A 57,857-nucleotide genomic window follows, 5' to 3' on the forward strand; every position below is an offset into this window, starting at 1 on the left:
CTTTCAAGACCGAGTTCAAAAGGGCGGGAAACCGTTAAGAGTTAAACGGGTGGGGTGCGTGCAGTCCGCCTGGAGGATTGAACCCGGCGGCGGCTTCGGTGGGACCGGGGGTGGTTTCGGCGCATCCCCCACCCCTTTCGCGGGGGGGCGGGGAACGCCTCCCGGACGGCCCCGGCCCCGTCCAGGAATAAAAAAATAAAGTAAATATATAAATCAATAAGTACGTAAGGGAAAGTTGAAAACAACTTTCAAGACCGAGTTCAAAAGGGCGGGAAAACCGTTAAGAGTTAAACGGGTGGGGTGCGTGCAGTCCGCCTGGAGGATTGAACCCGCGGCGGCTTCGGTGGGACCGGGGGTGGTTTAGGCGCATCCCCCACCCCTTTCGCGGGGGGGCGGGGAACGCCTCCCGGACGGCCCCGGCCCCGTCCAGGAATAAAAAAAATAAAGTAAAGCAGTAAAATCAATAAGTACGTAAGGGAAAGTTGAAAACAACTTTCAAGACCGAGTTCAAAAGGGCGGGAAACCGTTAAGAGTTAAACGGGTGAGGTGCGTGCAGTCCACCTGGAGGATTGAACCCGGCGGGTTCGGTGGGACTGGGGGTGGTTTAGGCGCATCCCCCACCCCTTTCGCGGGGGGGGGCGGGGAACGCCTCCCGGACGGCCCCGGCCCCGTCCAGGAATAAAAAAAATAAAGTAAAGCAGTAAAATCAATAAGTACGTAAGGGAAAGTTGAAAACAACTTTCAAGAGCGAGTTCAAAAGGGCGGGAAACCGTTAAGAGTTAAACGGGTGAGGTGCGTGCAGTCCACCTGGAGGATTGAACCCGGCGGGTTCGGTGGGACTGGGGGTGGTTTAGGCGCATCCCCCACCCCTTTCGCGGGGGGGCGGGGAACGCCTCCCGGACGGCCCCGGCCCCGTCCAGGAATAAAAAAATAAAGTAAAGCAGTAAAATCAATAAGTACGTAAGGGAAAGTTGAAAACAACTTTCAAGAGCGAGTTCAAAAGGGCGGGAAACCGTTAAGAGTTAAACGGGTGAGGTGCGTGCAGTCCACCTGGAGGATTGAACCCGGCGGGTTCGGTGGGACTGGGGGTGGTTTAGGCGCATCCCCCACCCCTTTCGCGGGGGGGCGGGGAACGCCTCCCGGACGGCCCCGGCCCCGTCCAGGAATAAAAAAAAATAAAGTAAATATATAAAATCAATAAGTACGTAAGGGAAAGTTGAAAACAACTTCAAGAGCGAGTTCAAAAGGGCGGGAAACCGTTAAGAGTTAAACGGGTGAGGTGCATGCAGTCCGCCTGGAGGATTGAACCCGGCGGGTTCGGTGGGACCGGGGGTGGTTTAGGCGCATCCCCCACCCCTTTCGCGGGGGGGGCGGGGAACGCCTCCCGGACGGCCCCGGCCCCGTCCAGGAATAAAAAAATAAAGTAAATATATAAAATCAATAAGTACGTAAGGGAAAGTTGAAAACAACTTTCAAGAGCGAGTTCAAAAGGGCGGGAAACCGTTAAGAGGTAAACGGGTGGGGTGCGTGCAGTCCGCGGCCCCGGCCCCGTCCAGGAATAAAAAAATAAAGTAAATATATAAAATCAATAAGTACGTAAGGGAAAGTTGAAAACAACTTTCAAGAGCGAGTTCAAAAGGGCGGGAAACCGTTAAGAGTTAAACGGGTGGGGTGCGTGCAGTCCGCCTGGAGGATTGAACCCGGCGGCGGGTTCGGTGGGACCGGGGGGGCTTTCGGCGCATCCCCCACCCCTTTCGCGGGGGGGCGGGGAACGCCTCCCGGACGGCCGCAGGGCGCATTTCCTCCGCGGCGGAGCGCCGCAACCGGCTCCGTGTCGGCTGGGAAGGCCCAGGGGGGGCAGGTGGCCCGCCGCTCCGGCGGCGCATGTTATAGCCCCCCCTGGCAGCAGCTTTGCCGTTACCCCCGCCGTTTCCTCCTTCCCCTTTGCCAACTGTTAAGTAGTCTTAACCTCATTCACTACATCTATGCAGACGATGTTCAGATTCTTATTCCCATAACAGAATCTATTAAGAAAGCCATCGCACTTTGGAACAACAGCTTACAAGCCGAAGCCACCACTAATCTCCTCAACAGTCTAAACCTGGTCCTCAATGCCTCTAAAACTAAACTCCTCTTCATTTCCTACAAGCAAGAAAACCTCCCATCTCAGATCCATCACAAACACCTTCTCACCCACAACCATGTGAGAGACCTGGGAGTAATTATAGACAACCGTCTTGACCTAAAGAATATGATCCAAACCACAACTGTAAGATATAATATTATATCTTAATGGGCCTCGACAAAGGAAACTCTTTCCTATTGATCTTGTTAGACCTTTCCGCAGCGTTCGACACGGTCAACCACGCCATCCTCCTAAACCAGCTTTCGTCCATAGGAATCAGCGGCACCGTCCGATCCTGGTTCAAAACGTTTCTCGATAACAGAGGTTACAAAGTTAAACTCCAAAACAAGGAATCCTCAAGATTTGACTCTGTCATAGGAGTCCCTCAAGGTTCTTGATTATCTCCGACCCTATTTAATATCTATCTTCTTCCTCTCTGCCAACTTCTTACCGACCTCAATCTAAAGTACTTCCTTTACGCAGATGATATTGAAATCATCATCCATATCAAAGACACATACTCTAAAACTCTTGACTACTGGGAAACATGCCTCCAGAAAATCAAACAAGTAGTAAACAACCTACACCTCATCTTAAACTCATCCAAGACAGAAATCCTACTCATCTCTCCTGAAAACAATATCTCCAACACTACTCTTCCCACCAACCTACCTACCACACAAGTTACAGACTTAGGAGTGATAATAGACAACCGGCTAAACTTCAAGGCACATATCAACAAAACAACCAAAGACTGCTTCTATAAACTCCAGGTTCGGAAGAGGATAAGACCTCTTTTCCATGCTCAAGACTTCAGAACGATCATCCAAGCAGTCATTTTTGCGAAATTAGACTACTGCAGTTCCCTATTGCTAGGTCTGCCCTCATCCTATTCCAAACCACTACAGATGGTTCAAAATTCAGCAGCCCGATTACTAACAGGCGCAAGAAAGAGAGACCACATATCTCCCATTCTGAAAGAGTTACATTGGCTACCCGTCCACTTCCGTATCATCTATAAAGCCATATGTGTCATCTTCAAAACTATTCATCAACGCATCTTATGCACTTTAGCTGATGACAAAGGAATCGGAAAATCTCTCAGAAATAAGAATACGCGTGGGAACACAAGGTCTGGATGAACAGGCACATCATTTGAGGACAGATGTCAATCCCAGCTAGGGACACAAGCAGCGTAGGAAAAGAAACTAACCAGGATTCCCTCAGTAACGGCGAGTGAAGAGGGAAGAGCCCAGCGCCGAATCTCCGCCACTCCGGGTTCGGGGATCTGAACCCGACTCCCTTTCGATCGGCCGAGGACGACGGAGGCCATCGCCCGTCCCTTCCGAACGGCGCTCGCCTATCTGTTAGGACCGGCTGACCCATGTTGAACTGCTGTTCACATGGAACCCTTCTCCACTTCGGCCTTGAAGAAGAATGCTCAGTCTGTTTAAAAGAACAAAATTAACGGACCCACTCAAGGAATATGCTCAGTCTGTTTAAAATAAGAAAATTAACGGACCCACTCTGAAGGTCAATGCTCAGTCTGTTTAAAAGAACAAAATTAACGGACCCACTCAAGGACTATGCTCAGTCTGTTTAAAAGAACACAATTAACGGACCCACTCTGAAGGTCAATGCTCAGTCTGTTTAAAATAGCAATATCAACAGACCCACTCTGAAGGACAATGCTCAGTCTGTTTAAAAGAACAAAATGGAACTGCCCAGCTAGGGACACAAGGCCTGGAGGAACAGGCACATCATTGGTGGACAGAGGTCAATCCCGGCTAGGGACACAAGGCCTGGAGGGACAGGCAGGCACAGCAATGGAGTTAAAACACCAGTAGAAACACAATGGCTGGAGGTACAGGCAGGAACAGCAACGGAGTTAAAACACTTGTGGGAACACAAGGCCTGGAGGAACAGGCACATCATTGGAGGACAGAGGTCAATCCCAGCTAGGGACACAAGTCGCATAGGAAAAGAAACTGACCAGGATTCCCTCAGTAACGGCGAGTGAAGAGGGAAGAGCCCAGCGCCGATTCTCCACCACTCCGGGTTCGTGGATCTGAACCCGACTCCCTTTCGATCGGCCGAGGATGACGGAGGCCATCGCCCGTCCCTTCCGAACGGCGCTCGCCTATCTGTTAGGACCGGCTGACCCATGTTGAACTGCTGTTCACATGGAACCCTTCTCCACTTCGGCCTTGAAGAAGAAAGCTCAGTCTGTTTAAAATAAGAAAATTAACGGACCCACTCTGAAGGTCAATGCTCAGTCTGTTTAAAATAGCAATATCAACAGACCCACTCTGAAGGACAATGCTCAGTCTGTTTAAAATAACAAAATGGAACTGCCCAGCTAGGGACACAAGGCCTGGAGGTACAGGCAGGAACAGCAACGGAGTTAAAACACTTGTGGGAACACTAGGGCTGCACAGTAGATGCCGGTCAGACACAGCGATTCATGTCAAGAACATGTGCTGCAGTGCTTACTGCTTACATTATCTTGAGCATAGGAGGCAATTGGAACTGCTGCAAGGCTCCTTTCAATAGCTTTTATTCATCTTGCCATTCACAAGGAAATCGGGGAAAGCCAAGCACTGGCAGGTTTACTTTCAAAAACACTAGCATTTCCATCAAGACCGGTGAAAGCCTTGAGCGGTGAGGGCTCATGATATCCCCTGTCATTGAAAAAACACGTTCACTGGGCACACTTGTTGGTGGACATGACAGATATCCTTCAGCCACTTTGGCTAGGTGTGGCCAGACAGTGGACTTGTGTGCCCAATATGCCAGCGGATCTGTCTGCGTATTCTCTATCGGCTCTGAGAGATACCGTTTCACTGACAGCTCTGCTGCTGTCTCCTCCTGTGCTTGGGAGGGCTGAGAGTCACTCAATCCAGTTACTTTCTCTCTCGCCTGTTGCACTACTGATGTATCTTTATGGCCAACATGCCTTGGGCGTTCTGACGTTGAGGTGGAGGCACTAGTAATAGTATCTGTCACTGACACAGTCCTTCTCCTGCCAGGGATAGCAGCAGCACAACTCTGTGACGTGCCTGCTGTTTCCACCTGTGCTTCAAGCCTAATCTGTCTCCGCCTATGGTGCTCCTGTTCACGGACCTGTGCTAACAACAGCTCCTTCACAAATGACAGACAATTGGTCTGTAGGGCGATTTTACCTTTCACACGGGGATCACAGACAGAGGCGAGCATGTATGTGCTGTCCTCTGTTAAAGGCCTTAATCTGTCTTTCACCTGCTGCTGCAAAACGTCCACACACTGCAGCACCTCAGCAGTCATTCCCTCTTGCCGTTTAATGCCTTCCAAATGGTCATCCAGGAATTTCACTATAGGGATGATGTCAGCCAAGGTGGAACTTCTGGAACTCAGCTCCTCCGTGACGTCCTTGAAGGGCTGCAGGATTTTTACCAGCTGACTCATGACTAACCAATCGTGATGCCCTAGGGGATTCTGTACACCTATGTCTATTGTACCAGAAAGTTCATGAAGGGGTGTCTGCAGCTCCAATAACCTCTCCAGCATCATAAAGGTGGAATTCCACCGGGTGGGAACGTCTTGAATGAGACGCTTCTCGGGCATATCCAAAGCAGTCTGATTTTCTCGGAGAACCTGCCCCGCCCTGACACTTCTGTGGAAGTGTGCTGCTATGTTCCTGCACTTCTGTATTAACCTACGCAGGTATTCAGTCTCCTTGTCCTTGGACTCCAAGCCCAAACCTGACTTCACTACCAGATGCAGAGTGTGTGCAAACATCGGATGTTCTTAAACCGCCCATCGCTTATTGCCTTAACCATGTTTGCACCGTTGTCTGTGACAAAAAAGCCTGCCCGCGTTTTACTGTCTCGCTGGTGTACTTTCCAGCTCGCCAGCATCTTTCTGATGCATGCTAGAATATTGGCAGCGGTATGGGCATGGTCCGTCAGGTGGGTGTTCAGTAAAGCCCACCTCCACCCTGATGCTTGTTCAGTAATAGAGCTGCTGGCTGCCCCTGCCTCTGCCATGTCCCACCAGTGTGCTGTCAGAGAGAGGTAAGAGTGTGCAGCATTCATGGCGGTCCAGATATCGCAGGTGAAATGCACTCTTCCGTCTGCCTTACCTAGCAGTGCTTGCACGCGACTGACACAGTGCTTGTACAGGCTGGGGATGACCTTTCTACTAAATGTGGTTCTGGAGGGGACTTTGTAATTTGGAAGTACGACCTTCAAGAAACGTTTGAAACCCACATTCTCAACTAACTGCAGGGGCTGGTCATCAAGGGCAATCATTTCCCCAATGCTCCTGGTTACTACTTTTGCGGCTGCCTGCCTCCTACCCCGGGATAGCGTTACCGCACTCCACCCCATTTCCTCCATGGTGCATTGTCGCTTCTCCCACATGTCAGTGGGTTTCTGGCCTGCCGCCTGACTGCTAGAAGGGTATGAGGGCGTGGGCTGACTCTGCTGCTTTCCTACCACTGCACCCTGGTTGGAAGGGGAAGGGGTCCCCTGACGGAAAATGCTACCATCCCCAGATGGCAGTAATCTTGTTGGGTGTTGCCTCTTAACATGATACTCCATGCCAAAATTTGACAGATGTCCCAGTTGCTTGCCTCTGCTAATATCCCTGGCACAGTAATTACACCGAGCATAACGCGGGGTCTTCTGTCACTTTAAAATGTGCCCAGATCGCAGATTTCTTTTGTGATCCTCCTCTCTTTCCCGCCCTGGGGGTGGATGGTGGCACTGGAGTTGAGGTACTACTGGGTGTGGGTGGTGCACCCACTGCACCCGGCGAAGCAATGCCAGCGGGGGCAACAGTCACCCTCTGTCTCCCTTCTGACAGCTCTTCCTCCTCCTCGATATCAGTGGAATGTCTCCCCTGCCGCAGATTTCTGGAGGTGGAGGCTAAAACAGGACTAACTGACAATTCTACCGAAGATTGCTCAGGTATAACATCTTCCGTTTCTGATGAGAATCCCATCCAAGAAGATTCTTCTTCTGAATCAGAAGCTAACAGTGCCAGCGCTACCTTGTCACCGCAAAGTTTTGCAGGACACTTCTGTCCCCTGGCTGCTCTTGGGTGTGTAACTTTTGTCTGGCTAGACTCTGCCTCCTCTTCACTCTCCTCCAAAACTACAGTGCCAGAAAACAGGTGCTGGCGATTGCAAAGTTTCATGGTCTGATTTCTTTTTTTTTTGCCATGGAACTGCCATCCCCTACAAAGACGTTTGATTGCGACAGTTGCCTTTTTACCTGTACTGGTGGTGTTGCGCTGGTGTCTTTTGCGGTGCCTCCGCTGCCATTCCCACTAAGTCGCTTGCATCTCCCTTTCCCTGACATTATGGATTTAATGTCAATGAGTACTAGTGGTAACACTGCCCACTGTCCCACAATAATAATGTTCGGTCAGTTTAAAATAACTAAATTAACAGACCCACTCAAGAAGAATGCTCAGTCTGTTTAAAATAACAAAATGAACGGACCAAGTCAAGGACAATGCGGTTAAGTCTGTTTAAAAATAGCAGATTGAACAGACTCGCTGAAGGCCAATCTTCACTCTGTTTATGCCCACTGCCTGCCTGGCAATGCACGGAATGTGTCTGTCTGTGTGTGTGCAGTGAGTGCACAGAGAACAAGCTTCCTTTTCAGTAGATATGAGGCAGGGTACTCCCAGCCCTGGAACTGCTGCCCACCCAGCACTGAACCACTCAAGGACAATGCGGTTAAGTCTGTTTAAAAATAGCAAATGTAACAGACTCGCTGAAGGGCAATGTTCACTCTGTTTACAATGCCCACTGCCTCACTGCCTGCCTGGCAATGCACGGAATGTGTCTGTCTGTGTGCACTGCAGTGCACATAGAACTAAAGTAGATATGAGGCAGGGTACTCCCAGCACTGGAACTGCTGCCCACCCAGCACTGAACCACTGAAGGAGAATGTGTTCACTCTGTTTACAATGCCCACTGCCTCACTGCCTGCCTGGCAATGCACGGAATGTGTCTGTGTGTGTGCAGTGAGTGCACAGAGAACAAGCTTCCTTTTCAGTAGATATGAGGCAGGGTACTCCCAGCCCTGGAACTGCTGCCCAGTGCCCACCCAGCACTGAACCACTCAAGGAGAATGCTTTTAAGTCTGTTTAAAAATAGCAAATGTAACAGACTCGCTGAAGGGCAATGTTCACTCTGTTTACAATGCCCACTGCCTCACTGTCTGCCTGGCAATGCACGGAATGTGTCTGTCTGTGTGCACTGCAGTGCACATAGAACTAAAGTAGATATGAGGCAGGGTACTCCCAGCCCTGGAACTGCTGCCCCCCCAGCACTGAACCACTCAAGGAGAATGCTTTTAAGTCTGTTTAAAAATAGCAAATGTAACAGACTCGCTGAAGGGCAATGTTCACTCTGTTTACAATGCCCACTGCCTCACTGTCTGCCTGGCAATGCACGGAATGTGTCTGTCTGTGTGCACTGCAGTGCACATAGAACTAAAGTATATATGAGGCAGGGTACTCCCAGCCCTGGAACTGCTGCCCAGTGCCCACCCAGCACTGAACCACTCAAGGAGAATGCTTTTAAGTCTGTTTAAAAATAGCAAATGTAACAGACTCGCTGAAGGGCAATGTTCACTCTGTTTACAATGCCCACTGCCTCACTGTCTGCCTGGCAATGCACGGAATGTGTCTGTCTGTGTGCACTGCAGTGCACATAGAACTAAAGTAGATATGAGGCAGAGTACTCCCAGCCCTGGAAATGCTGCCCAGTGCCCACCCAGCACTGAACCACTCAAGGAGAATGCTTTTAAGTCTGTTTAAAAATAGCAAATGTAACAGACTCGCTGAAGGGCAATGTTCACTCTGTTTACAATGCCCACTGCCTCACTGCCTGCCTGGCAATGCACGGAATGTGTCTGTCTGTGTGCACTGCAGTGCACATAGAACTAAAGTAGATATGAGGCAGGGTACTCCCAGCACTGGAACTGCTGCCCACCCAGCACTGAACCACTGAAGGAGAATGTGTTCACTCTGTTTACAATGCCCACTGCCTCACTGCCTGCCTGGCAATGCACGGAATGTGTCTGTGTGTGTGCAGTGAGTGCACAGAGAACAAGCTTCCTTTTCAGTAGATATGAGGCAGGGTACTCCCAGCCCTGGAACTGCTGCCCACCCAGCACTGAACCACTCAAGGACAATGCGGTTAAGTCTGTTTAAAAATAGCAAATGTAACAGACTCGCTGAAGGGCAATGTTCACTCTGTTTACAATGCCCACTGCCTCACTGCCTGCCTGGCAATGCACGGAATGTGTCTGTCTGTGTGCACTGCAGTGCACATAGAACTAAAGTAGATATGAGGCAGGGTACTCCCAGCACTGGAACTGCTGCCCACCCAGCACTGAACCACTGAAGGAGAATGTGTTCACTCTGTTTACAATGCCCACTGCCTCACTGCCTGCCTGGCAATGCACGGAATGTGTCTGTGTGTGTGCAGTGAGTGCACAGAGAACAAGCTTCCTTTTCAGTAGATATGAGGCAGGGTACTCCCAGCCCTGGAACTGCTGCCCAGTGCCCACCCAGCACTGAACCACTCAAGGAGAATGCTTTTAAGTCTGTTTAAAAATAGCAAATGTAACAGACTCGCTGAAGGGCAATGTTCACTCTGTTTACAATGCCCACTGCCTCACTGTCTGCCTGGCAATGCACGGAATGTGTCTGTCTGTGTGCACTGCAGTGCACATAGAACTAAAGTATATATGAGGCAGGGTATTCCCAGCCCTGGAACTGCTGCCCAGTGCCCACCCAGCACTGAACCACTCAAGGAGAATGCTTTTAAGTCTGTTTAAAAATAGCAAATGTAACAGACTCGCTGAAGGGCAATGTTCACTCTGTTTACAATGCCCACTGCCTCACTGCCTGCCTGGCAATGCACGGAATGTGTCTGTCTGTGTGCACTGCAGTGCACATAGAACTAAAGTAGATATGAGGCAGGGTACTCCCAGCACTGGAACTGCTGCCCACCCAGCACTGAACCACTGAAGGAGAATGTGTTCACTCTGTTTACAATGCCCACTGCCTCACTGCCTGCCTGGCAATGCACGGAATGTGTCTGTGTGTGTGCAGTGAGTGCACAGAGAACAAGCTTCCTTTTCAGTAGATATGAGGCAGGGTACTCCCAGCCTGGAACTGCTGCCCAGTGCCCACCCAGCACTGAACCACTCAAGGAGAATGCTTTTAAGTCTGTTTAAAAATAGCAAATGTAACAGACTCGCTGAAGGGCAATGTTCACTCTGTTTACAATGCCCACTGCCTCACTGTCTGCCTGGCAATGCACGGAATGTGTCTGTCTGTGTGCACTGCAGTGCACATAGAACTAAAGTAGATATGAGGCAGGGTACTCCCAGCCCTGGAACTGCTGCCCAGTGCCCACCCAGCACTGAACCACTCAAGGAGAATGCTTTTAAGTCTGTTTAAAAATAGCAAATGTAACAGACTCGCTGAAGGGCAATGTTCACTCTGTTTACAATGCCCACTGCCTCACTGTCTGCCTGGCAATGCACGGAATGTGTCTGTCTGTGTGCACTGCAGTGCACATAGAACTAAAGTATATATGAGGCAGGGTATTCCCAGCCCTGGAACTGCTGCCCAGTGCCCACCCAGCACTGAACCACTCAAGGAGAATGCTTTTAAGTCTGTTTAAAAATAGCAAATGTAACAGACTCGCTGAAGGGCAATGTTCACTCTGTTTACAATGCCCACTGCCTCACTGTCTGCCTGGCAATGCACGGAATGTGTCTGTCTGTGTGCACTGCAGTGCACATAGAACTAAAGTAGATATGAGGCAGAGTACTCCCAGCCCTGGAAATGCTGCCCAGTGCCCACCCAGCACTGAACCACTCAAGGAGAATGCTTTTAAGTCTGTTTAAAAATAGCAAATGTAACAGACTCGCTGAAGGGCAATGTTCACTCTGTTTACAATGCCCACTGCCTCACTGTCTGCCTGGCAATGCACGGAATGTGTCTGTCTGTGTGCACTGCAGTGCACATAGAACTAAAGTAGATATGAGGCAGAGTACTCCCAGCCCTGGAACTGCTGCCCAGCCAGCACTGAACCACTCAAGGAGAATGCTTTTAAGTCTGTTTAAAAATAGCAAATATGAGGCAGAGTACTGCCAGCCCTGCCTGGCACTGCCCAGGATAAAATGTACAGACTCACTCAATAAGAATGTTCTTTTTTTTTTTTCCCTAACAAAGAATCTGTTCTGTGTTGTCTATCAAATCTGGTTCTGTTCTGTGTTGTCTATCAAATCGGGTTCTGCTATCTTCTCTGCCTCAGCCTGCCTAAGCCCACCCAGCACGATCCCAATCCCACCTCCCCACTGAATCGCTGAAAATGTCCGTCAGTCCTCGTGCTGCTGCTGCTTTTATAGTGCTGCTGGCTCGTCAGGAAATCCTCAGAGAAGCACGGAATGACAGCGCGATTCGCTGCATTCAGTGCTTCTCTGAAAAGGTGAACGCAGATTCGCTGCGTTCCGGTATCCATGCCGACCTGTCCCACCCTTTCCTGTGAGTCACTGAGACTCACAGGACAGGGTCAGACAGGTTGGCATGGTTACCGCAGGGGCGCCGCCATTTTCAGGTAATCCGGGGCTCCGAGCTCGAGTCGCAGGTAATGGCGGCGAGAAAGCGCGCGCATGGCGATTCGCCGTATCCGACATATCTATGTTCATTTATGTCGGAAATCTGCTCGTATACGCCCCATCTTTTTTTTAAGTTAAAAAAAAAATTTGAGTTGCGTTTTCCATATGCGGTCAATCCGAATGCACATCCCTAGTGTACACCTTGCTCCACCTAACCAGAGAATTTGGGTTTAAAACTGTTGATGATGCAGGTTTTCTAAGTACCTCTCCAATGCTGCTGGAGGCCATCTGAGTTCCTGTGCTGATAGAGCAATCTCATGCCAGCCCAGGAGGGTTTTCTCAGGGCAGTAAAGCAATACAAGGTCTCTGTTCTTCCACAACACAAACAAGTCAAGGTCCCAGAAGGTTACATATTAGATTTATAATGCCTGACAAGACAAAAGCATCTTCTAAAGGACAATGCTACTCAAAATGCACAGTGCACATGCAGACTTCTGAGGCTGGTAATTTATGTCTTCTTTGTGAGGAAACAGCTGTGCAGAAATGAACTGCTAACCAGGAGGAAGTCTGTAATTAGGTAGGACCTAGAGACTGCTCAGCAAGCTGCAGGGATTCCTCCTGTTTCAGTGTTGGATCCAGGACATTTGCAATGGTTAAATTGAAAAAAAACAAACCCCAAAAAAACATATGGAACAATAGCAGAGCTCTCCAGTGCCAGTTCAAGTTTCTGAAGCAAATAAAAGGAGACATCACAACCACAACAAATTTTCTCTGGATTAGAAACTTTGCTCGGAGGGAAAAATTCTATAATAGTATCAACCTTAAACAATTCCAAGAGTGTCAGTTAGGAGATCTCAAGATTTTCTGTATATCTGGAAAACTCATTTCAGACCAATAGTTGTTGGATATAATTGCAGAAGGATATTGTGAGAAGATTATTTTAGGCAGTTAGCTAGACTTCCGGAAGACATTGTACGCAAAAGATGTGGTTAGCTATGGATCAAAACAGGTTACAATAAGTGATAAATGTGGATCAACATATGTTCATTGCACATAGCTTAGCATAAGAAAGGCCTGAAACTATAGCATGCTGTCATTTGTTTTTCTTACTAGACTGCATGATATTAATGAACTAAAAGATAAAACAGGACACTCTGTTCTTTCTACATTTATTATTCTAAGAGATAAGGCTGGTAAAGGCCTATGTTTGAACCTTTTATGAGTCAGGCACTGACAGGCAATACCAGCATCTTTAATTGCCATAGTTTAACAAGTTTCAGATGGCTAATGTCAGAGCTATAAGTACAAATCAAAATATCTAACTTGCAGGTGCTGGATTAAAGCCAGAGATTATAAGATATAAAAAACTGCAAATGACAGCATTCTCTAGATGAGCCATGACACAAGCAGGTAGCTTGTGCGTGGAATCTCCAGGCTCACAGTCTTCCGTTTCACAGACTACATAGACTCATAGATACAAAAGCTTATGAGGGAAATATTCTTTGTAAAAAAATATTCTCTTAGCCCTATATTTTTTAATCACAATAACTAATTATCTTAATTAATCTATCTAATGCTTACTGCTGCTGTGTGCTTATTACTGATATTTGCTTTTTGATATTGTGTTTGCTGTTTATACAATTTTCTACAATTATTCATAATATTTAGTAAACTAAGTTTTGCTTTTACCAAATTTTTTAAAGTGTGTTCTATGATGTAATATATAACCACTCAGCCTAAACCTTCACAGATATTCAACAAAATTTCACATCAAAATATTTTTTCATGCAGTCATGAGTTCCAGGAGCATACCACAAGCGACAACTGATGAAATTGGTACATGAAAGCTGTATTTTTCTAGTACCATATCAAGAAAGATTTCAGAAAACATATCTAAACATTTTCAATGTGCCAAAGCCAATGGGAGATTAACATCTTGTCATCTCTGATTTCAAAAGGATTATACACATTTGCACTGAAGAAATGTTTGAATGGAATAATTGAGTTCAATAATTTATCAAACCAGAAGATTTTCTATTCACAGATCTCAAAGAAGCACAAGTTACAGATCCTAGTTGCTCCATTGTATCAGAAAGATATAAGATTTGTAAATACTGAAGACATCTAACAATGCACAGCAAGGCCCTTCAGACTCTCATGTTCCCAGGGTATTCTCCAAAGTTTTCATCATTCTAATTGCTATATGAAAACAGCAAAAGATTTATTTTTTTTAACAGGGAAATGTCCTAACAAGAGCTCAGGCTTACCCAGCAATAGTTCTAGCAAGTAATACAGAGCCCAATATTCAAAAGATAGAGACTCCTAAATTTAAGAGTTAGAAGACTATACTTTTGAATTTATAGGTATTCATGAGTTAAGTACCTAAATGTAGGTGCTGCAAATCACAGGAATCCTAAATTAAGGTCCCTACAAGTGGGCGAGGAAAGGGCAGGGCAATGAATTTAGGAAACTACATAAGGGGCATAATTTAGAACATGCAGATAGCTATTATGCTTGGCAGTCCGCAAACCAAAACTGTCAGCCAGCTAGTTGAATACCAAACAATGCATGTAGTTTTTGGAAATGCTGCATCGGTCACGGAGATTATTCCATGAGCCAAGCACCATTTCTGACTCCTAAAGAATTGGCTGATAAAAGCTTGACCTTTCCAGGAACAGACAGATATTTCCATTTCATTAAAGCTGCCATTTAAGTCAAGTAGTCTATCTTAGTGGTGAGATAGCAAAAATCTTCAAAAGGAAAGTCTGATATGCCCCAATTTGGAAGCATCTCAGGGCATATGCCAGCAAAATAGGATGGGGGTACTACAGTAAAACAACGAAGCAGCTCAAGGACCAGTCAAATCAAGAGAAACTGCTTCAAATGAATGCATTAAAAATGAAAGCTATGGTTTGATTCCCTTTAGTTTTTCAAAGCAAGAGTTTAGAGCTCCTGTGTCAAAGTGAGATGAGATCATGTTACTACTATTTATTACTTAAGATTTCTACAGTGCTACATGACATACACAGCACTGTACAAACATACAAAAAGACAATCCCTGCTCAATAGATCTTACAATCTAACAAGACAAACATACAGGACAAGAGTCTTGGGGTTTTTCATAAGGCAAGACAATGATTAAAAAGAAAAGAAAGGTAGTTAACAAGACTAAAAGCAGACAGACAATCAGGCATAAGATTTAAAAGCGGTTTTAAAAAAGTGGGTCTTTAGATGGGATTTAAACACGATGAGAGAGGGAACACGACACAACATTTCAGGAAGACTATTCCAAGCACACGATGCAGCCAGGTGGAAAGCACGGAGTCGGGAATTGGCAGTAGAGAAAAGGGGCACAGATAGGAAACTGAGAAAACATAGAAATGATGGCAGAAAAGGACCAAATGATCTACCCAGTCTGTCCAGCAAGCTTATAGCAGTATCTGCTGCACTGTGCAGGTTACCCTCATGCTTATCAGTTTCCCAGACCATAAAAGTCAGGCCCCTGGGATGCTGTTTGAATCCAATTTCCCTTAACTCTTGCCATGGAAGCAGAGAGCAATGTTGGAGCTACATCAAAAGTATCAAGCTTAGTGATTAAGGGTAGTAAAAGCCGCATCAGCAAGTTACTCCCATGTTTATTTGTTCCCCAAACCGTAAATGTTGAGGCCCTTGTTGGTTGCTGTCTGAATCCAATTCCCCTTTCCCCCACTGTCGTTGAACAGAAAGCAATGATGGAGATGCATTAATACTATCAAGGCTGATTTGTTAAGGGAAGCAACTGCCACACCCGGAGTTTCCCCCAGTTACGCCCATGCACTCTTTTCTTCATTCCCATCCTCTAGCCTTTAGGGATCCACAGTGTTTATCCCACGCCCCTTTGAATTCCTTCACTATTTTTGTCTTTACCTCCTCCTCTGGAAGGGCATTCCAGGCATCCACCACCCTCTCCGAGAAGAAATACTTCCTGACAGTGGTTCTGAGCCTTCCTCCCTGGAGTTTCTTGTCCGATGAGCGGAGTGTACATTACAAGGAGGGGTTACTGAGATTTGGATTTAGGATCTAAATTACCCTCCTTTCCAAATTCATGTTTAAAGCAAATTATAAATACAGCCCAGAAGGTATCACACAAAGAGAGTGTTGGGGGAGCAGTACCAAGAATACTTAAAAGGGGGGGGGGCGGGCGGGAAAGAGACCACAAGAGCTTTTATCTTGGGAAAAATTCATTCATTGAACATTTTAGTCATTTACACAACTGGAAAATAAATACAAAGTCAGAGAGGTCAATATTCAGAAGAAAAGCTGCGAGCGAATAAGTTATCTGTCTGACGTTTGCCAGATAACTCATCATGGATATTCAGCAGGACAAGTCACTCGCTGAATTTACTTGCCTAAAGTTATCCGGGTATACAGACCAGATAACTTTCAAACCTAGCCTTCTAGGTTTTAATATAGCCAATTATTTATCTATTAATCATATTAATAAACAAGTCATTCTCCCAACATTTGCCCTAATCTTAATTATGAAAAGATAACTTCCTAGTTTAAATATTAGAAAAGCATTAAAGTTTTATTTACAAAGAAAAATATGAACAATTGTTTCGTATGAGCCTATTAAAAAAAAATAAAAGGCCATCTATAGAAACATAGAAATGTGATTATAGAAAAAGACCATATGGTCCATCTAGTCTGCCATCTACACTTACTAATTCATCTTTACAATACCTACCACTTTCTCAGAGATCCTGTGTATTTATCCCCATGCTTTCTTGAATTCAGATACTGTTCTAGTCACCACCACCTCCATGGGGAGGCTGTTCAAGGCATCTAGTGCTCTCTCTATAAATAAATCTTTCCTTTGATTATTCCTACCCCCTTTCACCTTCATGCCATGACCCCTGCATTCTAGAGCTTCCTTTCCAATCATAGAGGCCCATCTCCTGTGCATGGAAACCTTAGAGGTAGTTAAATATCTCTATCACAGTTCTCTCACCTTTTCTTTAGGGTGTACATGTTTAGATCTTTAAGTCTATCCCAATATGCTTTAGAATGAAGACCACTGATCATTTTAGTTGCCACCATCTGGCCCAACTCCATCCTTTTATATCCTTTTGAAGATGTGGTCTTCAGAATTGTACACAGTGTTCCAAGTAAGGTCTCACCAGAGATCTATACAGGGGCAATATCACCTCCTCTTTTCTGCTGACCCTTCCTCTCCTTTTGCAAAAAAAAACATTGTGTCTTGCTGGATTCATTCTTGTTTTTTGAAACTCACCAAAAAATCATTTAAGCTCATTCTGTAGGACCAGTGGCTACATCATAGCAGAAAAAGCTCAAGCTTCAATTCAAGAAGTTTGTTAAGCAGCACTTTGGCATTTCATTTGCATATTCATAGAACAGAGAATGGACATGTGACTTTTGGGGAAAGGTCACTTTTCAAACTGTAATCAATCCCATCCTATAATGTGCTGCTTTGAAAGTCCGGTGGCACAGGCTGGTTAAGAGGACTATGGGACAGCAATTTTCATTTACTCTCAGTTCCCATTCCAGTAACTCTCACCCAGTTCAATTCATCCTTTCCATATTGTATTGTTGCATTGCTACACACTTTTTTCAGTAAGGGTACACATGTACTTGCCAGCATTTTTCTGTCTCTTTGAGGTTTGTTGTGTTTATACGATAGTTATTGGCGGAGACCTCAGAACTGGGTGAGAAAGGCAGAACACAATGACATCACCTCCAGACTCAAACCAGCAGTCCTAAGTACAGTATGAGAAATTTAGATGTTAAAAACTATAGTAGAGTTTGCCCCATATACAATACTTAATATATTCATACAAGAAGTTAATATTTACATACAAAGCACCAGCTATCCATGATCCCTCCGGTATATGCACCTATGAATTACCAACATTTTGGAAGTTTTACCACATGCAGTGAGTACATTCTATAACAATTTTTGCTGGTCTAATTTGATGTCCTGAAAAGCATGCAGTATATTTTTGAGTATAAACTGTACAGGTCATATTAATAAGGTTCATTGGTTTGCAAGTTCCATTAGAGAGATTGCATTATAACATGTAATTTTATATATCAGATATAGGGATGGGACTTAGATTATATTTAACCCCCTTTTTTTTTTTCACTGGGAGGGTTCATCTTAGCTTGTAAAATCCAAGCCATAATCTGTCTGAATGTACTTCAGCACAAACCTTAGCCTGTGTGACCTGGTCAACAGGAACCCAAACCAGTCATGCCCTGAAGACCACCCAGTTCCAGGTCGTAAGGAACAAGTGAGTCAGTATTTTCAGCTCCTATTTTTCAGAGCTATTTTTTCAGATAGGGAATTTTCCAGAATGCTTTGGAATAAGAGCCGACATGCCTGGACTAGCTCACTTGTTTCTATATTACCTTGGGCCAGATAATCATCCTACCTGTCTTGTCAAATCAGAATAAGAGAACCGCTAAACTGGGAGGCATGCTGGATATTTATTTTGCCACAGTACTGCTACTATGACAATGCAACAAGGCAGGTTTCACATCCCCCACCCTTGCACTAAACGGGCATTCTCTCTAAGCATTTCACTCTTACTGTCACTGGAAGATCTAGCCCCATACTTAATCTCAGTAACACAATATCCCCTTAATTGCCACTATTTAATTACCCTTTCCATTTAAAGGCATCAAACTGGCCAAGTTAATGATCTGAAACTCAAAACCTATGGATAACAAGATTTACAATCCAAGGAGTAACATGACAAATTGAGTCATAGTTACTTACATAAGCACCTCCATATTTCAGACCTATAAAATCCTTGTCCTTCAGTACCTCTCTTCTGGGATATTAAAACAATGGTATCTAGAAAACAGGCCCAAACGTTTGCATTAGAGATCATATAAAACCTGAAACAGGTCAGAGAAATAATTAACATTTATATAATTCAACCTGCCGAGTGTAGGCACACATTGTTAGCATGGAGATTCAATGAACATTTCACAAATAATTCAGTTACAACATGTCTGACTTTAAACAATTAAGGTCTTAATTCTATGCAAATTTTTGGCAACAAACAAATATATGGACCTTTGACAATGTTTTGATGGTTATAATTTGTTTTTATGGTTTTCTATTTTGCACAATTTGTTTTGTTAGTCTATTTTCTTTTATCACTCTTATTTATATTTCCCAGTCAGTGGTTATTGATGTAATTTTATTGGCTCTACACTGCTTTGGTTGAACTATTTTTGTTTAGAAAGGCAGTTTATAAGTACAAATTAAATTAAATTCAAATTATTCTTGGGATAGGCAATTTTCCCATGTAAATGACTGTTTACTCGGGTAAAAGGATTATCGGAAATTGCCTATCCTGTCTGTGGGTATAGGTATATGCAAGGAAAAACAGCATGCATATTTTTACCTATGGGAAAAGCAGGAGGGATGAGAGGTGGGTTAGGTAGGGGGAGACAACAATGCATGTGGTTTTGCATTTTCAGAACTCTATGCAGTGTTTCATCAGGGGGAAAAGTATCTGCAGAAAAAGCAGGTGCAGATCTCTGCCAGTACTTTTCCTTCCAGGGTGCCTACTTTCTAACTGAGTCTTGGTGCAAACTCTGCAGGAGGAAAGCTACCCGTGAACTTTGCAACAATCCACATAGCCCCTGTATTTCAAAATAAAATTGCAATCCAAATCTGTCAAAATTTAAAGCATTGTAAAATGTTGCCATCACAGCACATTCTTCTCCTGTTCTCTCTGTGAAACATAGCCGGCTCTGAAGCTTGTGAGCAGTAGCATCAATTGTCAACACCTCAACTCGAGTTACCATCCATGTGTACATCTCTCATATGCATCCAAAACTCAATTACCTTTAACAAAAAAAAAAAAAGTACCACTCATAGTGAATAGTTAATTTGGTACTGAGTAGAATAAGAATCGACCATTTATTAATAGCCTTATAAGGTAAAATATCCCTCCTGTATGTCTTTTTTGATATGGGAACAATGCTGGTAGAAAACTGAAGACATTTTTGCATTGGAGAAAAACCAATTCTTGTCCGAGGCGCAGTACTGTGAATTCATTTCTATGGGACTCATTTATTTTTGTGCTTAATGATGAATAGGGTTCACTGCTAATGGTTGAAAACAGCAGGGCAGCAGCTCGCCCAGTCTCACCCTTTTTGTGTACCAGACAAATGAAGCCTGATTCCACTCAGCAGCTCGCTCTAATGATACAGCACACAAACAGGGCATTTTCTCCCATGTTCTGAAACTTCATGCTACGCTGCTCTGACTGCAACTGGCGACACACAGGCGATACAGCTCATACCGGAGCTATACCCAGACTCTGTCCAAAAAAAAAAAAAAAAGAGAGAGGGATCTCCATCCTCCTCACAGGTTTATGAAGGTCCGAAACGCAGCAGTGCAGGCAACAGATTAACATCACAGAAGGCAAGCACCACTTTTCCATACTAAGCATGGACCCTTAGAAGCTCCTTATCATAAATTTCCTGCAGGTTTCTGCCTTTTGTTGCTGCACTTAAAAAAGAAATCCAGGTGCTTTCATTTTACAGCACACGGGTCTAAGAAACAAAAAAAAAAAAAAATTCACAAAAATGCCAATCAATTGAATTGATATACTATTGCTAAAGTTAGCTTAGCTGAAAAAAAAGACTTAATGAGCTCCTTGTGATAAAGGACACCTAGCACTATATAAATATAAATGATCCAATTTAAGAATCCTGTCTTTCAGCTGAAACTGATGCAGTGACTACTCCAGCAATTCCCAGAGGGGCAACCAGGAATATAATGCACTCACTGATATATAATAGCTGTCTCGCATGAGAAGAGTAAAGAGGCATTTATGAAATTTGTAGCGCAGAAGACAAGTAACGTGTCTATTAAAGGGAAAAAAATGTGAACTCTAGGTCTCTCATCAGGGACTCATTAAAAGGCAATTTTGCTAAATTAGCAGCAGAAAGAGCCGGAGAGTAAATTTAGATAAAATTGCATATTTTTATTATAGCAGTTCTTGCTGCTGGACTCGAATACTAAGTCAGAAAAAATTGGTAAAGAGAACATGTATTGCCAATTCTAGATTGCAAGGGAAAATGTTCTCTCTTCTGCTTATTGCATTTACTTTAAGAATAAAAATGCCATATATTCTTTTATACTACATTACAGCAATTCAGTAATATACAGCAGGCTATCAAATCTTCATTATTTAAGAGGAAATGTTCTTTAACCTAGAGCACAGTATAAATATGTAGTTGGAAAGATTTTTTTTTTTTAAATCACAGGCAATTATCAGTAAATCATAATTTCAAACCCATTACAAAGCTTGTTTCATTAATGTTATCTCACGCTGTGTAATACAATAAAATATATTTTTTCCTCCGTTAAAGACATATCCCATTTGGTTATCTGACTCATAAGGCTGCCCATTGAACAGCACTATTAGCGGAGATGCCATTGCCTATCACTCCATCTGATGAAAAGCTGAAAATCAATTACTCCTAACAAAAAAGCAGGGGGCGAATGAGGGGGGAGGGGGTGCATTTTCTACAGATCCTGTGTGCACAGCTCCCCTTACTTTTCCACATTGTGATGAAAATTCAGCTCGGACTGGATGGGCATCACATGGGTGGACAATAATGGGCAGAGGAAAACGCTGAAGCTATAAGTGTAACCTCTCATGACTCGCCCATTTACTACATGGAAGACTTGTCAGTACAGCCTTTGGTGAGCTATGCAGACTCTTAGTACAAAGGCGGCTTACACTAGATGCACACACACACACACACACACAAACAAATCAGGGGTTGACTATACTTGAGCAAAAGTCACTTCCCATTCAGACCTTTCAGCTCATCCATTTTTTCTACTTATGAGTTTGGTGACCCATGGTGAATATTTCTCTCCTCTTTTTCCACAGGCTTCTTCATTAGGGAAACAAAGCGCTCACTGCTTTACTACTCCTGGCTGCTTTTGTGATACCGCTAACAATTGGATTCTGCAGAGAGGAAGGAGAGAGAGAGAGAGAGAGGAAGGAGAGAGAGAGAGGGAGAGAGAGAACCGGCGGGAGAGGACAGGGTTGCTCAGACAGCATAAAGGGAAAACGAGAGTCCTGCAAGTATTCCCAAAGTAATGTAATTAGGGAAAACGTCTTCCATCACCAATTAACGTGTTGTACGTCCTCCCTGAAATGCTGTGCAACTTATTTATTTACTTGTTACTATCATTTCAAGTCAGCCCCGTGCATTACTGTCATATGCCTAAAACCAAGATATCATATTATATAGGGAGAATGAAATGGATTTTGAAAGTAGCAAAAAAATGGGGTCAGTGGCTTTAAAATTGCAACATTTTCTATTGTGATCAGAGCCCAGCAGGAGCGGGAGGGAAAGTATTTTCAGTTCCCCCCTGTCCTTTCTTTGTGGATATCTGACTTACTCATTCAGGAAGGAGACTCAGACACACCCTATTTATTGTGCAAACTAAGAAAATCCTCATTATTGCTATGGTGTTAACCTATGCCCTATCGAAATGCAATTTTGTAGTTAGTGTGCCGGATGCAGTGGTGTAGTACAGGTGGAAGGAGTTGAGTTCTCAGTGGTAATCACACTACTTTCTCAGTGGAGGCCACAGCTGAAAGCAAACGTTCAATACAGGTAGAAAAATATGTCCGTAGCAGGCAGTGTGTGATCACATATGACAGGCAGGTACCACATTAGACAGGGAGAATCATGGGGTTAGTCTCCTGCTCAAAGGCCCTGTGATAGCCCCCCGTCTCCTTTTCCCATTCAGGCTTCCTGTTACCTAGGAAACCCCTGAAAGAGGGGCAGGCTGGAGCCACGGCAGGGCCTACGAGCGTGCAACCAACAGGCCCCGCCATGTTTCTCTTTCAGCCTATCACAGTGCCCACCTGGAGATCGCTACTATCTGGGCCCTGCTCTTTTCGGTTTCTTCTCGGGAGGGCTGCAGATTCCCAGAATCCTCTGTGGCTTGGGGGCTCACGGCAGCTGTTCTGCTTTCCACCTACCAACCAGCGCTGGAAGTCGGGGTGGCAAGACATATTTATGGGCGGCACTTGCCTCCCCTTCTCTTCCCCCTCCCTCTCCCGTAGTGATGATACTGTAACCGGCACTCCCATTCCCCATGGCTGCCAGATAACATCACTTTTACTGGACCGTTTTTAAAACCTTTTTGAAGTTTCTGCTGATTTTTATTTTGTTTTCAGTCAGCAAGAGAGTAGAAAGAAGTTTCCTGGGAACGTATTGTTTGCTGGTCTTGAGTCAATCAGCTGGTGTTACCATTATGGAGGCTTCTAGAAATGCCAATAATGACAAAATTGGAGTTCAGACATGCTCTGTATTAGAAGAAACAGGTTGAAACAAGTAAGCTGGACTGCACACAGAGCGTTCCAACTTGGTTCAGAGAAGGACCAAGGTTATTCAGCCCTATGTAAAGAGGCAGATGAGCCAAAATATGTACAATATACCCTACAGTAGAGGAGAAGAGGATATGATAAAATATTCATATATGTCAAAAGTATAAATAATGCAGACAAAGCAAAGCATTTTCAGTGGAAAGGAAGTTCTAGAATGATGTTGTGATATGAGGTCCCAAAGAGGTGGACTCAGGAGTAACAGAACGTGATAGATTCATGGAAAAGCCTTCCAACAGAACTCAGGAAAGAATGGGAGAAGAACGGAGGATCCTTCACTGCAAAGAAGTGAACATAAGAAGAACATGAGAACACGCCATACTGGGTCAGACCAAGGGTCCATCAAGCCCAGCATTAGAGAAGTGAATCGGAACCAGAATCGGTTCCGATTCCGGTTCCAATTCACATTGTGAAATTTTTTTCGTGCGGTCCGATCTTTTTTTTTTTTTTAATTGGCTGCGCTCGAGCCGATAAACAAAACACCCACTCCGACCCTTTAAAACAGATCCCTTAGCTTTCCCCACCCTCCCGACCCCCCCAAAACTTTTTAAAAGTACCTGGTGGTCCAGTGGGGGTCCTGGGAGCGATCTTACGCTCTCGGGCCATTGGCTGCCACCAATAAAAATGGCGCCGATGGCCCTTTGCCCTTACCATGTGACAGGGTATCCGTGCCATTGGCCGGCCCCTGTCACATGGTAGGAGCACTGGATGGCCCGCGCCATTTTTAAAGAGGGAATTAGAGGGTAAAAATGAAATGAAAGGGGGTGGAAGAGGGAAGGGGATGCCCCCCCCACACACATCTACTTACCTCAGGGGAAGGCAGAAGGGAGGGAGCAGGGTTGACAATGTAAGGAATGTTTAACTCATTTATCAATATTTTGCCCTAGTCCAGCTTCAGTGAGAGGGTTTTATCATTTCTAAGGCCATCCCCAGGGTGTTGGGATTGGTCTAGCCCAGGCTATAAAAACCCTTGTTTGAGCATGAGCAGTGTGGTTGGAGGTTTCCTTTGCTTGGATATAGGTTACATTTGGGAGAAGGAGGAATGTTTTTGTGGTGGATCCCCATAGGCCACACAGCCTGCAGCATTGGGATATTTTGAGCACTGAAGCCCTGCTAGAGCCTTCACAGACCTGGAGGGTTCTTGTCTTGTGGAAGAAGAGAAAAACAGAGAGGATTTTTTGTCTTTAAGAGACCTGGCTATTTTTTGAACCAGTTCCCAGCTGAGAAGAGCAAAGCCCCATGTCTAAGGGGACTAGACAGTGAACTGCTGTGTCCTGCGAACAGTTAACAGTGGGGACTGTGGTTTCACAGAGTAAGAAGTCAATTTTTGGGAGAAGTTTATTTCTTGGAAGGAGGGAGACCTTGTTTCCATCTCTCTGCCTATTTTTGGAGAGGAGAGTTTTTGCTTTCCTGTCACTGGGAAGGGACTTTGGACATTGACTCAGATGATAACATAGTTAGAGAGACTTAGAGTTATGATGATTCTTTTTATGATGATTTTTGCTATTCTTGCCTGGATTCTATTTAAGTTACAGTAAAAAAAAATGTTTTTAACATCCTTCTAAGCCTCTGCTTGTTTTCTTCAGCCTGAGAACCGGCCTACTGAGAAATGCTGAGATCTACAAGTGTGAGTACCATTGGACGAGTGACTGAAGGAATAAGAGATTGTATAGGCTACCATCCCTAAGAGCCTAAGGCCCTGGATGCTTGTCCTTGTCCCTGCCGGCATCCCAGTGCCTAAATACTGCTGAGAACTGTGAGAAGAATGAGAGGTCTGGGACGGTGTGACCCCTCAAACACAAGAAGGGGGTTACACCAACTTCCTAGAAATGTAAAAATATTACTGGTGGTCTATCTTCCCTCCTTTTCCCAGCATTTCAAATCATTCTAAGGGCCAAACACTCCCTCCCCCAAACCCCTAGGGCCCTTTCTGGCCTTCTTGGTGATTTGAAGTATCCTATGTGCCCCTTCCCTTGAAAACTTTGGGGGACTCCTGCTTTACCTCCCTATCGTGAAAGATAATACGACGTGTTATGTTTTCTAGAATTTTGTTACCACAACACAAACCAAATTGTATTCATTATGATCAATGGAGCCTGGAAGATATGATTTATTTTTTTTTACTTCCAGGTTGATAGACAAAGTGTACTAACATCGGCCAATCAATGCACGGTGAACGTGGCTGTTTTTTTTCTTGCACCAACAGCTAATGCTGATGCCATGCAAATGAGGCATACAGGAAGGACATGCCTACACATGGACAGTATCACAAACATATAACCGCACACCCCTAAGGCGTAGCTAAGATTTTTGCATTAAGACATCTGTGAAGGAATTTGCATGCGCACTTTTCCTTGGCGCTAATAGGTAATGAGCTATTTTGCCTATTTTTTGCATCTCATTAACTCATTAGTATAGATTTCACATTAATCTTACTGCAAGCTAGTTTAAGTGCATTAATGCTGGTAGCACACGTAAACTAGCTTGTGCATGCTAACAGCTTGCAGCAGTTAAAGGCACTTTAGTACTTTGGCTCTTCATACTTGCATAATACTTTTTTCCAAAATGCCTATGGCTTCCATTTCATGCCATAAGTTTTCCTGTGCTCCAGTCTTACCATTGTTCTCCTTTATCTGCAGTCCTCAGTGTTGTCTCTCCACTCCGTTTATTACCCTTCTATACACTGTTCTATCAGCTCTCGCTCACTTTGCCTTTGCCCCCTGCCCTATTTCAGTTCCTCTTCTCTACAGCAATGAAATTGCTTTGCACATACTTCTACATCTTGATATGCTGTCAAAAGTAAATTGCATATGCTCCTACAACCTTCAAGTACAAAAACAAGATTATATGTACACCCACTGATCACGGCAGATTTATGTTTTCTGCAGGTAGTCACTCCATTTTTTGCTCACAGCAAATTAAGGAGACTATAATTAGTATTAATTGCATTCTCCACCTTTGGTAATGAACCTCACTAAATTGTATTAAAAGGAGGACAGTTCTCTTATATTACACCTCCCCAGAACACTGTCATTTTAATGATGTACAGTACAACACTTGGAGCCAAGAATCAGTCTGATTAAGTATCTTAAGGTAGTGCTTGCTGCCAAAGTAAAAATACATCACCGGAGAAACAGTACTTATTATATCATCAAAAAGATGGAACATGAACCGTCCTTGATTTGTGTGCACAGCTTTGAGACACAAATGCTATTGCAGCCCTAACCGCTACTAAAGACCTGGACAAAAAGTCACCTATTATGCAACATGACCGTTGAGTTCAGGGACAGCCCTATTGTCAATCGTTTTCCAACTTCAAGTGGCATTACCATTCTTATTTAGGAACAGATGGAGAGACACAAGGGAGACAAAGAGTCTATTGTGCTTAACCTTCTTGGCTATCTCTCTAGCGGCTTTCTGCTGGTGATCTAAGGCAAGGCAAAAACAAGCAATTTGTCCGTATTGTCTTCCAGAGCAAGAATGGCTGTCCTGATGGTAGCAGTACAGAGTTCTCGAAGCATTATTTGTTCAGGAGAAAAATGAATTCTTGGAAGGTTGCAATACCTTTTAGAATTATCCAATGACGGTAGCCCAGTAGTCCAGTGGCAGTTCTACTCTCTGCCATGCAGAGAACCTGAGCTTGCCCCGAGCGTAACATGTATCTTCGTTCTCCGTTGTATTTGGATGGCAACCCCGACTGTCTCTTCCAGTCCCTCTGACAGTTCCTTCTCCAGCGGCACAATCCATGGCTCACACCATGATGCTGCACGGTCAGTGTTTGCAGCCCCTGAGGGAGTCCTTGTCAGTACTCAACAGTGATATCTGGTGATCTAACTCGTGGTCATAAGAATATAAGAACATAAGAAAATGCCATACTAGGTCAGACCAAGGGTCCATCAAGCCCAGCATCCTGTTTCTAACAGTGGCCAATCCAGGCCATAAGAACCTGGCAAGTACCCCAAAAACTAAGTCTATTCCATGTTACAGTTGCTAGTAATAGCGGTGGTTATTATCTAAGTCAACTTAATTAGTAGCAGGTAATGGACTTCTCCTCCAAGAACTTATCCAATACTTTTTTTAAACACAGCTATACTAACTGCACTAACCACATCCTCAGGCAACAAATTCCAGAGTTTAATTGTGCGTTGAGTAAAAAAGAACTTTCTCCAATTAGTTTTAAATGTGCCCCATGCTAACTTCCACAATAACTGGCCCTGGCCAAGAACTGTTGCTAGAATGGCTTAAAGTTAGGAGGGGGATATCCTGGGTAGTTGCGAATGAAGATTTATGACAATTTAGGCTAACAGAATGGTTCCATTTAAGCTGGAATCCCAAATGAGCAGGAGGAAACTACCAGAACCAAAAAAAAAAGAATTATCCAATAGAATTAGTATAATCTACCAAGACCAAATGGGTCCCTACTTCAGTCCACCTGCAAGAGAATCCTATGTGATTTCAAAAGTTCACATGTTACGCTCGGGGGTGGACCCTTGTCCTGAGGCAGTGGAAAACTGCCTCCTGGTTGGGACCAGAAAGCAACTGTTCCCAGGGGGCGGAGCACTGGAGGCTAGGTAGAGCTTCACCACTGGAAGCCTGAGGTCCCCCTGGGAGGAGCCCGTAGGGACCGGGGCCGCTTGGACTTAGGTGGGCCTCGCAGGATCTCCTGGGAAGGTGGAAGTCCGGTGTGCCCACAACCAGAAGGGGAACACGGTCAGGTTCGAGACAGGAGGTCCGATGTAGCAAGGAGGAACAGAAGTTCGTTGGTGATGACAAAGCGAGGAACAGAGCCAGAATCTAGGGACCTGGTCAAGCAGGCAAAGGTCAAAGTTCAGGAATCAGTCCGAGGAGTGGTCAACAAGCAGAGGTCAGGTTCCGGAGGTCAGGCGAGTTCACAGGCAGGCCAAGGTCAGAAGGCAGGCAGCAGGCAGGCGAGTCAAGGGACGGTTCGGACTCAGGAGGCAGGCAGCAGGCAGACAGGAAGGCAGGTCGAGGAACAGGCTGAAGTCAGAAAGCGGGCAGCAGGCAGGCAGGCAGGTCGAGGAACAGACTGGAGTCAGAAGGCAGGCAGCAGGCAGGTCGAGGAGCAAGCCAAGGTCAGTAACAGTGAGACAGTCCGAGGTACTACCTGAGTAGACGAACAGACAAACAGGAATGGAGGGATACTGGAGTACTAGAAAGCAGGAACAAGGCAGGAACAGAACTGAACAGAAGGATCCTGGAACAAAACTAGGAACAAACTGGAACAAACAAGCAAGCAGTGACAATCTAGCACAAATGCCGACCCGTTTGCCAAGGCAAGGAAGTTCATGCAATGACTTTCTTATAACAGGGAATCAATCAGGGCGCGCTGTGGAGCTAGGACCTGCCCTTGGCCCCACAAGGGCTGAGCGGTCCGCGTGCACGTGCGTAGGGGCATGGCTAACAATCCGAGAATGCCGAGCTCTGGCGTGAGGCCTAGTGAGCAATGGAAGGCCCAGCGATGGCCGCCGTGGGACGCCAGGTCCTGGACACGCTAGCAGCAGCCGCTAGGGAGGCCGACCCGGGATCTGCCGTGGAACCATGAAGGTGAGCAGGCTGTGTGCGGGTCGGGCGCAAACGGGACGTGTAACAGTACCCCCCTTTTAGGCCTCCCCCTACGCGGATGTAGTTTCTCAGGTTAAGTCCTATGAAAAGTCTTCAGGAGTTCCTTATCATGGATATTGTGGGAAGGCTCCCACGAATTCTCCTCGGCACCAAAACCCTTCCAGGCTAAGGGGTATTCCCATTTTCCTCGGTGTCGCCAAACATCAAGGACCTCTCTTATCTGGAGGGAAGAATCAGGTTCTGTAGAGACCCGTGAAGGAGAGGAAACTCTACATGAGGGCCAGGAGAGGACCAACGGCTTCAACAAGAACACATGAAATGTGTTATGGATACCCATGGCACGAGGTAGCTGGAGTTAATAGGAAACAGCTCCCACTCTTTGGATTACCGGGAATGGTCCAATATACTTTGGAGCCAAGCAATGAGAGGGAAGTCTCAATCGTATTTATCGAGCACTTAGCCATACCTTTTGGCCAGGATGGAAGAGTGGAGCAGGACGTCTATGGATGTCAGAGTTACGCTTATAGCATTCAGCAGCTTGGGAAAGACGCTCTTTCACTTGGTTCTATACTTGACGAATGGTGTGAGCCATGGATTGTGCCGCTGGAGAAGGAACTGTCAGAGGGACTGGAAGAGACAGTCGGGGTTGCCATCCAAATACAACGGAGAACAAAGATACATCGGTGGCTGCAGCAACATGAGTGTTGTGCGACAGCTCAGCCCAAGGCAGAAGATCAGCCCAATTATCCCGCTGATCATTTACATAGGAATGTAGGAAAGTCTTCAGAGTCCGATTGGTCCTTTCAGCTTGACCATTGGCCTGGGGATGATAGGCCGATGCATAGCTTAAGGAAATGTTACACTTCTTACATAAAGAACGCCAATATTTGGCAGCAAACTGTGGTCCCCGATCAGAAATAATCTCCTTGAGTAGTCCGTGAAGGCGAAAAATGTTCTTCAGTAACAACTTTGCCAATTCCGGGGCTGAGGGAAGACCCAGCAGGGGAATGAAGTGACCCATTTTCGAAAAACGGTCAATGATGATCCAAATCACGGTGTTGTTCTGGGAAGGAGGCAGGTCGTGATAAAGTCTGTCAAGATGCTAGACCATGGCTCGGTAGGTGCTGGGAGTAGTTGGAGTAAGCCCCAGGGCTTTCCAATAGGCGGCTTTGTTGTGCATAGATGGGACACAAGTCCACATAGTTTCGTGAGTCTTGCACCATATTGGGCCACCAATAGTGTCTTCGCAATATCTCTAAGTTCCGGGCATGACCCAGATGGCCTGCCAACTTCGAATCATGAGCCCACTTCAAAACTCGTTCATGTAGTCTACATGGAACGACGGTTTTCCCAGCAGGAACTGTGGTGGTCACAGCGGGAGATATACAGGCAGGATCAATGATGAAGCTAGGAACTTCAGGGACATCTTGAGTTTCAAATGATCTGGATAGCACATCAGCGTGGAGATTCTTGGAACCAGGATGAAAACAGAGGACGAAGTTAAATTGTTCGAAGAAAAGTGCCCACTGGGCTTGACGCGGGTTCAGAAGTTGAGCTTCTTTAAGGTGCTCAAGGTTCTTATGGTCAATGAAGATGGTGAACTTGTGTTGTTCCCCTTCCAACCAGGGGCGCCACTCTTGAAGCGCCAACTTGACTGCGAGGAGTTCATGGTCACCAATGGTATAACGCTGTTCCGTGGGAGAAAACTTGTGTGAATAGAAAGAGCAAGGGATTAATTTCCCCTTGGGGTAGTACTGGCTCAAAATGGCTCCTGGTGAGCAGGACCATGCGCGGGCCAGGCGTGAATGAGACACATAACATCACGTTAATCACCTTTGCATAATTTTTAATTTGGTCCAATAAAAGGATTTCACCCTACAAGGAATCTACTTTTCATAATATGCAAATGTTTCAGTTTTTTTAAAACATGTCTATGACAAAGAATGGGATAGACCTTTGAGTCTTTTAAAAATTCTTCTGCACTTCTATGCTGCTTGGATGGATGACAGATGTTAACTCTTTGGACAGTTGATGCACAGTCTTCAGTTTCTGTTCACAAGTGGAGACTTGTTTATTGCCCTGGTTTGTTCCAGTTATTACTGATGGGATGGAAATGTACAGTCTAAGCAAATAAAAATAAAAAATAAATCTTCAGTTTGCAGTTAGTATGTTAAAAATCATTTTAAAAATATTTAAACAACCTCTGGTTTCTGAATCATCAGCCACATAGGACTGAAACAATGTTTACTAGTGCACTTTAATAATAAAATATATTTGTATCATTTCAACTTCCATAAAAAAAAAGACCATCACATTTCCTGGAAAATAAGCACATAAGACAATTGAATTTTGCTTTACATATCTTGTATTAGAATGACTTAAAAAATTCAGAATTACAAGAAGATTCAAATCCCTGAATAACGTTTTCGGTCATATATTACATACTGCATGTACTGCGCTTTCATTCATATTTCTCTGGTGGACATAAACTGACAGCTTGGTTACTGCGTCAGATTTCCTGACACGACTTTCTTTAAGAACTACTACAGGCACAATTGAAGATCACGTGAAACTTCTACAGATTCTGAATTCAGCTGATCAAAATGCATCAGCTCCCATTTTGTGGATAAGATGGAAGTTAAATAGTCAACGTTGACATGCAATCCACGGAGCTTAACTTTGATCCAGTATATTGTACATATGTTTTTAAAAAAAAATAATAATCACTTCATAAATCCTCTGTAGTTACAAAGCAAGTAAGTCCCGTGGTTTTAAATCCAGCAGTTCTGATTACTTTAAGGACACTGAATCCAAAAAACACCCTTTCCCTCCTGGTTAGAGTCCCCAACTCTCACAGTAGCTCTGTTCCTGGCCACGCCCAGCCTTCGCCACTTCTGCTTTCAAGATTCAGGCTGCAGACTCTCTCTTCTGATAGTGCCTTCATCACCTGGAGCTTCAGAGCCACCCCTGGGACCCATTCTCATAGAAAAAAAGCTGTCTAACTCCTCTCTGGGGCTGTCCTCTCAATGAATTTCCCTAATACCCCTGTGCAGGCTCTATTCACCCTGTCACAACTAGTTCCTGAAGAGTGAACATAACATAACACCCGTTTTTTTGTTTTTTTTTAATGAATAAGAGAGTCATGTGGTGAGCGGTTGCTGAGATGTCTCTCTCCTCAATTCTCGGTACGAGACATAGGGATAGATTTTATAACATGTACGCCCTATTTTATAACATACGCGTGCATGTTATAAAATCCAGGGTCAGCGCGTTCAGAGCCTGCTCTGAGCCCGTTGCCTTCCCCTGTTCCCTCCCAGACCGCTGCCTTCCCCTGTTTCCCCTCCCCCCCACCTTCCCTTCCCCTACCTCCCCCGCCCTTTTCCCCTACCTTTGATGATTTCTTTTTTTATTTCAAAACTCACTTCAGCCCTGGGGCTGAAGTGAGTTGTGCGCGTCAGCCGACTGCCGGTGCGCGATCCCTGGCCCAGCGTCCATGCAGAGGCCTCTGGCCATGCCCCCGCCCAACCCCGCCTCTGGTCATGCCCCCGCCCCCGCCCGCCCCTGCATCGCAGGGCCTTTTGAAAACAGGCTCGGTACGCGTATCGTTTTGAAAATCTGGCCCTTAAGGTCCATCTAACTAGCAATATGTTCTCTAGGGGGCAATTTTCTTTTTTTTTTTCTTTTTTCTTTATGCATTTTAAACAAAATAGACAGCAATTACAGCTTGTCACTGAATGGGTAAAATTATACAATGTACTGAGGCAAAAACTAATGGCTGTTCCACATACAATTTTACACAAAGAAATATGTTCAAGAATAATATTATCCAGTTTATCCAAAGTAATACCCCCGGTATACAGTAATTGGGAGATCCAAGATACAAAACGTTTCAGCAAATACAGGAAAACAGTTATGCAACTGGAAGGTAGTTAACGCTTATTTATATTCCCATCATCAAGATACAGTGACTTTAGGTAATCTTGCATCAAGAAAGTTGCGCAACGCGAGCTACTCAAAAACCGCAAACCTTTCACTTTTAAATGTCACTACACATTTACCAGGATAATAAGTTCTAATCTGAGCATCAAGATTTTTAGCCTCTTGGCTCATCTGAAGGAAATTTCTACTGCGTACTTGTTTGGCTCTTGTTATATCAGGGAAAGTCCAAGTTTTCTGTCCTAGATATAATTTGACATTTTTAATATTTTGTCTCTCTCTGTTGCATGGCCAAATCTTATACATAACGTTCCTCGGTGTTCCACTTGTTCAGCCATTTTTTATTCCAGAAAAGCTGTGATGTTATTCAAATTGGGCCAGATTTTAAAATCTACGCCCGATTTTATAACATGCGCATGCAGCCGCACACATGTTATAAAATCCAGGGTCGGCGCGCACAGCGGGTGCACAATTGTGCAACTTGCGCGTGCCAAGCCGCGCAGCCTTCCTCCGTTCCCTCCGTTCCCTCTGAGGCCTGTACATTAAATTTCATCTGCCATTTGGATGCCCAATTTTCCAGTCTCACAAGGTCTTCCTGCAATTTATCACAATCTGCTTGTGATTTAACTACTCTGAATAATTTTGTATCATCTGCAAATTTGATTATCTCACTCATCGTATTCCTTTCCAGATCATTTATAAATATATTGAAAAGCACGGGTCCCAGTACAGATCCCTGAGGCACTCCACTGTTTACCCTTTTCCACTGAGAATATTATCCATTTAATCCTACTCTCTGTTTCCTGTCTTTTAACCAATTTGTAATTCACGAAAGGACATCACCACCTATCCCATGACTTTTTACTTTTCCTAGAAGCCTCTCATGAGGAACTTTGTCAAATGCCTTCTGAAAATCCAAATACACTACATCTACTGGTTCACCTTTATCCACATGATTATTAATCCCTTCAAAATAGTGAAGCAGATTTGTGAGGCAAGACTTGCCCTGGGTAAAGCCATGCTGACTTTGTTCCATTAAACCATGTCTTTCTATATGTTCTGTGATTTTGATATTTAGAACACTTTCCACTATTTTTCCTGGCACTGAAGTCAGGCTAACTGCTCTGTAGTTTCCCGGATCACCCCTGGAGCCCTTTTTAAATATTGGGGTTACATTAGCTACTCTTCAGTCTTCAGGTACAATGGATGATTTTAATGAGAGGTTACAAATTTTTACTAACAGATCTGAAATTTCATTTTTGAGTTCCTTCAGAACTCTGGGGTGTATACCATCCGGTCCAGGTGATTTACTACTCTTCAGTTTGTCAATCACGCCTACCACATCTTCTAGGTTCACCATGATTTGGTTCAGTCCATCTGAATCATTACCCATGAAAACCTTCTCCGGAATGGGTATCTCCCCAACATCCTCTTCAGTAAACACCGAAGCAAAGAAATTGTTTAATCTTTCCACGATGGCCTTATCTTCTCTAATTGCCCCTTTAACCCCTCGATCATCTAAAGGTCCAGTTGACTCCCTCACAGGCTTTCTGCTTCGGATATATTTTTTTAAAGTTTTTACTGTGAGTTTTTGCCTCTACGGCCAACTTCTTTTCAAATTCTCTCTTAGCCTGTCTTATCACTGTCTTACATTTCACTTGCCAATGCTTGTGCTTTATCCTATTTTCTTCTGTTGGATCCTTCTTCCAATTTTTGAATGAAGATCTTTTGGCTAAAATAGCCTCTTTCACCTCACCTTTTAATAAGGCTGGTAATCATTTTGCCTTCCTTCCACCTTTCTTAATGTGTGGAATACATCTGGATTGTGCTTCTAGGTTGGTATTTTTTTTAACAATGTCCATGTGTTTTGCATACTTTTCACCTTTGTAGCTGCTCCTTTCAGTTTTTTCTAACTATTTTTCTCATTTTATCAAAGTTTCCCTTTTGAAAGTTTAGCAGTAGAGCTGTGAATTTGCACACTGTCCCCCTTCCAGTCATTAATTCAAATTTGATCATATTATGATCACTATGGCCAAGCGGCCCCACCACCGTTACCTCTCTCATCAAATCCTGTGCTCCACTGAGAATTAGATCTAAATTTTCTCCCTCTCTCATCGATTCCTAAACCAATTGCTCCATAAAGCTGTCATTTATTCTATCCAGAAGCTTTATCTCTCTAGCATGTCCCGATGATACATTTACCCAGTCAGTATTGGGGTAATTGAAATCTCACATTACTACTGCACTACCAATTAGATTAGCTTCCCTAATTTCTCTTAGCATTTCACTGTCCATCTCACCATCTTGGCCAGGTGGACGGTAGTATACCCCTATCACTATACACTTACCCAACACACAAGGGATTTCTATCCATAAAGATTAGTCTCATGCAGGACGTTTATCCTGTTGGACTTTATGCCATCCCAAACATAAAGTGCCACACCACCTCCCAGATGCTCCTCTCTGTTATTGCAATATAATTTGTACCCAGGTATAGCACTGTCCCATTGGTTACCCTCCTTCCACCATGTCTCTGAGATGCCAATTAAGTCATCATTTACTGCTATTCATTCTAATTCTCCCATCTTACTTCTTAGACTTCTGTCATTAGCATACAAACATTTCGAAGTGTATTTTTTTGTTTGTATTTTCATTCTGCTTTTAAATCAATAGGGATAAATTGGAATTTTTTAGCTCAGGCGAGTTTTTAGTTAGAGGCACCTGGACTACTTTTCTTGTTATTGGAACCTCACTGTCGGGATGCCCTAATTCTAATGCATCATTAGTATCCTTTGAAGATACCTCCCTCTGAACCATGCGCTGCTGAGCGACTGTCGGCTTTCCCCTTTGTTCTAGTTTAAAAGCTGCTCTATCTCCTTTTTAAAGGTTAGTGCCAGCAGTCTGGTTCCATCCTGGTTAAGGTGGAGCCCATCCCTTCGGAAGAGACTCCCCCTTCCCCAAAAGGTTCCCCAGTTCCTAACAAAACTGAATCCCTCTTCCTTGCACCATCGTCTCATCCACGCATTGAGACTCCGGAGCTCTGCCTGCCTCTGGGGACCTGCGCGTGGAACAGGGAGCATTTCAGAGAATGCTACCCTGGAGGTTCTGGATTTAAGCTTTCTACCTAAGAGCCTAAATGTGGCTTCCAGAACCTCCCTCCCACATTTTCCTATGTCGTTGGTGCCCACATGTTCCACGACAGCCGGCTCCTTCCCAGCACTGTCTAAAATCCTATCTAGATGATGCGTGAGGTCCGCCACCTTCACACCAGGTAGGCATGTTACCAGGCGATCCTCATGCCCACCAGCCACCCAGCTATCTACATTCCTAATAATCGAATCACCAACTATGATGGCCGACCTAACCCTTCCTTCTCGGGCAGTAGCCCTGGGAAACACATCCTTGGTGCGAAAGGACAATGTACCACCTGGAGAGCCAGGGTCAGATTTCCCATAAGGCCAACCTAGGCCATGGCCTAGGGCGCAGCAGTCAGGGGGGGTGGGGGGGCGTATATACAGCAGAAATAACAATCACACATTTACACATTTTTCAGTAATATTATGAAAAGGCCATATAAAATGCTGTTTTTTAAATTTACATCCATATACGAAATCGGAGCGGCCTCGGAGGGATCTTCCTTTTACTCCCCCCCCCCCCACCTTCCCCTCCCTTCCCCTATCTAACCCACCCCCTGCCCTATCTATTGCAGGGGGTGGGTTAGATAGGGGCAGGAGTTACGCCTGCCTCTGCCCCAATACTTTAAAAAAACATTTTCCCAAGCAAAATTTACTGATTCCTTTCAGATGATTCTCTCTGGCTGAAGTTATCCAAATAACTTGGCACAGATATTCATCACGTTTAACCGGATACTGTAAAATCTAATCAGCTATATTCTGAACATAGCCGGATAGGTTTAAAGACGTCAGGGTTAAAACTTATTTGAGTAAACTTACACGAAATAACTATATTTAGCCCGATAACTAAAACAAAACACAACATTCCTGGGCCTTCAGGTCCCTTCCCCTCCGTCCATTAAAAAAAAAAAAAATAAATACTGTAAGCTACTGTGGGCTAGCGTGCAATCCTCCTCCCACTCCCCTACTCCCACAGATGCAGGTCATAGCAACCCAAGGACTCAAAGGCGCCCCCTCCCCCTCCCCAATTTTAAATACAAATTCACCAAACCCCTGAGTCCTGCCCCCACTCACCCACCACCTCAACCATGCCCTCCCTACCTCTCAGGTCCCCACCAGGAGCACGGTATAATCTTACCCCCTCCTGGCCACTTCCAGAGGCGAACAACATTGTTGTCTGACCCTCACTCTTATGCTGCCCTCTTCACAAATTTGGAAATCATACATTCACGCAAGATGAAATCTGGTTTAACTTAGGATCACGCCGCTTTCTAAGAATTATAGCTTTGCTTTTTTTTTTTTTTTTAGCATTTATAGATTTTCAAAAATACAAAAACAAAGATATTCGTTTGTGACAGAAATAAATGGATTCCAGTATGGGGAAAAAAAACTCATACACATCTTTCTAATACCCTGTCAAGGTAGTACAAATAATACTAACTTCCAAACCCAATCAGTAGAATGTGAGGAAGGAGAAGATAAAGTAAGAGAGAATTATAAAGAAACTAAGTAAGAAATGCCATTAAAATAAAGATAGCAGAAAGTTAAATATAAATACCCCTATGAATTAGTAGACATTGGGGAGGACGTTATAGGTCTTCAGGACTCTGAAAAAAGCTTTCAGTTGTTCAGGTTGAAAAATAATTAAACATTCATTATTGCATTTGATAAAAAATTTACAAAGTTCACAAAGTATGAAAGAAAAACCTAAAAATATGGTTTCCTGTCTAAAGACAAGAAAACCCTTCCTTCTAAACTGAGTTACTTGAGCAAGGTCAGGGAAAGTCTTTACAGATTGACCATAAAATTGAGAGGAAAACTTCTAATTTAACATAATTTTGCTCAGATCTAAAGGAGAAATAAATAAAACCAAAAGCGTACAACAAACAAAAACTTCAGCCGAAGACTTTTCAAGAAAATTACTCATATTAAGGGACTGAGCATTAGTATTTTACAAAGAAATAGAAGGACTCTTAGGAAGAAAAAAACAAGTATTCCCAGATGGTATTTGATCAGGTGGAAAACCTAGAACTTTCTGAAAGAACCTCTTTACAGTCACATAAGGAATTTCCCTTAAAACCTTGGGGAAAAAACAAAGATTTAAATGTCTCATGTTGCTTTCAAGGTCTGGAAGGAGCAATTTGGTCCTTTATAGTAGCAACATTGAAGGCTCGTACATCCTTAATATTCTTGATATTGGAAACCTTAGTTACTTATTCTTGAAACTCAGAAGAGTTTTGCTGTAAACTTGAGGAAAGATGATCAATATCAGATAATTTTAAAGATTTTCCAAATCCAACAACCAAATCCCAGACGGATTCTATTGTCACTACCTCTGGACAAGATGGAATCATAAAAAGACTCACCACCGGCAACAATCTGTTCTCCCAGGGACGAATCCGGCAAAGCTGTCTCTTCCGTTACCTCCACTTTCCCTAAACCAGCCATAGAAGGGAAGGAAGAGGCAGCCAAGGCCCCCTTGCCACTGATTTTCGAAAAAGAGGTGAGCCTTGCACTAAAGATAACTGTACGTGCAGCCATGCCCTCCGCCGCAGTCAAGCCAGCCTCATCATTGCTGTACGTCGCAGGATCGCTGCAAGTGCGAGTCAGAGGGAATCAACGATGGGTGCTCAGGAATGCCTCCTCCGCAGGTGAACGCGGCTGTCCCTCACCACAAGGCACATCGGAATCTCCAGTTCCCGGCAGATCTGCCAGAAATGTCGTGTAAGTTGTAATAACTTGCTGGGCCGAAGAAGGGGAGGATTCTGGAAAAAGATCACCACCTTTCCTTTTTGCTTTAAAGGCATGATAAAGCAGAAGAAAAAGGTAAGAGAAACATGAACACTGGAGCAGCAGGTTAGCGTGACCTCAACTATGTCGCCATCCTTCTTCCTATGGCTTTGATTTTCTAATTGTCCCACATAGTTATTGCAGAATATAATATATATAAAGATATATAGATATATATAGATATATATTTATAAGATGACTTGGCCAGTAGGAGAGATTAAAAAGAACCAGAAATGCTCATTCAATTGATTGTACAAGGAAAGTGAAGATTCAGTTGGATAAAAACAGAGAAACCCAGAATGCTGAAATTTGCCAGAGAAAGATCTTCTTGGAAATCAAATCTTTCCATCAATAATTCCCTGAAGGAGTCACAGAAAGAAAAAATGAAATCCCTCTCAACCAAAGTTAGCAATTCTTAAGAATAAAGAGAAATTTGACTCAAAAGTTTCCTCCATGATTACAGATTGATTATCACTGAGCACTGGTACAAACGAGCACAGGTTAACTGTGCTCCCAGTAGTTCCTTCTAGCAATATATGATTTACAAAGTTTTTGGGTTTGTTTTTTTTTACGCACACTCTCGCCTACCACATTCCTGAGCACAATCAGATTCCTCAGAAGGCCCTAGGCCTACAGGTAGTCCTTTTGCTTCTCTATTTAGAGAGTGAGAGTGTGTATGTGTCAAATCTTCTTATAGAATTCATGATCATATTTTCACAGTTAACAGGAGTGACTCAACTGGCTGCAGAAGCTGGAGTTGATTCCTCTGAGTTGCAGGATGAATATCACTACAGTTCAGCATTTTGATAACTTACAATTTAAAAGCGCTTCTTATAAATCTATAAGACGAGCGGCGATGGTTTATCCAGCGCCGCGAATATAACATGGGGAAAGCGCGCGAGAGCAGAGTCAGGGATTAAGAGAGCACGGGTGTGGGAAGGGTAGGAGAGGGCAAGGCGGGAAAGGAGGATAGGAACAGAGAAAGGGAGGGGGGAAAAGAGTGGGCGGTTACAGGAGAGTTTTGAAATCGCCTCTCCCGATTGGACAAGAGTCAGGTGACGCGGTCATAGGCAGTCGGCAGTATAGGTGACGAGCGTGTGGGGAAGGGAGCGCGCCAATTTCTGTGAAGGGTAAAGTTAATAAAATAAATAAATTAGCACCAGGCGATGAGGAAAAGCGGGGAGATAGGCAGCAGGCCGGCGCCGACTGGCGGAGTAAAAAAAAATAAAAACGAGGGCATTGTGGCGCGGTCGCAGCGTGGTTCAGGAGAACGGTGACAGCAGGGGTGAGGTTCCATCCCTCTGCCACATCGGTGTTGCCAGTCAGCCGACATGCATATAGTCCGGGCTATGCGGCCCAGCGGCAGGGGACGGAGGCGGTCGGTACCCAGAGCCGGCGGGGGTAGAGAAGTGCACCCCCCGCCTGAAATGCCCTCCACGTGTCAGGGTAAGAGTAGGAGGCCCCAGAACAGTAGGAGAACGTGGGGAGAGGCTTTAGAGCGGAGGCGGAGACTGCAGGGACCCCTCGGGCCAGCGTCCAGACACTTGAGGTACCGGAAGAGAGAGTTTAACAGGCAGCGATGTGGCCAGGGGCCTGGCGTGGCAATCAGGTACGCGGGCGGATGGACCAATGAGTGACAGGGCAAGCAGGGTCGCTAGGTTCAGTGGAAGTGGAGTGCAAAGGGGAGGCCAATGAGGAGAAGATGCGAGCCCAGACAGCAGGCAAGCAGAACAGAGAAGAAGGGGGGGCACACATGGCTCGAAATGCGACGGAGCAGAGATCAAGATCCAGAGGACAGGCAGCTGGCAAGGCAAATGGTGAGTGGAGAGGTGGACTAGAGGAAGATGTAATGAGATGGGAGGGTTGGAGCAAGGTAAGGGGCACGGGTCCCCTTACGTGCCTTTTGCAGGTGAGCAAGGTTCAGGGGTTGGCCAGCCGATACGAAGGGCCGGGGCGAAGACCTGGCCACTGCCAGACAAAGGTAAGAGGCGACTGAGGACAGAGCGGTCAGTGAATTCTCAGGTGGCCATGAGAGGAGGCTAACCAAGGTTAGGGTTCGAAGGGAAAGGGTACACAAAGGGAGTTTGGGGATGGGTATTTCGGCCGATCTTTTGTCTTTGCAGGACCAAGGGAGCAGAAGTATCCAGGGCCATCGAGGAGCAAAGCATGGAGGGAGAGACAGCCAGCATATGACGGATGGGACATGCAGAGTGGCGGTTCGCAGGCAGGAGGAGGCAGAGCAGCAGGAAGGAGCATGATATCTAGTGCTGAAGGAGGTAAAGTGAGGGAGGGTCATGGCAAAAAAAAAAAAAAAAAAAAGGATGAAAAAGAGGCAGCGGTTCTTCAAGTTCCTCTACTGATAGCAGTTCTTCGCTGGAGCCTTCCATGGACTCCAGTGCTAGGCAAGAGAGAGGTGCATACCAGAGGGACGGGGCTGAACCAAGACATGGGACACCCAGTGCTGGCATCTCCGAATGATTTATGGGAGGGGGTACACCAGGCACATCATCGGAGTAGAATCAGGAGGCGAAGATACGTGAACTTTGAGATGGCTTAGGAAGGGCAACTAGAAGAAGGGTGATGGAGGCACGGGGATCAAGGTGCCCAAGATTACCCTTATCTGGATGAGGCATTCCCTACGCCTAGATAGCGTAGTAGGGCGTTAACAACCGAGACAAAATGATGCACCCTTAGCTTACGGTGACGGTATCCTTGAAGCACTTAAGGATTACAAAGGTTGGCCTGGGCTCTACTAGGACGGAAAGTAAAGGAAAAGGATGGTGGGCAATAGATTTATGTCTTGGGGTACATAGGACATTCACCGATGGCTCACTCAGATGACAGGCAAGAGGCGAGACAAGGCAATACAGAGAGGAGAAGAGTAGCTAGTGATTAGCACAGTGGGCCATGAGCCACGGGATCAGGGTTCTAGTCCCACTGTCACTTCGTGTGACCTTGGGTCAGTCACTTTATATTCGTGGGACAGGGGGGAGCAGGTGGTTCAGGAGGTGGAAACGGGTGGCAACAGGTAGGCAACAAAAGGCAGGGAAGGAGCAGTCAAGTGAGCATAAAAAAAAAAAAAGGGTTATAGGCAACTAACGACATATGTTGGAGGTACAACTGAGCTCCTAGCTTATTTCCTGAGTACAAGTTCAGACCTGCTTGCACGGTATGCAAGGGTGGACACACCAGTGTCAAGTGCACATAAGTGTACACAGGCATATGTCAAGGTTACCAAAAAAAAAAAATAAGACCGATTGCAGATTGAGCTATGAAGGACTCAGCTGAGTGGGTATGGCATCAGTGGGGGGGTGGGAGGGGGAGATAAGGGGCAGGAGTCCATCTGTTAGATCAGAACAGGAAAGGGGGCGAATCGAGGTAAGACAAATGCCTCAGCGCGCAGATAAGGGGAAGGGTTCGGGGTGCCGGGAGGGTTTTGAGGTTTAGAGATGGGAGGTCGCGGTTGAAAATAGTCAGGGACCAGGGCGTTTAAAAAAAAAAAATGAAATGGGGAGCTTCACAGGATAGCATAGGAATAAGGAAGCTGATCATTGCTTTCTTCCTGTACAGTTTAGATATTCCAGGAGCAGGAAGGACTGCGGCGATTTCCCGGAAGAAAAGGAGGACGATGAGGGGGGCATTGATCAAAGCTTGCTTGCCCCCAATACGGGGAGGGCGTATTTAAAAGAAAGCGCAGCGTTACGAGTTATTTAAAGCAATGAGGTGGACCGGGGATTTCAGAGTGAGGGGTGGACCGGGGGTTTCAGAGCGAGGGGTTTTTGGTGGGTTTAGTGTCGTGGGCAAACCAATCGGGTTATTCAGTGGCCACGGTTTGATCAGTCTCGGGGTAGTTAGCACAGGTAGGCCGGTCCGGGTTTGAGGTGGCATTATTTCAAGTGGCACTCTTAGTGGGCATTTTTTGGCGCCATATGCATCCGCGAATTAGTGGCTCCCTCCCGTAATAGTAGGGAAGAAACAGGAATTATGGTACAGCGTATGCAGGTGTCGTCAACATCGGGATGCGGTTCCGCCCAAGCCATGCCCTGTGTGGATGACATTAGAATATTTACGGAGAAGTCCTTGAGTGGAGGGTTCCTTCCCGGGACACAAAGATGGGTCAGTGCGGACGAGATATCAGTTTGCGCTGATCTTAAACAGGCTAGTCCATAAGGATGGCAGGGATGTTCGGAGGTGTAGCCCGCATTCCTTTTATTTATTTATTTATATATTTATTTATTTATTTATTTATTTAGGATTTTTATATACCGACCTTCTCAATACAAGTATCAAATCAGGTCGGTTTCCAAAGAACAAAACTGTCGCGGTTAAGGCGTTACAATAAACAGAGTTTCTGAACATAGGAACATCAATAAATATTACATAGACAACAGTAACTCGTCAAAATAACGTGGATAAATATAGGGAATGGCTAAATAGGGGTAGAGTAACTTGGGATATACAGTTAATAGAAAAATGTGTGGATGGGCGCAAACATGCGTAGTGCAAGAGCTCGAAGAACTAATGCATCAACAGAAGAGTGTTTTCAATACAGGTGGGCTGTCCAGATCATGGGCGGTCGAGGAGCTTATGGTGGACTATTTTGCTCTTTGACCGGTGTCAGAATGTTCCTGTGATTCTGGATAGGCTTTTGGATTGGAGCGGCGATGTCAGCGGCTGAAGCTGGGTTGCAGGAAGCAGGGATACAAAGTATAGGAAGATGTAAGTCCGATACTTTTAGGGGGTATATTAGGATGGGAAAGAAGGATGACTAAGGAGAAGCAAGATGAAGGGTAAGCAAAAAAAAAAAAAAGGGAGGAATGTTTTGCACTAACTCGTGTGTTTTCTGTTTCAGAGCGTGGGAGAGAAAGCATGGGATTGCATGTGCCTGAATTGTAGGCCACTCGTTTATTCACAGAGCTCAGAGGCGATGTGGAACGTACGGGATGGCAGCCGGCCTGGTGCCGTAGGAAGGGCAGGCAATGGGGACAATTTGTTGCCTTTTATACAGGACAGAATGCAACGTGGGGTACACCTGGGCAGCAATGACGTTGGTGCTAAAACGTGCCGCGCCCTACTCACCTGTCTGATGATGAATCGGGCACAAGTGAGGATTGGGTAGGCACAGGGGTGGCTGGGCCAGACGGACTTTAGGGTTCGGTTGAGGAACAAGGAAGACGCAAGTTGGAACTCAGGGGTCTAAAAATGAAATAGGCAGAAGGGGAAGAGGATGGGATGGGAAAGGGAAGGATGGGGTAAGACACTATGGGTCAGGGGATTTTGGAGTGAGATGCTATTGGTCTTGGAAAGTTTGTAGGAGATTAGCAAATGGTAACAGGACGCAGTGGGGGAACAAGCCGACTAGGTCGGTTTGTTTGTGGCGGAAAACCCGAGCCCTTGTATGTTGGAATGTTGGGGGTGAGGGCGATTTGGTTGGTGGAGTGGGGGGAGTGCCTCGTGTAGCTGGGGGGGCTGCTACATGGGATGACCGGAGAACCGTGGGGCTAAGGTTCACGGTAGAGCTTGCTCTCGCTGGTTCGAGGCTGAGCAGGTGGAAGAGGGGGAGGGGCATCTCCACCATTGGGGATTAAGCTGGTGGAGGACCAAGGCAACGGGTGGGGGAGGGGCATTGGGGGAGGGGCTAGCTTCTGGTTAAATTTGTTGTATGGGCTCAGGTTCGTTTGTTATTAAACTGCGGCCTATTTTAAAGCCATCAGGTTGTTGCGTTTTTATTGGGGGGGTTGCACGGGACAGTGATCGAGTGCAATGTCTTTCCTCCCTATGTTAAAAATATCTAACACTTAGCTCCAGGGGTTCTGATCTAATGGACTTTAAAACTATCAGTTTAAAATTCAATAACTAATTTTGGTTTCTCCTTGCCAAAATTAATAACATTTTGGTTGGAAATAGTCCTGATAATCTGTAAACACACAAACTGGAGATAGGATTTTGATAACCTCATAACAAGAGTAATTAAAAGTCAAGCAAGTCTGTATGTCTTCCTTGACTCAGGCCTACTAATGGAGGAAGGGTGTTCCCTTCTACCATACTTACGGGAACAGGACAGAACAACAATACAATTAAGAGGCCAATTTTCAAACTATTCACACTGGGACAAAGTCCACAGATACTTTTTACTGGCAGACTTTGCATCATATTTCAAAGAGAAAGTACACATGAACTTTCATGTTGAAACTTGCTGTAGGTGCAAAGTATCCTCGAGAGATATATATTCGTTTCAAATGACAGACACTATGTGTTGCGTCCGTCGCTGCTCGACGCCCTCACTCCGCCCTCTTTACCTCTGTGGCGACTCCCTCCGGGTCTGATGGACGGCTGGCTACTACGGCGTCTCCATGCCGTCTCCCTCCGGCGTATCCAGACCGGCTCAACGCTGCAACTCCGCCATCTTGTCCTGATGCCTAGGGCGCGCATGGGCGTCCCGACTTTTGTACCAGCAAGGGCGCGAACCTCGGGGCATTCCCTGACATGACGTCATCTGCTTCCAATATTTAAAGGTCTTTGAAAACGCTAAGAAACCAAGTTAGCAAGGATACAGACACGGATACGGATACGGAAACGCAAAGGGATTCGTTCCAAGCTACTCTGCCTCCTCGGACTTACACTCAGTTCTTTAAAAGTCTGCAGAACACTCAGTTCTGCAGACTTTTAAAAATAAACACACTACCTACTGCTTACAGGCTACCTTATGGCCTGGATTGGCCACTGTTGGAAACAGGATGCTGGGCTTGATGGACCCTTGGTCTGACCCAGTATGGCATTTTCTTATGTTCTTACCAGAGGTACCCGCTCCTCGGGGGCCTCGCTCTTTTCTTTATTTTCAGATTACAGATAGGAATCTGTACTCGCTCCTCGAGAGCCCATGTTCCTGGACACTCTGAAGATTCTCTACTGCCTGGAAGCTATCGCTGCTACAAACAATTGTGAGTTACCATCGCTCTCTCAGAGCTTTCCCTGGAACCAGGTACTCGCTCCTCGAGGGCCTAATCCTTTCCAGCTCCTGAGCTCACTTGAGACCTTACGTGAGTTTTGTCATCTAGTTCTGTTCCTGAACTCTGCCTACTCACTTTCTACAGTTTCTCAACAGCTCAGCCATCCTGGGATCGTTGTTCCAGTACCTGAGGGACTACAGCCCTGCCAGGCATATCAGCTCACTACTGCCACCTCTGGTGGTTTCTAATAACCTGTTTAATAAAAGAACTAATGTGTGTCTGTCTCCATACTTCAGCTTAGCCGGTGGTCCCTCTCGGGGTATCCTCCCAGGAGCGTGGTCATCTGCCATCGGCCCAGGGATCCACCCACAACTATATCAGATTCATTACAGATAGCTACACCTTAGCAAGACGTTATCTGAGACACTACAAGATTGCTGACTCCTCCCTCTCCAGGAGCCCGCTACACAGAGCTTTCTCTACAGATTGCTCTTCCTATCTGATTGCTCCTCCCATCAAGCATCTTCTCCATAACAGATTGCAACTCGAGCAGCAGATATACAACGAATTGCTAACTCCCTAGCAAATCGCTAACAGATCTTTAACACTATGTCATTTCATGTCATTTTCAAAATAAAACGATAGAAAAAAAGCACAAAATGTTGTGTTTTCCTTCCTTTGTTTGTAGTGCACACTTTTTCTGAAACCTAAAACAAAAAATGAATTGGGGAAAACCTAAATGCAGAAATTTGGTTTCCATACCTCTAGTATCTACAGACATTTGCACGAGTAGATTTTCTTTATAGCACAACAAACAGACTTTAAAATACAATTGTTGTGTGTTATTTTATGATCCCATTCAAAACACACACATACACAAACATGCATGTGCATGCACACAGCAACACACATAGTAATAGCCATGGGGAAAACAGACAATTTTCAGACTAATGAATGTGAATAAATCACCACTGAAATGGATTGGAAAATGGGCCTGTAAACCAATTTTTCTAAACTCTCCAAGGAAGCATCTTCCCTAAACACACTGATGGTTATTTCCTGAAACACTCAAGGACCAGAGACAGGCAGGCTACTTAAAAAAAAAAAAAAAAAAAAAAGTTTCTTGAACAAGTCAATGAATCTGTAACAAATTGGGAGTCTCATCAGATTGGTTCAAAGACCCCTTCTGAAGAAATCCAAAGCAGATTCAAACATTTTGTTTTAGATTTTTGGATCATTAACTTTGAATTTTCCTAACCTCCTTAAAAATTTGTAAAAACACTCTTTCAACTTTACACAAACCAGCTGGTAAAACTCCGAATGGATTTCCCCGGTGGATCTTGGGGGGGGGAAGGAATCACAAAATTCCATCAAAGGTGATCCAAGTTGAAATCTACATTCTTTGTGTTTGGATCCAAAGGTATTCACATTCCCCCTGCTCAAGACATCAAACTATTCCTTGAATAGGAAAAGGTTGCCTCTTGCAATATTCTGTGAAACATCACTTATTAAAAAGAACCGAAAAGGACAAGGACTCGACATAAGCTTTCTGCACCATCTTCGGCTGTTTTGCAAACACGCCATTCGAAGATTAAAGCCTGCAGCTGAAAGCTTATTGCACTAAAGGCAAACCCAGCAGTTAATGAGTAGGAGAGATGCTGCTCTTCTCCCTTTCTTTCTAAGCAAGGCAGCTTTCTAGTTGCATTAAATATTCTAAGATGCCCCTCGGATAAATCAAGTTTTTGCTTTCCCCAGCATTCCCCTCCAGCACTTAAAGGGACTCACTAATCTTCCTCCTGTCATTCATCCAATTTGCTCCATTTGTTTCGGGAAGGTTTTCACGCCATTCAAACAAATTAAAGTCATCGCTTTCCGGGGATTTTCAGCCCTAACTGTCCTCTTTCTCCATAATCCAGTCATTGATAGGAAATATGTAATTTAAAACTAATCTCTTCTAACATCTTTCCTTAAACTGCTCTCTGTAGGGTTATAGTGTCCGATAAGGTTTAATAACTTCTCAGCAATTTGATCTACTACTTCTTTACTTTACTGTCTGGGTTACTGACAACCCACATCCCTCACCAAATGGTTGGCCTTCCCCTTCACAGCATTACTAAGATTGTCAGCATTTTGTCAATTGCTGTGCATGGTTGTTTTTTTATGGGGTTGAGTTTACAGCCACATATTTTTCTCCGTGTCTCTTTTTACCCAGGGTAAGTTTCCCTATAGCAAAACAAAATGTTATCACCTCTGCCCTTTGTGGTCAGAGCTGTGGTATTCACTTTCGGTCCTCAAAAGCCGCAAAAATGGGTCAGGTTTTCAGGATAACCCCCCTAAGGACTATGCATCAAACAGACTGTGTACAAATGAGGCAGTATGCAATGCAGATCTCCCTCATATACATTCATTAGGGGTATCCTGAAAACCTGAGCACTTTGCAGCCCTTGAGGTCCAGACGTGAAATCCAGTGGGTTAGACACTGAAATCAGGAGAAACTCTACTACAATCTGCCTGATCTTAGGCAAGTCCCTGTATCTCCGGCACTCAGCTGCAATTCAAGGCATGTGCCTTAATCCCGCTTTCCCAGTGAATAAAATCTCTCTCTCTATATATATATCTGCAATATTTCAGGGGGACAATAATCGGAAACTATCAAAAGCAAAGATGACACAAACTACCAGCTCTACACCACTTACTAGATTTATTCCGAAGACATTTTCTGCATGGTAGCTTATATTTATTATTTATCAAACTTTACTTACCCTTTAGCGCAATTACCCCTAGAGCAAGGAAGAGTAGCATAAAGTATAATCAGAACAAACGTCAAACCAACAAAAATAAATTTTTTTCCCTATCTCATTTCTGCAGTACTATATGTGTGTGATTTTATGAATGTTTTAATTGTGGGCCACCTAGAGCTGTGAATATACTGTAAATATGACGAAATAAAAACATTCCAAATAAGAAGTTGATAACTTAAAGCATAATGCACATCAAAACCAGTTAATGCTTGTCCAACAAAAAAATAAAATACAATGTGTGCTTTAGCTTACTAGGGTTTGTTTGTTTCTTTGAGGTAGGGGGAATAATGTTAATCAGTTTCAGTTTAAGTTCTTTCATTTTGATCTATTCTCCATGGGGGGGAAAAAAAAATCTGTCTACTAGACTTTATAACCTCAATTTCATTTTTTTATTTGTGATAGTCTTTGTAAATGCACCATCTCTCCTGGGCATTCTCCTCTGATTTTTTATCGGATTCCCTGTGTGCTCTGCAAACTGAAAATACTTCAGTAAACAGAAATGTAAAAAGCATCAAAAGGCACTGCTTCAAGTGCATCTGGCAACATTTCAATTCACACCACAGGACATTGCATTCACTGCATATACAGGGAATGTTTTATACTTCACTCATTTTTTTTTTATTCACTTTTTAAAATTCTTCCCAGCGGTGATTGCACAAATGGCATCATTCAACAACACTATAAAGAAAATACCAGTTCCCCTAGAGGAAAGCTGCTAAAAGAATTTCAAAAGAGAAAGCTTGACTTTTTTTTTTCTTTTTGTACCTAATAAATAAGGGCCACCTGGCCTACCACGTTTGTTCAATTGCCCCCACTTATTGAGTCACAGTAGATCCTATTTTATGTCTTATCATATCATAGTAACATAACAGATGACAGCAGATGAAGACCAATTGGCTCATCCAGTCTGCCCTGTTATTCCACTGCCAAGGATATATCCCAGCTGCAAGCCATAGAAGCTTGACCGCTTGCAAGATATTGCTCCTCGTTCAAGGGAGCTTTTGCTGTCTTTCCCTTTGGTTCTCCATCATCCTGAATAGATGAGCATGGAAGTTCCTATACTTATTACTTAATCTATCATACTCACCCCCATTTCTTACCACCAAGCTTTGTAATAAACTAAACAGCTGCAAAAATCTAGTGAGGGCTGTTGCCCAAACATCCATCTACTTAGATCTTCATGGTTTTGCTGGCCACCACCAGCCTGTCTTACTGACCTGGTTGAGTCCTAGGGAGATGTAGCCTGCTGGATCCAAACCAGCTTCCTTGTGTTGTTACCCCTCATTTTCTTCTTAACACTTCTCCTCTTGCTTCTATTCTTGAAGGGATGAAGGATAGGTTGTTTGCAATACTGCAACCTCCTGAGCCTCTTTCTCCCACAGTCTTTCATATCTGTCCCAAGCGTGCTTGAATTCAGGCACAACTCTGGTTTCCACCGCACAGGCACATCGGACCGTCGCTGAACAGCTTTCAAGCTAAGCTTTATTTGCACAGAAATTAAAAAAATAAAATAAAATAATAGAGATTAGGAGGCTGGTGGGGTTTTGATAATTATAATAAGGCATCTTTTAAAACAAATTCATTATAAATATTCCCCTTGCCTCCATTTTTCAGATATTTTGGGCATTTCATGAGCAGAAATATTGATCAGTGATGCGCTGTTGGTTTGTGATAGTTATATTTCAGGCATCTACCACCCTTTTCAGTAAAGTAGTATTTTCTCATGTTTCCTTTATCTTTCCTCCCTCCAACTTCACATCATGACACCTTTCTGTAATGTTCTGAAGTCTATTAAATATTTAAATGTTTCTAGCACATTCTTCTCTTGCACTTACTGCCCTATCAATCCTAAGCATGTTTGAAATTTGAGTAGTACCATATGTACACCTTCTAATGAGAGAGTCAGTATGTCCGAAAAAAATTATTCTCTAATCTCTACAACATATCAGGGACATACATACTCATTTTAGCATTGTGCATATGCCTTCTAATAAGAGAGATGCTCTTTCTGACAAAATGATTCTCTACAACATATCAGGGACATACATACTCATTCTAGGATTGTGCATATGCCTTCTAATAAGAGAGATGCTCTTTCTGACAAAATGATTCTCTACAACATATCAGGGACATACATACTCATTCTAGGATTGTGCATATGCCTTCTAATAAGAGAGATGCTCTTTCTGACAAAATGATTCTCTACAACATATCAGGGACATACATACTCATTCTAAGATTGTGCATATGCCTTCTAATAAGAGAGATGCTCTGTCTGACAAAATGATTCTCTACAACATATCAGGGACATACATACTCATTCTAGGATTGTGCATATGCCTTCTAATAAGAGAGATGCTCTGTCTGACAAAATGATTCTCTACAACATATCAGGGACATACAAACTCATTCTAGGATTGTGCATATGCCTTCTAATAAGAGAGATGCTCTGTCTGACAAAATGATTCTCTATGACGTAGACCCCCGAGGCAGGCAATGGGCCAAAACACCGGTTTTGGGTCATCTGGCCATTTAGTCAAGGTGCACTATTGAGTCATCATAAGCTGAAGCTGACCTTGAAGCATTCCTGCTCTGGATGAAGAGATCGAGAAAAATAAGATAATGTTTGGATTACACACAATTTTGGGACTGCCTGATGAATGCATTTTGTTATATTTGGACTATATGCCTTTTTGGGATTATCTGGCACAATGGATCTACATATTACAACGTTTAAATAAGATATGAGGACACAGTTATGGAAGAAAGCAAGTGGCAGATGATTAGACAAAGTGCGGCACGGTGAGAGATGTTTTACGGAGTGTCAAAGGAAATTCCTTCATGATAACCACCTAAATGTAATTTCACTTTGGTATTCCAATGCATTCGGCGGTATTCCGGTAGCTTTTCACTTTTGAATATCTATATTGTATACCGGTATTCTGGACTCCATCAATACTCTCCTTTCATTTTTACTAGGATGGCTGGAGGCTATTTCAGGGATCCAATTCCCTCTCAATAAAAGGCTTTTCTTCAACCTCCCGTTTTTTCAACCTTGTCAGAAGAAAATAGGGTAACGTACCACATTTTTGAAGGAACGGTTGTAACATGGCAAGGGATTCATTCTAGCAACCGATGTATTAGTAGACTGTCATACTGTGTGACTGTAAATTCTAAAATAGGTTTCAGGTTTGCTCAACCTGATGGCAGGAAGCAGAAGGCTGCGAAAATATCACTTAAAAATCTGATTAGAAGGCAAGGGAGATTCAATAGCAGACAGCACAAGGAAGCTTAGAATAGGATGAGAATGAAGTAATGCTATACATTCCAATTCACACTCTTTAAGCTCTTAATAGTTTGAGACAGATGTAAGAGACTCTCCTGAGAAGGTAATGTAAAACTTCCTTGATTAGCAAGATGCACATGTTCTGAGAATTGCATAAGATTATCACTGCTAGTCTCTTTTTCATAAGGTTAATTCAAAATTATGGGGTCAATACTCAGCGGCATTTAGCTGGGTAACTCACAAGTCATCCAACTAAATGCTGAATTTTCATTATTTCCCCTACAATTTAGATGAATAACTTATTTTCCTTAGCTGGATTATGTAGGGTTGTTCTGGGGGTGTTCCTAGGCAGAGTTAAGTTAGCTGGCTACGTTATCTGGCTAACACTGGTCATGCCATAGAATAGTCCTAAAGACAGCTGGATAAACGTATCCGGCTACCTTTAAGTTAGCTGGCTATATTCAGAAATATGGCCGTACCACTGAATATCCCCCCAAAGTTAGCCGGATAAGTTTATCTGGCTAATTTTCAATTTGTGTAGGCAACACAAACGATAGATGCCTAATAAAGGAGACTGATTGTTAATCAGGAGACGGCTTTCCTAGATCGCCTTCCTCCTTGTTTTATCAACCCATAACTTTCAATTTGTGACAAACCTACTCTTATCAACACCACCTTACAGTGATCTATAATTTGTATATTGAATCCAAAAGAAATTTTTTTTGTGAATTAAAATTGTTTACAAAAAATATTTTGTTGCACCATTAGACGCAAGAAAAAGTTCATTATATACCACAGACATGTAGGCCTTAAAAAATCCAAAAAATTCAATTTTTAATATTTATAAGAAAAATCCATTATACTTACAAGTAAAAGTTGATGAGTTGAAATAAAAGTATAACTTTCAATTTGGTCAGTGACTGAATATTACCAATATATATTTTAGACAAAATCCAACAAACATACAGGCCAATTCAGTAAAAGTCACGGGAGAGCGGGCGCTCGCCCGCTCTCCCGGCGTGCGCACAGGCCACTCTCCTGTGCGCGCGATTCAGGATTTAAATGAGGGCCCGTGGTAAAAAGAGGCACTAGGGACACTAGTGCGTCCCTAGCGCCTCTTTTTTGACAGGAGTGGCGCCTGTCAGCGAGTTTGACAGCCAATGCTCAATTTTGCCGGCGTCGGTTCTCAAACCCACTGACAGCCATAGGTTCGGAAAACGGACGCCAGCAAAAGTGAGCGTCTGGTTTTCAACCCGTGAGCCTCTTTTAAATTATTTTTATTTTTTTAAATTATTTTAAATTATTATTATTTTTTTAATTTTAAATTATTTTTTACTTTTGGACCTCCGACTTAATATCGCCATGATATTAAGTCGGAGGGTGTACAGAAAAGCAGTTTTTACTGCTTTTCTGTGCACTTTCCCAGTGCCGGCAGAAATTAACGCCTACCTTTGGGTAGGCGTTAATTTCTGAAAGTAAAATGTGCGGCTTGGCTGCACATTTTACGTAGTAAATGGTGCGGGAATAACTAATAGGGCCATCAACATGCATTTGCATGTTGATGGCCCTATTACTTTCGGGGGGGGGGGGGGGGGGGGGTTGGACGCGCGTTTTCAACGCGCTATTACCCCTTACTGAATAAGGGGTAAAGCTAGCGCGTCGAAAACGCGCATCCAAACGCGGGTTAACGCTCCGCCGGAGCGCACTGTACTGTATCGGCCTGATAATAATGTAATAGTATGCAGATTAATATTTAAAGCTTTTCTTTAAAAAAGTTGACAATTAAAAAAAAACAAACAAAAACAAGCTACAGGAGGTACTGTTGGCCTTTATTTGCAGGTGCCAGGTGTCCCTGAAGACTACCTCTCCCTCCACCCTAGTAGCCTCAGCATGACTGTAGCAATCTGCCAGCTGCGAAACTCTAACCATGGCTCCCTCCCTGTACCATTTAAGACTCAATGCTGACTGCATCCTGGTTTTCCTTTCTTGGGAACTGTCAATAGTGTTTAGAGAGAGCTTCCAGCCCAGAGCAGGAGAGGCACAGGCACATGGATACGTATTACTGCCCAACTCACTTTTCAGAGAAACGATTTGGAGGGTGATTTTTAAAAGGCAACAAAAAAAAAAAAGAAGTTGACTCAACCAAAAGAGGTCTTGTCCATGTTTAAAAATAAATAAATACATAAAAGCTCCCCAACGGTGCAGCATCCAGAATATCTGCCCTCACTCCCATAGGGGATTCAGAAACACAAATTAATAGCTTACAGCGAGCTCTGGAAAGGTAAGTCCTGTGACAAGGATACACCCACCCTCCCATAGAGGAAAATGAGGCAGCTCCAAAAAATGGAAACTAAACTGGTATCTGAAAAGCAGGGCGTAATTTGCAGAGAAAAAAGAAGTGGAACTGTGGAGAAGGGGGGAGAGCTGTTCCAGGCTTAGGGTGTGACCAATGTGTGTTGGAGAAGAAGGGCCAGGACCAAGGCGGGCGTGAACTCTCTCTCTCTCTCATAAACACAAACACACTCTCACACATGGGCATGTGAGCACAGTTCCTCCTCCTTATCCCAGCAATCCTTCATCCCCAGCCATTCCTCACCTACCAGTGCTCAGTAATCACTGGTGGATGAAGGACAATGAGGGGGTTGAACATTGTTGGGGGCTACAGATGGAGGGTCACTAAGGAAAGAGGAGGAAGAGAGAATGGGCCTTTTCTCTCTACCATCTTCCTCCTCCTCTCTTCTCTGACCTAGTGATCCTGGTTCTCCAACCCAAGCCCCCACCCCACCCCCATGATTCCTGCAGTGGTCTTCATCCCCCCCCCCCCCTTCAGACCACGGTGGTCCTACTCTCCTCTAGTCTCATCCCCAATCCCTAGTGGTCCTCAAGCTCTCCACCCCCAATGGTCACTAATTCCCCCTTTCTTGAAAATGTCCTCTCCAGAAACTCTGCTCCTCTCCTTCCTTGGCCAGTAAGGCACAAGTCTCCTCTTTGTACTGGGCTCAGCTGGCTATCTTCTGCCTTGGGGGGGGGGGGGGGGCAGACTGAGATGCACCACCCGCTCTCTTCAGGCACGGTGGAAGAACATCTGGAATGCAAAAGGGCATCCTGCTCTTTGCCTCCTCGGGGAAGAAGTAAAGGAGCAGTAGCATGTTTTCTCCTCACTCTCTCCCCCTCCCTCTTCTCCTCATTCACTTTTCCCCTGCTCCTTCCAATCACCTCACTTACAGAGGCGCCCCCACTCTAATCTCCTCATACCTCAAAGTCCCTCAGTACCCCCTACAATTTAGTTCCACTCACCCCCTTTCCCCATGCAACCCTCAGTCCCTCCAATCCCCTCACTCACCTTCCCCTCCCTCCAATGTCCTCCCCCCACTCTTGCTCTTCCTTCCACCCTCATTTTGCTTTTCTGCAGTCCTTTACTCTCTCTCCCCCCCACCCCTACCACCACTCTTTTGCCCTTTCTCCCTAGTGTGGTCACCAGCAGTAGAGGCAGCAGGGCCCAAGAAACCAGCATGGTAAGCAGCAACTTGGCCAAGACGATGGCACACCTAGAAATGGCAGAAGCAGTGGGCCTGGCAGGCATTCACCTCATGTCTCTTTGGCCTTGTCCATTATCCCTCAGGGTCTCCTCAGTTGTGCCAGGGAATTGCACAAACTTTCAAGGCCACGTGGCTGCCCCATCTCAGAGTGAGCACCTCCAACACACTCTGCTTTGCTTTCCCTGTGGCCCCGAAATTATCTGTGCCAGCACTGGCTCTCCTCCTCTTCTACAAAGGAGTTGGAACTGATTTACACTGTCATTCTGCTCCGTTTCTGCGGGAGTCCCAGAATTGATTTACACCTCCGGCTCTACTCCGCTTCCTTGGGACCTGGAAAAAAAAGGTGACACAAAGCCATTCTGGGTTCAGCCAGATATTAATATGGATGTGCATTCGTTTGCAAAGAAATAGGAAATAAAGACAATATTTCCTATTTCGTTGCGTTTCGGGGGCCTGACAAACCAATAGAAAAACCCATGAAATTTCATGTGGTTTTCTTATCATTTCTTGGGGGGGGGGGGGGGAGAAAGGGCACATTTAAAAAAACCCCCAAACCCACCCCAACCTTTCAAATTCAATTAACTACAACCCCCACCCTCCCGACCCGCCCAAAACTTTCCAAATGTCCCTGGTGGTCCAGCAGGGGTCCCGGGAGCGATCTCCCCCTCTTGAGCCATCGGCTGCCACTAATCAAAATGGCGCCGTGGCTCTTTGCCCTTACCATGTGACAGGGGCAATTGGTGCCATTGGCCGTCATCTGTCACATGGTAGGAGCAATGGATGGCTGGTGCCATCTTAAAAGATGGCGCGGGCCATCCATTGCTCCTACCATGTGTCCGGGGCCGACCAATGGCACCAATTGCCCCTGTCACAAGGTAAGGGCAAAGAGCCACCGGCGCCATTTTGATTAGTGGCAGCCAACGGCCCGAGAGGGGGAGATCGTTTCCGGGACCCCTGCTGGACCACCAGGGACATTTGGAAAGTTTTGTGGTAACGAGGGTGAGGAGATTGTAGGTAATTGAATTTGAAGGGCTGGGGTGGGTTTGGGGTTTTTTTTTCGGGGCAGCCGAAAAAAATCAGCCTGAACTGCGGGAAAATGAAATTTTCCGTGGCGGGCCGATAACGAAGGCCGAAGCAACAGTTTGGCCGAAGCCCATCTCTAGATATTAAGCCCTGGATAGTGGGCATATCGATGGATTACCAGAGCAGCTTGTGCTGGAAGCATGCTCAGCTTGCACTGGTTGGTTGGTGGGAGAGGAGTCTGTGGCAGCTGCAAGAGAGAGCGAGACCAGAAAATAAGGAGTTAGAGAGACAGAGAAAGGGGAGACAGGGACCTACAGTAGGTGCTCAGAGCAAGAGGAACAGGAAGGGACATTAGGAAAGAATAAAACCCCAAAGGCAAAGCAAGAGAAACAGACTGGGAGAGATTGGGGCCAAAGAAAGGGAGACATTTTACATTTCAACGTTGCTTCAAAAGCACCGATTATTCAATACATACAGCAAAGATGAAAAAAGTAAATTTACAGTGAATATAGTTTCCAAAATTGTGAAATATGTTCTTAATTGTACAAAAAGCATCTGTCGCAAAACATTTGTATGTTTCACTTTCTGACTTGCATGCTATGTCCTAGTTTCAATTATTTATTTACATTTATAAGCTGCCTTTCCACCACTTCGAAGGAGATTAGATTCAGGGACTGTAGGCATTTTCCTATCCCCAGAGGGCTTGCAAATAAAAAGTGTAGATCTGAGGAAATGGAGGGTAAAGTGACTTGCCCAAGGTCACAAGGATTTGGGTGCTGCTGGGCTTCCCTGGTTTGTAGCCCACGGCTCTAACCACTGGGCCCTTCACACTTCCAGAAACGAAGCAGACAAATGTGGAGAAAGGAAAGGGGCTCTCGGCATCATCCCTGCTCTCTGCAATTATAATTAGGAGCATTGTGCAGCGGGGAATATAATGTCACCCGCAGACGGGATTAGGTCGAGGCTGGCAACGCCGCACATCGTTTTGGCCGGAAATAGTTGAAATCTCTGTGGGCACTTTTTCCCGGGGCAGTAATGGAAACGGAAGTGCCCTCGTGGTTTTCCTCTGATTACTGGTGCAAAGCCAGCAGGCAAAAAAAAGTACGCGGGGGTTTTGCGCCAACGCGCAATTTGATTTTTGCCCTCCGTATCACTGGGCGGCCCTGAAGCAATAATTTCACATTTTTAACTTTTTGAAATGTCTTAATTTTGCTCATCCCACTAAAAAGAATTGTCTGAAAGGAGCGGGTCCGTCTGTAATTTTCCCGGTGCTTTATACTTAGAACAGAAGCATTTTGAGTAAAAGTCATAGAAAGCAAGTTACAAATGTAATTTAAAAGACCACAAAGTACTTTAACTGGGCCCAGAGTAAAACACCTGCTCCCACTCTGCCTGGATCCTGCAGAAGGGACAGGTTTCCTTCTCCCTCTGGGCCAGTGGCGTAGCCACGGGTGGGCCTGGGTGGGCAGCTGCCCACCCAATTTAGACCCAGGCCCACCCAACTGACACCAGAACTGCAAGGCTGTCGCGGGATCCCATCCCCGCGACAGTGAAGAGGAGAACCCATGCTTGGCGCGCCATCACGGCACACGTGGGGAAGCGGTCCTACAACCATATGGC

General features: G+C 44.7%; 1 long non-coding RNA gene across 1 annotated transcript; it reads right to left on the minus strand.

The window, feature by feature from the left end:
- Positions 1-16,037: 16,037 nt before the first annotated feature.
- LOC115082681 lies at positions 16,038-56,980 on the minus strand. Its single transcript, XR_003854228.1, has 5 exons — positions 56,416-56,980; positions 55,263-55,544; positions 49,607-49,869; positions 18,536-18,613; positions 16,038-17,513 (listed from the first exon to the last, which is right to left on the minus strand). It is a non-coding gene; the product is annotated as an uncharacterized LOC115082681 (long non-coding RNA).
- Positions 56,981-57,857: the final 877 nt, after the last annotated feature.

Source organism: Rhinatrema bivittatum, unplaced genomic scaffold, assembly GCF_901001135.1.
Source record: "Rhinatrema bivittatum unplaced genomic scaffold, aRhiBiv1.1, whole genome shotgun sequence".
Classification (NCBI taxonomy): Eukaryota; Metazoa; Chordata; class Amphibia; order Gymnophiona; family Rhinatrematidae; genus Rhinatrema; species Rhinatrema bivittatum.